Source organism: Bidens hawaiensis, unplaced genomic scaffold (assembly GCF_021521415.1).
Source record: "Bidens hawaiensis isolate Kalapana, Puna unplaced genomic scaffold, B.hawaiensis_p1.1 tig00034214_1, whole genome shotgun sequence".
Classification (NCBI taxonomy): Eukaryota; Viridiplantae; Streptophyta; class Magnoliopsida; order Asterales; family Asteraceae; genus Bidens; species Bidens hawaiensis.
This window is the reverse complement of record NW_027495906.1, coordinates 124,114-196,202: the sequence shown is the minus strand read 5'-3', so window position 1 is coordinate 196,202 and position 72,089 is coordinate 124,114. Positions and strand designations below refer to the sequence as shown.

Sequence of the window (72,089 nt, the reverse complement as noted above, 5' to 3'; positions counted from 1 at the left end):
CAGTTGGAGGATCAACTATCCTCAGCAGAAGCCCAACACCAAGAAGAGGTGAAGCAGGCCACAGAAGAGGCAAAGATGTGGCCGGCCAGGTCAGTGCTGTAGGAAAGGATCAAGATGGCGATGGAGGCTGGTGATCCTGCTTTTGATAAGGCGACCTGGGATATGAAGAAGTGGAAGACTGCTCTGGAGGCTCTTGGTGGTGAGGAGGATGTGGAGATGACAGAGGGAAACGAGGCTGGAACCAGCGGGGCTAAGGATGTTGTGGAGACTGAGGAAGGGAAGGAAGCAACAGCGGAGGGTGAAGTAGCCGCGTAAACGGGCGATGAAGGATATAAAATACAAGGCCCGAGCCCGTTTTCTTTATTTTGTTTAATGATGTTTTTATGAACAATGGTTATGGTTTGTAATAGACAGTAGTAAAGGGTTTAAGGATCAGTGATCCTCAAGACAATCTTCAGGAGTACCGAAGGTGGATGGATCCTCTCTTTGTGGGGATGAAACCTTTGGTGCGTCTGACTTTTATTATCCTGCACTTAGGTTAATAGTTAGTAACAACTTGCCTTAACCCGGATGGATGGTCCATCTTTTGTATGGTGAAATCCGGGTTAAGAATTTTGGATAAGTCCAGGTGACTTATATTAATAATAATCTAAATCTTTTGACTATTTGCTTGTTATTCATTATTGTGAAAGCTTATTTGATATAATCTTAGTTTTATTGAAATTTTAAGAAACAATCTTGAGCTAACATTTTATGATAGAATATCCTTAAAAAAAGTAATTAAAAGAAAAATCTTAGGATAGAATATCCTAAGAAAAAATTCAAAGATTTGAAATCTTTAAACCTGAAATATATAAGGATCTCAGTAAAACAAATGTAAATGGGCAAATAGAAATCATACCTTGAGGTCTAAGTAGACCTAAGTTACCATAGTTATAGAACCTTTGGTGATCCTTGTAGAAATAAGCTAAGGATCTTAAATCCATGTCTTGATTCTTGTTATCGGACTTAGAACATCTGCTACAAAGAACTTATAATATTAATTGGGGTTAAACCCGTTAAGCTGGGGACAAGCCCGTAAACTGGGGACAAGCCCGTGAACTGGGGACAAGCCCAAACTGGGGACAAGCCCAAAAACTGGGGACAAGCCCAAACTGGGGACACGCCCAAAAACTTGGGACAAGCCCAAATTGGGGACTGGCCCAATATACGGATGTTAAATGGGGACTCGCCCAAACCGGTATTTAGCCCAAACGTGAGATAACATGAAAATTTTATAAACCGGTGGTATGGTACGTCTACCATAAATCGTAGAATCCTTCATATAGCCGAAAACAACGAAATTGTCAGCCACTAAGCGTGTACTAGTCCCGCTGCCCCGGACTATACATTGGATAGCGTGCATTACAGGCGAGAGTGTAGAAACTCTAGTTCATGAGAAAGGTGAAAACCTTTAAACCTTGGAGGATATGACCATCGGGGGTCATACCCAATCGTGGGCTAGGCCAAGGGAAATAGTTTAGTACCTTGAATTTAAAGGAGAGGTGGCCAACCTCTTGATCATTGAATATCTTATTAATATCCGGCATTGTTACTTAAAACTTGGAAAATACAAATGTTAAGAATATGTTATCCTTAAATAAATAAAATCTAAAATGAATAAGTGATTAGATAAATATTACCGATTTTAGGATCCTTGATCCTTTAAGGATACTTGATCCTCAGAGGATACTTGATCCTGATCAGAAAAAGTATTTCTTGAGGTGGATAGCATTCCATGCTCTTGGTAACATGTTGCCTTCCATAGTGGGCAAATGATAGGCCCCCTTTCCTGCCTCCGATTCAATCAAATAAGGGCCTTCTTACTTGGGTGCTAGCTTCCCATCTGCCGGATTGGTTGTTTTCTGGAAGGCTTTTCTCAAGACTAGATCTCTTTCTTGAAATCTTCTAATCCTTATACTTTTGTTTTATGCCCCAGCTACCCTTTGTTGATATGCCGCCATTCTGATCTTGGCTAGGTTTCTTAGTTCTTCAACAGTATTCAAGTCTTCAAGAAGGATTTCATCATTGACTTCAGGATCACGGATGCTTGTTCTGGCTGTAGGAACCACCATCTCTGTAGGGATTACTGCTTCTGACCTGAACATCAATGAGAAAGGTGTTTGGCCTGTTTCATTCTTGGGTGTTTTCCTGTCAGCCCAAAGAACATAAGGTAGCTCTTCAGCCCACTTTCCTTTCTTGGATCCTAGTTTCTTCTTCAAATTGTTGATGATTATCATGTTACTTGATTCTGCTTGGCCATTAGCTTGAGGATGCACTGGAGTAGAGGTAATCATCTTGATGCCCCAACTGTCACAAAAGTTAGTGGTTCTTTTCCCGATAAACTGGGAACCATTGTCACAAATAATTTCTGAAGGAATGCCAAATCTAGTAATGATATTTCTTTTAATGAAGGATATCACCTCTTTTTCGCAGACTTGAACAAAAGCTTCTGCCTCTATCCACTTTGAAAAGTAGTCAGTCATTGCAGGCATGAATACTTTACTTTTCCTCCTGGCGCCTTAGGTAGCTTGCCCACAATATCCATGCCCCATTTCATGAAAGGCCATGATGAGGATATAGGATACATAGGTTCTGCTGGTTGATGAAGGATGTTTGCATGTATTTGACAAGCATCACACTTCCTTTAGTACTCCATAGCGTCTCTTTTCATTGTTGGCCAGAAGTATCCTGTTCTTAGAATCCTAGAAAATAGAGCTCTACCTCCAGTGTGATTACCACAATCTCCTTCGTGAAAGTCTTTGAGTACCTCTTGAATTTCAGGATCCTCGATACACCTCAAGTATGGACCTTCAAGAGATTTTCTATATAGAATATCATGTAATAATATGTATTGTGATACCTTAAGTTTGAAAGATTTAGGATTCTCCGTAGCTGAAATCTCTCGAGTTTGAATGTATTTTTTAATCGGTAGGATCCAGGAAACTTGACTATTTGAGGATAATTGATCCCATAGTACAATCTGTTTGTCAGTTGTTATCTCTCCAACTTCTCGTTCTCCTATTGCTGGCGAGAGTATATGAATGATTGGGATCTTTGTGTCTTCTGGAATCTTCAAAGATGAGGCTAAATTTTCCAAGGCATCTTCCCCCAGCATTCTCTTCCCTTGGTACCTATACGATGCTAAACAATTCGAAGGATTTTGCTAATTCATTCACAACATCTAGATATTTAATTAGTTTTTCACCTTTAACAGCATATGATCCATTAAAGTGGTTAGCTATCAACAATGAATCTATATATACTTGAAGATACCTGATCCTCAAGCACTTAGCTAATTGTAAACCTGCGATCAGAGCTTCATACTATGCCTCATTGTTCATTGCTTGGAATTCACAGGCTATAGACTGGGGTAATATGTCCCCCTGTGGCGATTTCAGTAGAATACCCAATCTTGTCCCTCTTACGTTGGATGCTCCATCTGTGAAGAGGATACAAGGATCCTTGGTTTCTTCTAGTTGTTGGACCTCTAAATCAGCTTCCTTTTGTATATCACTGCTGACATCAGCCACAAAGTCTGCTAGTGATTGCGATTTGATGGTTGTTCTAGGCTCATACTGAATATCATATGCACTCAGCTTCACAGCCCACTTGGCCATTCTTCCTGACAACTCTAGATTTCTAAGCACATTCTTAACAGGATAATTAGTTCTCAAAATAATAGTATGTGTTTCAAAGTAATGTCTCAATTTAGTAGAAGCCACGATCAAAACAAGGATTAATTTTTCTAAATGAGAATACCTGGCTTCTGCATCTAAAAGACTTTTACTTACATAATAAACGGGATGTTATTCACCTTCATGATCCTTAACGAGGACGGCACTTACTACATTACCTGAAACCACTAAGTATAGATATAAGGATTCTCCATCCACAGGCTTCATCAGAGCTGGTGCTGAGGATAAGTAATCCTTTAAGGCTTTTAGGGCAACTTCATGTTTCTCTGTTCATTCGAACTTCTTGTTTTTCCTAAGGATGTCATAGAAGTCTTTGCATTTCTCGGAGGATCTGGAAATGAATCTGTTGAGAGCAGCTATTCTTCCTGACAGCCTTTGGACATCTTTAGCATTTGCAGGAGACTTCAAGTTGATGATGGCTTCTATCTGCTCAGGGCTTGCTTCTATCCCTCTTTTGGTTACCATATATCCTAGAAACTTTCCAGCCTTAACACCAAAATGGCATTTTGACGGATTCAGTTTCATGTTATACTGGTCGAGGATATTAAATGCTTCTTCAAGGTCTCTGAGGTGATCCTCAGCTCTCTTTGACTTCACCACCATATCATCTATCTATACCTCCATAGTCTTGCCTAACTAATCCTTGAACATCATATTCACCAATCTTTGGTATGTTGCCCCTACATTTCTTAGTCCGAATGGCATAACAATATAACAGTATATGCCGGTAGGAGTCATGAATGTTGTATCCTTTTGATCAGATGGTTCCATCTGAGTTAGTTGAAATCCAGAGGAAGCATCCATAAAGGTGAGCATCTCATGTCCTGCCGTTGCATCCACCATGGAATCTATATGTGGTAACAGGAAAGGATCCTTGGGGCATGCCTTGTTTAAATCAGTAAAATCGACAAACACCTCCAGTTTCCATTCTTTTTAGAAACAACAACCACATTAGCTAACCATCGAGGATACTTAACCTCTCTTATCATACCGGCCTTAAGAAGTTTTTCAACTTCTTCTTGTATGATCGTGTTTCTCTAAGGAGCGAATTTACTTCGCTTCTGATGAACGGGTTTAACAGATAAATCAAGGCCTAACTTGTGAGTAACTACCTCCTTAGAAATACTTGTCATGTCTGAATGTTTGAAGGCAAACGTAGACTTTCTTCGTTTTAGGAAGGATATTATATCCTCCTCGATCTCACTAGGGATACTGAATCCTAGGAACACTTTAACATCTAAATCCTCGGGGTCCAAGGATAGCTCCTTTAAGTCCTACTCACGAGCCTCCAACACATCCCTAGGATGTTGCAGTGGTTGCTATGCTATCGTTTGTTTAGCTACTGGCTTCATCGATGAAGAGTAGTAGTTCTTGGCTTTGACTTGGTCACCATCTATCCTTACTACTCCCCAAGGAGTTGGTAGTTTGATGCATTGATGGTAAGTAGAGGCCACTGCCTTCATCCCATGTAGCCAAGGCCGGCCTAAAATAACATTGCAACAAGAAAGGTTATCAATAACACAAAATTTTTGGTAAGAACTTAACCCTTAGATGTATATTGGGAGTTTGATGTCCCCCAATGTCTTTTTGGTCTGTCCACTGAAGCCGACTAACAACGACGTCCTCAGGATGATATCTGAATCTGGGATGTTCATCTTCTGAAGGACATCATGTTGGATGATGTTGACTGAGCTTCCACCATCGACAAAGATCCTGCGTACATAATGGTTAGCAATAAACAAAGTAACAATCAAACCATCATGATGAGGATCCTGGACGCTTGATTTATCTTCTTCATCAAAAAAGATCCTTTTGTCTGTTGTTAATGTGGTGGATATAACCGGTCGTTCCCCGTTATCCAACTTGGTCTCCTTGGCCAGCCTCTTAGCTGCTGAGAAAGAAGTTCCACATATGTCTGAGCCACCGGAAATGAAGTTGATCACTTGAGCATCTGGTGGGGGCAGAGTTGCCTTTTGGGGAGCCTCTTCAGGATCCTTGATCCTGTACTTCTTTCTTCCCAACAGTTCCTTAAAGGGGCCCTTGCTTAGGAGGTATCCGATTTCCCTCCTCAAACCGATGCAATCGTCCGTCATGTGGCCAAAATCCTCATGGAAGGCACACCATTTGGATTTGTCTCTAAAGATGGTTGCCTTCTCGTTCTTTCGGGGCCACCTTGCCTTCTCCCCTAGATCCTTCATGGCACAAATCAAGCCATGGGTGTCTACGGAGAAGCAATATTCTGAAATGTTGGGGTAATCCTCATCACCATCTTCTTCAACAGCTCGAACGTTTTGATTGTTGAATTTGGAGTATGGCTTCGAATTGTTGTTTCTGTATGAGAACCCTTTATTCTTGTCAGGGCATTCTTGCTTCATTTGAGCCCCTAACCGTTCTTGGATCTTTTTGTCATCTTCCAGCCATATGAACCTCAATGCTCTGTTCCTTACTTTATCTAAAGTCCTGCAAAGAGTCATCACAAGATCATCATAAAAGGAGGAGCCATTCTGAATTCCCATCTTGAATGCTTCAACAGCAGTAGTCATGTCAAGATTAGGGATTTCTAGAGCTTCCCTGCCAAACCATGTAACAAAATCCTTAAGGGATTCATCACTGGGTTGAATAACGCAGTATAAATCACTAGTTAACCTCTCAAATTTCCTGCTACAGGAAAATTGACTGTTGAACAAGTTAACTAAGTGTGAGAAAGAAGTAACAGAAAAGGGAGGAAGACTTAGCAGCCATTTCAAAGCAGATCCTGATAGTGTGGCTCCAAAACCTTTGCATAGACAAGTCTCCTTGAGCCTCTCATGGATTGGATTAATTGCCATCATTTCCCTGTATTGGGCTACATACTCCTCAAGATCAGTGATCCCATCATACAACTTCATGTTGGGGGTTTGAAAGCGTTTCGGGATCTCTGTGTCACAAATTGGTGGAGCAAATCTAGATAACTTGTGGCTTCCCTCCGATATCTCGGGAATTGGACGGATCACCCCTGGTACGCTGGATATCATATCCTTGAGTTTCTACAGTTCCTTAGCCATATCTTGGTTGATACCTGCGTCCTGCATGGAACCATGATTAGCATTTAAGGATATAGGATTATACACGTTACCTCTTTGTTGTGTAAAGGTCAGCATTCCAGAAGAGTGGCAGAGGTAAGAAGCGTCTGCTACAGGATTTTGTCCACCCGAAGCTATAGTCTGCATAGGGATTATATCTCCTTCATGGACCTCGGAGAATCGTTGATGTTGAACCCTTAGGATCCTTGATCCTCGAAGAAGGATCCTTGGTTGTGTACAAAGGATCCCAATGGTTGAGAGTTAAAGGATCCTTGAAGATATGACCCGTAGGACCCCGGTTGAAGGATGGAAAATCCTTGTTGGAAAGTTGAGGATCCTTGAGCTAACTGACCCATGGACCCCAGTTTAAGGATAGATGATCCATGCTGAAAAGTTGAGGATCCTTGAGCTAATTGACCCATGGACCTCGGTTGAAGGATGGATGATCCTTGCTGAAAAGTTGAGGATCCTTGAACTAATTGTCCCATGGACCCCGGTTGAAGGATGGATGATCCTTACTGAAAAGTTAAGGATCCTTGAGCTAGCTGACCCATGGACCCCGGTTGAAGGATGGATGATCCTTGCTCATGTTGAGCCAAGGATCCTGGAGTAGTGAAATCCAACATCTTAGGCACTAGAGGAGTCTGATCCTCTGTCGGCCTCTTAGTCCTCTTGAGATCTTCTATCTCCCGAAGGATCCTCTGGTTAGTCTTGTTCTGCTGCTCCATGTAAGCCTTAACCTGTGAAAACATAGAGGAAACATCATTGTTAGTGTTAACCACCGGAGCGGCAGCAGTGGTTTTCGAGCTCTGGAAGACTGGTAGTTGCGTCTTATTTCTAGCAGTAGTAGCCCATGGTGCTCCCGTAATTGGCGGAGGCATCAGCGGCAAGGTTCTTGATGAGAGAAAAATCGAAGATGGCATGGTTGATGAAGCAGAGGTTGATTGAGAGGCCATTGCAAGTGATATGGGTATGAAAAATTGAAATATGATAGGAATAATATGGATTATAGCACCAATTGCCCCACGGTGGGCGCCAAATTGTTTTGGACAAAAATCTGCTAAGGATAATGTATCCAAATCCGTAATTGTGAGGTATAATGCTATGATGATAATAACGATTGTATGAACAAAATTTAGATGAACACCGTGATTTGTTGCGAGGAAAAACCCCTTGATCTTGTTTAGATCAAAGGAAAAAAACCCCGGGTGATGACAACTCGTCAACCACCAATTTATTAATCACAAAAAGGTTACAAGTGTTTTGGAGATTATGATCAATGTTACAATGAATGCTTGTGTAGAGAGAATTATGAGTTCTGCTCTAGTGTGTGAGAATACAAGTGATATCTAATTGATCTTTATCTCGATATTATAAAGAAAATACTAATTAAAAATATTCCCTATTAATCCGCCATCTTCTCCACTCTCTTCCTTCATGCATTTGACCACGTGCTCGAGAATTCCAAGTAGCGAATTAGGCGGTGGACTGAGTCTTAGATTCGTTGCATTATTAAGTAACAACATACACACAAGAGACAATTTTTAATAATACTAAGTTCTGAGGATCCTTGATCCTATCACAGATCCCGAACCCTTCAGAAGGATAATTGATCCAGATCTGTCGACAAGAATAACATATCCTCAGTATCAAGATTATCTGCTTCTAACAAGTGTCTTGGACATGCTTCGCATGAAAAACTTTGTATGTTGGATTTTGTTAAGAACGACTCTTCGGAAACAATGGTATGTTTTGTAATTCTTGTACACCAGATTACCTTTTCTTGTAAGTTTAACAAAAACCAAAAGTGTTTTTTTGAGCTTTTACATTGTGATATTTGGGGAAGGTATAGAACTCCATAACTCACATGTGCCAACTATTATTTAACCATAGTTGATGATTTTAGTTGAGTTGTGTGGGTGTTCCTTTAAAACACAAGTCAGAATTAGAAGTGACAATGGAGGTTAATAAACCTCTAACTGAATGCTCAATTTTTACACCGAGCATGGTATTATTCTAGATACCACATGCCCACACACCCCCGCAATAAAACGGAGTGATGGAGCGAAAACACCGTCATATCCTCAAAATGGCAAGGGCTTTAAAGTTTGAAGCTAAGTTGCTCACACGTTATTAGGGAGAATGCATCATGATGAAAGCCTACATTATAAATTGGTTTCCTTAGACGTTATTGAAAATAAGACCCCTTATGAAATCGTTTATGGACAAAAACCAGACTATGAAGGTTTGAAGGTTTTTGGATGTCTTGTGTATTATCGTAACACAAAACGAGGGGTGACAAGTTTGAAGAACGGGGGAGACCGAGAATTGTTAGGGCATGTATTTTATGCTGAGGATCCATTATCCTTGACTATCTTGTGGATAGATTATCCTTAAGATATGTTTCAGGTTATGAAGGATCAACGATCCTCAGTACTATTTATTTACTAATGATTGCATTCTTAATGGTGATGTGTTAACCAGGTATAACGACTTTATGACCCAGTCTACCATATATTTCGCTACAAGGCATCCGCAGCGCATGTTCAAGACTGAAGACTAAGCTAGTGGAGAAGTGGCGGATTAATAGGACTTCTTGATTTACCAATTGATGAGTATTGAGGATAGGATATGTTATTCTCGAAAACATGCTTGGATCAGTTATCCTTCTGAAGAACTCTCAAGCTAAGTCTGAATCCAAGATCCTTAATCAACATTGCTATTAAAGGTTGATTTTCGTATGAAGACTGATGTTTAAATAACAGCAACGGCACCTAAACTTAGTCTACCATTTATTTCGTCATCAAGCTTCTATAAGCATGTGGTCAAAGAACACGATGGAGAAGAGTGGAAGACTAGCGAGTTTATAGGACCTATTTGTTAGTTAGTTATTATTTTCTTTTCTTTATATACTGAGTTGGTGATCAACATTAGACACACATTCACATTCGCACATACTCTAGCTGCTAAGTTATCTGTAATCACACACACATAGCATTCATTGTACTCGTTGATCAACAACTCCACCCATTGTAACCCATTTTTTGATTAATAAATTGGTGATAGACAAGTTGTCATCACCCGGGGTTTTTTTCTTTTGATCTGAACAAGGTCAAAAGGTTTTTCCTCGCAACAAATCACTTTGTTCACTCCACTTTCTTTCATATAATTGTTATTGTTATCGTAGCACTAGACCTCGCATTAACAGATTTGGATACATTATCCTTAGCTGATTTTAAATTCAAAATAATTTGGCGCCCACCATGGGGCAATTGGTGCTATAATCCTTATTACTCCTATCAATTTTTGTTTTTTTCATACCCATATCACTATCAATGGCCTCTCAATCAACCTTTGCTTCATCAACCATGCCGTCATCGGTTCCTCTCTCATCAAGGACTTTGCCACCGATGCCTCCGCCAATCACGGGAGCACAACGGCCTGCTGCTACTGGAAGCAAGACGCAACTACCAGTTTTCCAGAGCTCGAAAACCGTCGCTGTTGCGCCGGTAGTTAATACTAACAGTGATGTTTCATCTATGTTTTCGCATGTTAAAGCATACATGGAGCAGAAGAACAAGACCAACCAGAGGATCCTTCGTGAGATAGAAGATCTCAAGAAGACTAAGAGGCCAGCGGAGGATCACACTCCCCTGATGCCCAGGATGCTGGATTTCACCAGTCCAGAATCCATGGCTCAGTTCACACAAGGATCATATATCCTTCAACAGGGGATCCATGGGTCGACAGGCTCAAGGATCCTCGTTGTTTTAGCCAGGATCATCTATCCTTCAACAAGGGTCCGTGGGTCAACAGACTCAAGGATTCTCGTTAGTTCAGCAAGGATCATCCATCCTTCAACCAGGATCCTCTGGGTTATATCTCCAATGATCCTATAAGTCTTAACCTCAAGGATCCTTCTTTCAGAATCAAGGATCCTCAGGAGTTCAACATCAACGATCCTCCGAAGTCCACGAAGGAGATATAATCCCCATGCAAACCATAGCTTCTGGAGGAGCAACTCCTATCGCAGACTCCTCTTATCCCATCTACTCATCTGGTATGCCAACCTTCACCCAGCAAAGAGGTAACTTGTATGATCCTATATCCTTAGATACTAACCGTGGTTTTGTGCAGGATACAGGTATCAACCAGGCTATGGCCAAGGAGCTACAAAAGCTCAATGATATGATATCCAGTGTTCCCGGGGTGATACGTCCAATTCCTGAGATACCGGAGGGAAGCCACAAGTTATCCAGATTTTCTCCACCTATCTGTGATGCTGAAATCCCGAAGCGATTCCAAACCCCCAACATGAAGACTTACGACGGAACCACTGATCCTGAAGAGCATGTGGCACAATACAGAGAAAGAATGGAGATCAATCACATTCCTGAGAGACTCAAGGAAGCTTGTTTGTGTAAAGGCTTCGGATCCACACTCACAGGATCAGCATTAAAATGGCTGCTAAGTCTTCCTCCCTTCTCAGTTTCTTGTTTTTCACATTTAGTTAAGTTGTTCAACAATCAATTTTCTTGTAGCAGGAAATTTGAGAAGTTAACTAGTGATTTATACCGAGTTATCCAACCAAGTGATGAATCCCTTAGGGATTTGGTTACGAGGTTCGGCAGGGAAGCTCTAGAAATCCTAATCTTAACATGGCTACTACTGTTGAAGCCTTCAAGATGGGACTTCAGAGTGCTCCCCCTTTTATGATGATCTTGTGATGACTCCTAGCAGGTCTCTAGATGAAGTAAGGAACAAAGAACTAAGGTTTATACGTCTGGAAGATGACAAAAGGATCCAAGAAAGATTGGGGGCTCAGACAAAACAAGAATCCTCTAACAAGAATAAAGGATCCTCATATAGGAACAACAACTCAAAGCCGTACAACAAGTTCAAAAATCAAAATGTGCAAGCAGTTGAAGAAGGGGATGATGATGAAGACTATCCCTGCATCTCTGAGTACTGTTTCTCCGTAGATACCCCTGGCTTGATATGTGCCATGAAAGATCTAGGGGACCCCAAAAGAACGAGAAAACAACCACCTTCAAAGACAAGTCTTAGTGGTGTGCCTTTCACGAAGATTTTGGCCACATGACAGACGAATGCATTGGCTTAAGGAGGGAAACTGGATACCTCCTGAGCAAGGGCCACTTAAAAGAGCTCTTGGGAAGAAGAAATCCAAGATCCAGGATCCTGAAGATCTTCCACAAAAAGCAACACCACCACCACCAGATTCTCACGTGATCAACTTCGTCTCCAGAGACTACGACATATTTCAAACTTCTTGTTCTGCAGAAGAACAACCCGCGGAAGAGTTCAAGCTGGACGATGAAAGAAGACCACTCATCCCCACTACTCGAATAACTGATGAGAGAATCTTCTTCAATTCAAGTGTCCAGGATCCTCACCAGGATGAATTGGATGTGCGAATGGTCAAATTCATCTCTGGAGGATCCGACATATGTGGAACTTCCTTCTCCGCAGCAAAAAGGTTCGCCAAAGAGATCAAGTTGGATAACGGAGACCGACCAATAGTATCCACCACTTTGACGAGAAGGATCTTCTTTGATGAGGAAGACAAACTAAACATCCAGGATCCCACCATGACGGTTTGCTTATTACTTTATTTATCGCTAACCATTTTGTACATAGGATCCTGGTTGATGGTGGGAGCTCGGTCAACATCATCCAGCATGATGTCCTCAAGAAGATGAATATACCGGATTCGGAGATCATCCCTGGAACATCAGTGCTAGTTGGTTTCAGTGGAGAAACCAAGAAGAAATTGGGGGACATCAACCTACCAATTTATATTGAAGGGTTAAATTCGTATCAAAAGTTTTGTGTTATTGATAACCTTTCTTGTTGCAATGTTATTTTAGGTAGGCCCTGGTTGCATGGAATGAAAGCGGTGGCCTCAACCTACCACCAATGCATCAAGCTACCTAATCCATGGGGAGTTGTGAAGATAATTGGTGATTAAGCAGAGGCCAAGAACTACTATTCCTCATCAATGAAGCCAACGGCCAAACAAACTATAGCATAGCAACCACAACAACATCCTAGGGACGTGCTGGAAGCTCGGGAGAAAGACGTTAAAGAAGTATCATTGGACCCCGAGGATCCAGATGTAAAGGTGTTCCTAGGATCCAATATTCCCGATAAGATCGAGGAGGATTTGGTATCCTTCTTAGGGCGAAGAAAATCTACCTTTGCCTTTAAACATTCAGACATGACAAGTATTTCAAAGGAGGTAATAACTCATAAATTAGGCCTCGATTTATCTATTAAACCCGTCCATCAGAAGCGAAGAAAATTCGCTCCTGAGAGGAACAAGATCATACAAGAAGAAGTTGAAAAACTTATTAAGGCCGGTATGATCAGAGAGGTTCAGTATCCTCGATGGCTGGCTAATGTGGTTGGTGTTTCAAAAAAGAATGGAAAGTGGAGGGTGTGTGTTGATTTTACAGATTTAAACAAGGCATGCCTCAAGGATCCTTTCCCGTTACCACATATAGACTCCATGGTGGATGCAACGGCAGGACATGAAATGCTTACCTTTATGGATGCTTCCTCTGGATTTCAACAAATTCAGATGGAACCATCTGATCAATAGGATACAGCCTTCATGACTCCTACCGGCATATACTGTTATATTGCTATGTCGTTTAGACTAAGAAATGCAGGGGCAACATACCAAAGACTAGTCAACATGATGTTCAAGGATCAGTTAGGAAAAACCATGAAAGTCTACATAGAAGACATGGTGGTGAAGTCAAAGAAGGCTGAGGATCACCTCAGGGATCTTGAAGAAACTTTCAATATCCTTGACCAGTATAACATGAAACTGAATCCGTTAAGATGCCACTTTGGTGTTAAGGCTGGAAAGTTTCTGGGATATATGGTGACTAAAAGAGGAATTGAAGCAAGCCCAGAGCAGATTGAAGCCATCATCAACCTAAAGTCACCTGCAAATGCCAAGGATGTCCAAAGACTCACGGGAAGAATAGCCTCTCTCAACCTATTCATCTCAAGATCCTCCGAGAAATGCAAAGACTTCTACGACATTCTTAGAAAGAATAAGAAGTTTGAATGGACGGAAAAGCATGAGGCTATGCTTAAAGCCTTGAAGAATTACTTATCCTCAGATCCAGCTCTGATGAAGCCTGTGGATGGAGAATCCTTATATCTATATCTAGCAGTTTCAGGTAATGCAGTAAGTGTCATCCTCGTCGAGGATTATGAAGGTGAACCGAACCCCGTGTATTATGTAAGTAAGAGTCTTTTAGACGTAGAAGCCAGGTATTCTCATTTAGAAAAGTTGATCCTTGCTTTAATTATGGCTTCTACTAAATTAAGACATTATTTTGAGACTCATACTACTATTTTGAGAACTAACTACCCTGTTAAGAACGTTCTTAGAAAGCCAAAATTGTCAGGTAGGATGGCCAAGTGGGCTGTAAAACTGAGTGCATACGAAATTCAGTATGAGCCTAGAACACTATCAAATCGCAGGCACTCGCTGACTTTGTGGCTGATTTCAGCAGTGACATGCAGAAAGAAGCCGACTTGGAGGTTCAGCAATTAGATGCAACCAAGGATCCTTGGATCCTCTTCACTGATGGAGCATCCAACGTAAGAGGAATGGGATTGGGCATACTACTGAAATCGCCACAGGGGGACATAATACTCCAGTCCATTGCATGTGCATTTCAAGCTACCGACAATGAGGCAGAGTAGAAGCACTCATCGCAGGTTTACTTTTAGCCAAAAGCATGAGGATCAGGTATCTTCAAGTTTATATAGATTCTTTACTTATAACTAACCACTTTAACGGCTCTTATACCGTAAAAGGTGAGAATATGATCAAGTATTTAGAAATTGTGAAGGAATTGGCAAAATCCTTTGAAATGTTCAGTATAGTACAGGTACCAAGAGAGTAAAATGCTGGGGCAGACGCCTTAGCGAATTTAGCCTCATCGTTGAAAATTCCAGAAGATACGAATATCCCAATTGTCCATATACTCTCGCCAGCATTAGGAGAGCAAGAAGTTGGGGAGATAACAAGTGACAAACAGATTGTACTTTGGGATCCATTATCCTCAGGTAGCCAAGGATCCTGGATCCTCCCAATCAAGAAGTACATTCAAACTGGAGAGATCCCAGCTACGGAGAATCCAAAATCCTTCAAACTCAAGGTATCACAATATATTTTATTAGATGATATGCTATACAGAAAATCTCTTGCAGGTTCATAATTAAGGTACATAGAGGATCCTGAAATCAAAGAAGTACTTAAAGACTTTCACGAAAGAGATTGTGGCAACCACACAGGGGGAGAGCATTATTCTCCAGGATACTTAGGACTGGGTACTTCTGGCCGACGATGAAGAAGGATGCAATGGAATATTTGGAAAAATGTGATGCTTGCCAAAGGCATGCAAATATCCTTCACCAGAAAGCAGAACCACTGTATCCTATATCCTCTTCATGGCCTTTCATGAAGTGGGGAATGGACATTGTTGGTAAGCTACCAAAGGCACCAGGTGGAAAGGTCTTTATGCTTGTCATGACGGACTACTTCTCCAAATGGATTGAAGCAGAAGCATTCGTGCAAGTCCGAGAAAGGGAAGTTATACCCTTAATTAAACGAAATATTATAACTAGATTTGGCATTCCTTCGGAGATTATTTGTGATAATGGTTCGCAATTTATTGGGAAAAGAACAACTAACTTTTGTGACAGCTGGGGCATAAAGATGATTACCTCAACTCCAGTGCATCCTCAAGCTAACGGCCAGGCAGAGTCAAGTAATAAAATCATCATCAACAATCTGAATAAGAAGTTAGGAGCCAAGAAGGGTAAATGGGCTGAAGAACTACCATATGTTCTTTGGGCCGACAGGACAACACCCAAGAATGCAACAGGCCAAACACCCTTCTCATTGGTGTTTGGATCAGAAGCAGTTATCCCTACAGAAATTGTGGTTCCTACAGCCAGAACGAGCATCCATGATCCTGAGGCCAATGAAGAGATCCTTCTTGAAGACTTGGATATTGTTGAGAACTCAGAGACCTAGCCAAGATCAGAATGGCAGCTTATCAACAAAGAGTAGCTGGGGCATACAACAAGAATATCATGATCAGAATATTTCAAGAAGGAGATTTAGTTTTAAGGAAATCCATCCAAAACACAACCAATCCGGCTGATGGGAAGTTAGCACCCAAATGGGAAGGTCCTTATCTGATCGAGTCATAGGCAGGAAAGGGGGCATATCATTTGCTCACTATGGAAGGCAACATGTTACCAAGAGCATAGAATGCTATCCACCTAAAGAAGTACTTTTTCTGATCAGGATCAAGTATCCTTAAAGGATCAAGGATCCTGAAATCGGTGATATCTATCTAATCATTTATTCATTTTAGATTTTTACTTATTTAAGGATAACATATTCTTAGCATTTGTATTCTCCAAGTTTTAAGTAACAATGCAGGATATTAATGAGATATTCAATGATCAAGAGGTTGGCCACCTCTCCATTATATTTAAGGTACTTTACTATTTTCCTTGGCCTAGCCCACGATTGGATATAACCCCCGATGGTCATATCTCCTAAGGTTTAAAGGTTTTCACCTTTCTTATAAATTAGAGTTTCTACACTCTCGCCTGGAGCGCACGCTATCCAACGTATAGTCCGAGGCAGCGGGACCAGTACACGCTTAGTGGCTGACAATTTCGTCGTCTTCGGCTATATGAAGGATCCTACGATTTATGGTAGACGTACCATACCACCGGTTTATAACGTTTTCACATTATCTCAAGACAAAGGTTTATAACATTTTCATGTTAGCTAAGGTTTTGGCGTTTTCACGTCACTCACGTTTGGGCTAAATCTTGGTTTGGGCGAGTCCCCAGTTGACATCCGTATCCTTGGGCCAGTCCCCAGTTTGGGCTTGTCCCCAATATTTGAAACCCGAATCATGTTTTAAATAATAGCTTTCATCCGTTTAACATTTTCAAGTCAACACGTTGAACCCGTAACAAATTTGACGATAAATCTATTTTCATTCTCAAACTTTTGAAAATACGCAGATTTCCTATTTTTGACCCGTAACAAATTTTGACCTAATGTAGTTAACTTGTACCGAACAATCTATTTATCAACTTTTGACCCAAAAAACAAATTTAAGTTATACAAAAAAACCCTAAACAATCTTGATAAAAAAAGGCTAATAAATTAAATATTATAAACTTTGTTATGTCTAAAAGTGATTGGTATATATATATATATATATATAGTTTAATATATTAACCGAAAAAATAAATTGACAGACTTAAAACATAGGGTCAAGTTATTCTACAAAGGGTAACAAAAATGAGAAGTGTAAGAAGCCATAAATAATTGACATGTGTCAAGTGGGGACCAAAAGAAAAAGGGTATAGAGGTAATTGTACACATTTTCTCTCTCCACATGCAAGGCACATGTTAATACCCCAAACATTTTTAGAACGTTTATAACTTTTTCGTATGATATTTTTTAAAAAAAAAGAATTATCATAATAACAAGCGTTTTTTTATCTTTAATATGAGTATGATTTTTGTTATATAAAATTTAAAACAAAAATCACACCATTGTGTCTTTTCGCTTATCATTGTGTCTTTTCGCACACCATTGTGTCTTTTTTCGTCATTGTGTCTTTTCGCTTATCATGTGTCTTTTCGCACACCATTGTGTCTTTTTTCTTCATTGTGTCTTTTCGCACACCATTGTGTCTTTTTTCGTCATTGTGTCTTTTCGCTTACCATTGTGTCTTTTTTCGTCATTGTGTCTTTTCGCACACCATTGTGTTTTTTTTCGCACACCATTGTGTCTTTTTTCGTCATTGTGTCTTTTTTCGCACGTCATTGTGTCTTTTTTCGTCATTGTGTCTTTTCGCACATCATTGTGTCTTTTTTCGTCATTTTGTCTTTTCGCACACCATTGTGTCTTTTTTCGTCATTGTGTCTTTTCGCTTATCATTGTGTGTTTTTTCGTCATTGTGTCTCTTTTCGCACATCATTGTGTGTTTTTTCGTCATTGTGTCTCTTTTCGCACATCATTGTGTCTTTTTTCGTCATTGTGTCTTTTCGCTTATCATTGTGTCTTTTTTCGCACACCATTGTGTCTTTTCGCACACCATTGTGTCTTTTTTCGTCATTGTGTCTTTTCGCACACCATTGTGTCTTTTCGCTTATCATTGTGTCTGTTTTCGTCATTGTGTCTTTTTTCGTCATTGTGTCTTTTCGCACACCATTGTGTATTTTCGCTTATCATTGTGTCTTTTTTCGCCATTGTGTCTTTTCGCACACCATTGTGTCTTTTTATCTAATAGATGAAAAACAATGCTTAATACATGTTACACAATAACTTGAAACGTAAAACACAATGGTGAATACGTATAACACTATTACCTAAAACGTAAGACACAATGGTGAATACGTATAACACAATGACCTAAAACATAAGACACAATGGTGAATACGTATAACACAATGACTTGAAACGTAAAACACAATGGAAACAACATATTACACAATGACACAATGAACAATAAAAAAACACAATTAAAAAAACCCGTTAATTTTTATTTTTATTTTTATATAACAATATGATACTCATATTAAAGATAAAAAACGCTTATTATTATGGTGAATTTTTTTTAAAAAAATAATGTCGTATGAAAAAGTTATAGACATTTTAAAATGATGAGGGAATTGACATGTGCCTTGCATGTGGAGAGAGAAAGTCAACAAAGATGAGTTATTACCTTCATGCCTTTTTCATCAATTTTTATTAATTAAATTAATCTCAGTCATTCAAATCCAAGATCAATGGACTGGATTCCTTTTCACCCTTCTCATTTTTGTTGTCCTTTGTATTTTAACTTTACCCTTAAAACATATATTTATTATATATAAATTTATATGACAAAAACAATAATAATAATAATAATAATAATAATAGTAATAGTAATAATAATAATATAATAATGAATAAATGGATTGATTTTAAAAAAAATGGATCGACTTTTAAGCATATTTATAGTTTAATGATTATAAAAAAATTACTTTGTAAAATGAAAGCATATTCAAGTTTAGTTTTTCTTTACAATCTTCTACAATATACGAATTACAATATGTTAATGATAACATTTTAAATTATATCTCTTTCAATATTTAATAAACATGGTTTGTTGTTGATTTTTATATAGTAAAATAATATGTTAATATTTAATTTTACAAAAATGTATAAATATAATATAAACAGATTGTAAAAGGAAAGTGTATACTTATTGATCTAATATATTAGGGTCAATTAAGATCTTAGTTTTGGAGGGGGGGAAATTATGAGAATCAACCAAAAGATGACAAGTGTTCACAATTATTTTACTTTATTAGAATATGTAGATGTAGATTGGATCTGTTTCTGTTTCTGTTTCATTGATTGTGAAAATAAAAACCTACGGAATTGTTTATAAACCGACATTCGGTAGTGGTTGGTTTCGTTGTGTTTGTGGAAACCAGAAGTTTTGAAGTGATATGTTTGTGTTTTCATATGAAATACTTTGATTCATCAACTGGGTATAGTTTAGGTTTTAGTTTGGATTCATTTCCTTTGTGTGGTGAGTAATAGGTGATGAAAATTGGTGATATGTGATTATTTTGGTGTTAGTTGATGAACAACAATGCTTTCTTATGTTCAACAATGAAGTGCTTTGATGTTTGAATGTTGAATGTGGGCACCAGCAGATTTTTGTTTTAAACAATAACTCTGATGTTTGAATGGTGACAAACCGTAGCCAATTTAATGAGCCGAACAAAAACGTAGCCAATTATAACGTTTAACGTTAAAAGGCTCAAACTATTGTCACCAATAATGATTTAATATTGTATTTTTTTTTCAAGCGCACAAAAGCAACCAACTTGCTAACAAGAAGCTAGCAAGAGGATCACACCAACATGACACCACCACAAAACATTAGACGTCAATTTTTTTCCGATTCTCCCAATCTAAAACCAAACCTTCGGCTCTACTTTTGATCCAAAGAAACGTCAAAGACTTTATCTCTCCAATAACCTTTTCAATCTTGATGGGAGTGTTTGCTAAGATGAAGCACTCCAAATGGCCCAACATCACTAACGATTGAACCACCTTTTTCTTTGTAGCATTACCCGGAATACTCTTATGAACCTCAAAGACAACACCGATAGAAAGGGCAAAAATGGGAGGGATATTGCACCACTTGCTTAAATCTATACGCCAACATTGAAGACATCAGACTTTGCAAATTTGCAGCTAAAACTCTCCAGAATTTGCTTATTCCAATTCCAGTAAATGAAAATTAATTTTCCATTAGAAAGTAAATATTATTTAGTACAAAAATATATCTACTCATAGCCAGTTATAACGTTAAAAGGCTCAAACTATTGTCACCGAGAATTATTTAATATTATTTAGTACAAATATATCAAAAAGGATTCTTTTATCAAACTGAAATATATCCAGACTTCAGGTTTAGCTTTCCTCGAAACCGAAAAACGGAACAAATTAAAAGTTGGGAACAATATTCTTGTTTTTCTTGTCGTATGCAATTAGATTTTACCAAACAGATATAAGATCACTATCTTACTTGATATATGACTCAACTAGGGATGTTTGGTTTTCAAACCAAATATAAGTATGGATGGGAGTAACATGAATATGTAGATTTGATACCCATTTTATAACCAAAAACTCATAACAAAAATGCAAGTCCACTTGAAGCGAACGAGTCATAAAAAAAGTACAAAACACTGTCTAAATCACAAGCCCACTTGAAGCCAACGAGTCATGCGGACCATCTTGAAGAGACGAACGAGAAATCTCTTCTACTTTTCCTTCATTTAGAAGAAAAATCCGTTCTGCCATTAGAACGGTTTCCAAACGATGTGCAATAACAATAACCTACAATAACAAAATATGCAAACATAATAATGACAATAGCAATATTATTAAACTAATAGTTGTTCTTACTGTTCTATCTTTCATTAATCGTTGCAAAGCTTGTCGAACTAACATCTCGGACCGCGTATCGAGGGCTGAAGTTGCTTCATCTAAAACTAGAATAGAAGGATTTTGATAAAGAGCTCTTGCAATAGCCAATTTGAATGCATTCATATGATAAAAAATAATTAATAACAAAACATGTATTATATATTTAAGCCTAATGTTATACTAGTATGATACCTTTGCCTTTGGCCACCACTTAAAAGTGAGCCTCTTGGTCCAATATTTGTTGCATATCCTTCGGATAGTGTTTCAATGAATTCAGCTGCATTTGCAAATTGTGCTGCATGTTTGACTTTTTCCATATCAATTTTAGTCAACAGATCTCTGTATCCAATGTTTTCAGCAATTGTCCCTAAAAAAAGGGTCTAAATCACAATTCATTTGTTAGAAACCCCAAAACTGCACATGTTTATATTAATTTCACATTTACTAAGTTAATTATACTATTATTCATACGGGTCGAATACAACAGAATATAATAAAAACACTAAAAAACTTGTATTTTTATGTTCATTATATTTTTTAAAATACATTTCATTTGGGGGCTAAAAATCTGGGTATGATTGATTGATTGATTTCAAATTGCCAATAAACCATTATTTTATTTGGGGGCTTACTGTATCTTGAGTGACGAGCCCGACATGTGTCCTTAAGCTTTCCAAAGAGAGAGATTGAATGTTATGATTATCAATGAGAATATCACCTGTTAAAAAAGAATACTTAATAGTCAGCAAAAATATAAAAACGAAAGATAATTTGTTTTTTTAAGGTACTAATTGAAGATGGCAAAAGATGGGTATCTAGTAACATGCCAAAATGGGTTAAACAAAAAATAATATTATTTGACAAATAATAATTTATTTTGGCTTATAAACAGGCCTGTAAACAAACCAAACGTCCAGCGAACCGTTCGACGTGAAAATCGTTTATTTATATTGTTAACTAGCAAACATAAGTGAACATAAACACGTTGATTATCTTAACGAACGAACACGAACAAGTAAACTATGTTCATTTGGTTGTTTGTATTCGATCGTTTGTTTTATTAAAGTTAAACGAACACGAACATGCTCCGTTCGCATCCGCTCGGTCCGTTTACAGGCTACTTATAAATGCTTCAGAAAATTTGATGCATAAAAAAAGTAACCTGAATTAATCCATTCACAATTATCTTATTTCAATTATAATTATAACAATTTTGGATTTAATTAATTTAGGAGTTTCTAGTGTAACGATTTTAACATGTTAAAGACATAAGACATAAAAAGTGTGACCTTTGACTATTGACTTTTGTTAATTTCGACCTTGTAGATGGCTTACCAGATAAAGGATCATATAGGCGAAGAAGTAACTTTACAAGGGTTGTTTTTCCTCCACCCGAGGGCCCCACGAGAGCAACTGTTTCCCCAGCTTTTATGTAAAGATCCAAATTGTTTAAAATAAGAGGCGTACTATCCCCATATCCAAACGACACGTTGCAGAATTTTACTTCTCCTGCAACAGACTCTACACGAACTTCATTTATTTCCTTAATTACCTGTGCACATGTAATACACATTTATTAACAAATAAGTTAACTGATTTAGCTGTAAACGGAACTGCTGATGTGGCAGTTGTTGATGCCATCAGATGCCACGTATGCAAAAAAAATGCTTATGTGGAAAAAAATTTAAAATTTTATTTGGTTCTAAAACTGATGTTTATAAAAATTCATATTTAGAACTACTGATGCTACATGGCCCGTGAAAAAAAAGGTAAAACTTATTTATTTCAAAACTGTATCTTTTCACACAAAAGTTTATTTATTTCAAAAACTGATCTTTTTATAAACACTTATATCCAGAAAAAGAGATTTCACACGGCATATATACATATACACCAAAATGACAAATAATACGTTACATCAACAACTTTTATTTTTTTTTAAATACCTGCAAAAAAGCAACTTGGTTGCTAAACTCGGTAATAAAATGTAAGTTTGTCATTGAGTTAAGCATGTGAAGTTTAAAGTTTAATAATATTAACCTTTGTTTTAAAACTTGATAGTTGAAACAAGCGTTCAATAGCAGGCTCTCCTTGTTTTAGCTCATTGTACGCTTTTCCCACATCCTGTGTATTTTTTAAATTCAGAATAATGAATTTACAAAGTAACGAAAGTAAATTATGAAATTAACAAGTTATATAATTACCTGAATTGGTTCAATTAAGAGAACCAATGAAGTTACGAATGAAATTACACTTGAAAAATCAGTTGCAGCCACCGACGAGCCAATAAAGATTGCAAGTAGCACCCCGAATAGAGTTAATTGCACTATCTGTGGGACCAATGTCTTCATTCTTTTTTTATTTAATCGTTTATATAAGTCATCATGTGCAAGTCTACTGAATCTTATACACTCGTTGTATTCGGCGTTGTTTGCCTTCACAAATAGGACAGCTGGCAGGACCTGAATCACAACACTTGCAATTAATAATAAACAAAAGAGTTAAGTGCCATTTTAGTACCTGTGGTTTAGCCAACTATGCAACTTTAGTACCAAAACTTTATTTTGTGCAACTGGCTACCTCAGTTTCAAAAACCTTGCCATTTTAGTATTTTTGGCTAACCCCGTTAATTTTTTCTCGTTAAGTCAAGGGTAAACTTGTAATTTCAGTTATTTTATTAATTCATTTAGGAATTAAGTGTCATTTTAGTACATGTGGTTGGGCAACTACGCAACTTTAGTACCTAAACTTTAGGTACTAAAGTTGCGTAGTTGGCCAAACCACATGTACTAAATGGCACTTAACTCTTCATTTAATCAAATTCCCCCTTTTGTAAATGTTTTGTTTAGTTTTAAACATTTGAAAACCCTAGGGACCGATGGTGTCAAATCTTAAACTAAACAGCCCCCACCCCCTTTCTCTTTCGTTTTCCGGCTTCTATCCCGATCTCAATACCGGCGGGATTCTGGCCATCTCAGCTCTGGCCAACTGGTTAATTTTCATGTTAAATTCCAACCCAAAATCTGCTATACAATATGTGCAGTGCATTGACCTGATTAAGTAGGGGATTAACAGCTCTGATTGACGAAATCGGAGGGCGGAATTGGGCCCAATTGTGTTGGTGTAACTAGTTGCATGATCCGTTATGACCAAGTTTGACATTTCTATGGTTTATGAGGATTTGGGGGCCTTTCAAACTTGACTATAAAAGTATTCAGAACCAGCTTATGAACAAGTCAGTCACTTGTCCTACTGGCTAGTGCATCCCTCGTTAAAACATTGTAAAAACCATAGGCGCGAGTTCGAGTCCCTGTCACCACATATTTTTTTGAGTATAATTGAAATTACAAGTTTACCCCTGACTTAACGAGAAAAAATTAACGGGGTTAGCAAAAAGTACTAAAATGGCAAGTTTTTTTGAAGCTGGGGTAGCTAGTTGCACAAAATAAAGTTTAGGTACTAAAGTTGCGTAGTTGGCCAAACCACATGTACTAAAGTGGCACTTAACTCGTTTTGAGTTTATGATAAAATAATTGAAATTATAAGTTTACCCCTGACTTAACGAGAAAAAATTAACGGGGTTAGCAAAAAGTACTAAAATGACAAGTTTTTTGAAGCTGGGGTAGCTAGTTGCACAAAATAAAGTTTAGGTACTAAAATTGCGTAGTTGGCCAAACCACAGGTACTAAAGTGGCACTTAACTCTAAACAAAATAAGTTTAGATCAATATTCAAGAAGTTACGGGTTCATGAAGCATACCTCATTCAGATAAGCTGAAAGAGCAGCAATACTTAAATTTGCTTTATTTGATACTTCGCGAAGCTCTTCACCAAAATATGCACTTACCATTGCCATTAAAGAAATCACCTACAAATATTAAACTCATTACCAAAGAACTTAAATAACAAAAACATATAACGGTAAAAATAAAGAAAGTTATTCATATAATGGTTATTTAACTATTGTCATTTAGCCCAATCCAATAACAAATAATGGTATAAAATAGATTTAAAATTTATTCAACTGAAAACCAAACCGGGTCAGGAATAGATGTGTCAATTTTGATGCATTTACATACAAACAAGTTGAATCGGACTATGTTTTAAGTTTTAACTCGACGAGTCAAATGGGTAAATTTAAAAAACAATCTAAAACACAGATTGAACACGACAAAATCGATCATGTGTATTCTAATGCATAAAACCTACTATATCATTTTATTCAAAAAGAATGAGAATGTTATTGAATGAAGTAATTTTGTAATATACTTGACACGCTAAAAACTGTTATAAAAGATTAATATTTTTCTTTGTAACACTAACAACATACAAAGAAAAGCTTCTGCACACATTCAAAATACCAACTTTATAAAAACAGGTTGAACACGTCAAAATCGATCATTTTATTTAAAAAGAATTTGAATATCATCAAATGATGTAACTACTTGATGCACTGAAAACTATTTATATAAAGATTAAAACTTTGCAACAACAAACAAACAGACGCTTCTGCTTACCAAGGCAGAGACCAATGAAAGAATAGGGCTGATAACCATCATCTGAGTCGCCATTGCTAATAACTGCAGTGAACTGGGTACAACTGTGTGCATACAGATACAAGAACTCAAAAAGATATCTAGAGCAGCGTATCAAGCCCAACGTATAGTATGATAATAATATGAATAAGAGGAAAGAAAGTAGCAACATTCAAGAGAGCAAAGACAGTATCAGCAACATCCGAAGCCTCAGCAGTGATCCTATAAGCCACGTCCCCAACCGACATCCCGGAGGCGCCTTCAAAGAACCCCAACTCCCTCTGCAGCACCCTCTCAAAGACACTAACCCTCACCCGATACACGGCCCGCAGCGCGGCTTCCCAAATCAAGGACTGCTGGAGGTAATTGGAAACCAGCCGGACCAAAAGCAAAGCCCCAATGGCCAGACCCTCACGGCGGAGGTGTTGGAGAGTGGTGACGGTGGAGAGCTTGCCGACTTTCGGGACGAGTGTGGATAAGGAGTAGACGGAGACGGCGCTGCAGAGCCAGCCGGTGAGGATGGGTTTCCATTCGGATTGGATGTATGGTGTGATTGAATTGGAGCATTTGATTGGATTGAATTTGAGATGATTGCGTTTTGTCAAGTGTGGATTGGTGGTGCTGATGATTGAGTTTAATTTGGGGAATGGGGATGGAGGTGGGATTAATAAAAGGATCATTATTATTATTGTGAAGGTGGATTCGCTGTATCAAAATGAAATGAAGGATTATTATTATTCCGGCCATACATCGACGGCGGCGAGAAGAAACGAACTTCCGAAAATGATGACAATCTAGCGGCGAAATAGGAAACCATTTCACTTCCTATCAAACTCGAAATTTTTTTTTCCATAGACTTGTTGGCTCCTTTCATATTTCATAGAAACATCCAAACGATTTACAATGAGGTGGCAGGTAAGCGGGCAACAAGCTGCGCCGCAACCCCTTTTTGGATAGCAAACCCAATCCGACTAAAAACAAAGTTTTGATTCTTATGGGTTGATACGTTATTATACACAACTTTCTGAACCCTATTCAAAAGGTCCACGGCATCCGGAGCTAAGAAACCAAAAGTGTCAAAGGCGAAGGGGATAAACACGTGTTGATTCTCCAAACAAGCTCTCTCGTGTTTAGCAACCTTGCCTGATGCCGCCTTCAATGCTGCCTGGCCTGCTACAAATCCAGTGTCCCTAATCCCAACAAGAGGGGACACTCCTGTGAGGTCGACACAAGCGTGTTTCCTACCCACCCAAAAATAAGTATATCGGCCGGTCGTAATGTAGATCTTCCTTCTTGAGGATCCGTAAGAAAGTTTACGGGGGCTTCCTTTTTAGCCGAAATTCCGGCTCGTTTAAGAACATCGCATAGAACATCCCTCACCAAATCATGCATGTACTTAAACCCAGGCAACTCTTTGCAGTGAACCGCATGCTCGCCAAAAGAATCCAAACAAACCTTACGGCAAACCGGGCACGGCTCATCTACCGGAAACAAAGGGATCATTAACCGATACTTCAGGATGGCCCGGTACTCCAAAGCCGACATATGTTGGCCCAATCCTTCAATAGGGAGAACACTTAAGAAATCTTGAGCCCAAGGAGCCCGAAGACACTCAAACACCGCTTTCTGACGAGGGGATAAATCAAACTTCATTTCCAAACTCTTGATGATTCCACTATAAAGGGCACTCGCCAAAGCATGTTGGGCTTTAGGGGGGCGGTGTCTTTATTAGAGAAACCGCTAATGTCAAAATCGGGAAGTGAAATGTGCAACCGGTCTATCGCACTCACATAATCGGAGTCAAACCCATCAATACCACAACCTCGAAGAATGTGGTCTTGTAATTCCCAAGATTGCGCCCTCGAGGCCACAAACGCATAAGTAGAAACGTCTGAAGCTGAACATAAACCCAAAACCTCCAAAACGAGTCGGAAGTGATGCCAACCTCCATTGAAAATCTTCAAAGAAGGGACCACCACAAACCACGATGTCCACAATCGCCCCCTGAAGGCCATTGTCAAACACAGAAACTGCTTCCCCTACATACACAGGTTGGCATGTTCTGAGACCAAACAACAACTTTCCAACTCCCATACATGAGCGGATCAAAATGAGCTCGCATTGAGGGTCCCGCAAATACGGGAGATAGCTCATCAACTCCACAGCTCGCGAAGCCCTTTTAATAGCAAGTTCACTGATGAACCCGGCATCCCGGCTAACGGCTCCCCCGAGGAGTTTCACACCTAGCACCGGTCTTCCAATCTCACAGGGAAACACCCCCTCCTGCACCTTAACCACATTGCACGACGGCCAAAATACTTCGGTTTTCTTAATATTAAGTTCAAGGCCCAGGCGGGGACCCTCCGACCTGATAATATCTAAAGCTTTGGCAACCTCTTTAGAGTCCCCAATAATTGTACCATCATCTAGGTACCAAGCATGAAAGAGAAGCTTACAGGAACTCTGCACTAGATGAATAAGTGGGTGCAGAACTAAGGCGAAAAGAAGAGGTCCCAAAGGGTCCCCCTGCTGAACCCCAGTGGTGGACCAAATGTGGTCATCCCCCACATATAGCTTGGCCGGTTGCCCACATAAAAAGTTCACCCATAAGGAAATAGATGGACATCGGGCCCGAACCTCATTCAGAAGGGCAGTCCTATCCACCAAGTTGAAGGAATTACAAAAATCAATAGTAGCATAGCCAATGACCCATCAGAATGGAACTTACTTAAAAACCTGTTCGCGCTATGAAGAACGGCCTCTGCACCACTAGGGACTCCCACCCCAAACTGAAAGTCGCACAGGTATTTAGTAATGTCTTTCCCAACACCCATCATTGCCACCTTAGAGATCAATCTTCTCCAAATGGCACCTACGGCAATGGGTCTAATCCCATTGTCCGGTTTGAGCAACGGTGTGAGAGGAGCCGACGCAATGAACTCTGCCAAAACCCTTGGGCATCTCCCCCCCAAACATAAATTAACAATCGCAGTAGTAGCCTTTAGTAACCCAACAGCGATCGGCGACCCCTCTCCACAAAATGCATCCAAAATATGTTGTGCCCTCAATCCATCTTGTCCGCATGACGTCCCTTTAGGGAAGGATTTAATGCATCCAAGCACACAATCCTCATCAACAACAAGAGGGGGCTCAGAAAGCAATGAAGCAGGCATAATCGGCGGGGGCAAATTGGGATGCTTAGCCACTAACGCTTTCAAAGTGTCATTGCCGAAAGGTGCAACCCCTGAAGAGCATAATACTTTAATGGCGGCAGTAAAATGCCCGTCCGCCACTTTTCGTAAACATTGTTTCACATTGGCGCATACCGCAACATCATCGTGCTTAGCGAGAGGCTCCCCATGACTCGATTTCACCCCTATATGTGTGGCAAAAAACAACTGGAATTGTTTTTTTATGCCGTTTTTTGCAAGTGTGAGTACGAGGGGGCTTAGCTTGTATGCTTCAACTTGTGGGTGTGTAGGGGTACCCACATCATCATGCCCCAGTCAGAAGTTTTCAGATTGTAATGACGAATACTTGTGACTTAACTCTTTTTTTATTCACGATGTCCCCCCTGGGTGTTTAATGCTTTTGGGCTCAGTGGCATGCCTCTTCATAGACAAATGCATATACCCATTTTGCTGTTTTGGGCTAGTTTATCTAAGCTCAAGAGCTGGAAAATGTTCCTAGCGTTTGGTCTAGAAGCTTGTGACCCTAAACTTTCGTGATTATGTTGTGTATTATATGCATAGTGATGAGCAGCTGTCAGTTTAATAACCGTTGACGTGATCGATTTTACAGTTACTACCAAGGGTTATGATAGACTTAGAGCAACAGCTGGCAGCTAGCTTCCATCTTGACCCTTAGATACTTTAGCTTTCTTCAAAACCTCCTATTTTTTTGAGAAAATCATAAAGTGTTGTTTCGACTTCTCTTTTTCACCGTCTTTTTTTCTGCAAAACCCATTGATTATTTGCTTGTTCTCTGACGATATCTTCCTTTTTATAAGGTAAGACATTCCCTTTTGTTTCTTTTGTTTTACAAAAGGGTTCAAAAAGGTCGTCTTATACATTCGTTTCTTTGATCATCAGATCTTTGTAACATGTTTTGTAAATTATTTCTTGAATGTTCTCATACACCGTCACGTTAGGCTAGGTCAGTTGGTACCTTTTGGTGTCTTTAGGATTATGTATTTCGAAATCGTGTGTCGGTCACTTGGCTATGAACCTTCATCACGTAACGATGGTTTTTTCAATTAGCGGAACACCACGATTGGTTCACTATTGTGAATACTCGTTGAAAATGGTCTGACTTATAGTATCATTAGGTTCACTTTTGTCACACCCCAACTTAGGGCCTAGAAGTGTGACCAATAGTTAGTACCTATTTTGTAAATATATTAGAGTCTATGGTTGTAAAGCGGAAGTCTTGATTTAAATATTAATATATTTCAAAAGACTTACCAACTCACACCCCAACTTAGGGCCTAGAAGTGTGACAAATAGTTGGTACCTATTTTGTAAATATATCAGAGTCTAAAGTTGTAAATCGGAAGTCTTGATTTAAATATTAATATATTCCAAAAGATGGGAATTAAACATCCATTAGTTGTTACAAAAGAGTTTAAACATAAAAACCATAATTTACATTATTTTAATAATAAAACTTCATCTGAGCCATCAGATCGTCTAATGGCTATACTCCAACTCCAAACATCTACTCCTGATTACCTGTAAAACAGTTATAAAATACGTCAGCAACGCATGCTGGTGAATACGTTGGCACAAATTGTTTTAATACTTAATCCCCTCAAGACATCGTAGGCCTTGGCCCAACGTGACTTAGGAATTAATCAAGTTCTAAAAGTCCGAATAACTATAACAAACTCCAGCTCAACTCGAAACCGCTCAGCAAACACCGGAGCGTTCGAGATCGTAGCCACTATCTATATACATAAGATTATCCCCACTCGAACATTGTAGGTCCGACCGAACATGGCTGTCACACCCCGACTAGGAGGCTGGACGTGACGATTGAATACCAACCAAAACACATCGGAAATAAGGTAACAAATTTATATTAAGACACTAGGTCAAAGTTACAATCAAATGTCTAATACAACTACAAAGCTAGGAATTCAACTACCATCTAATTAGGTGAAAATGTACGGCTTCTTTAGGTTAAGCTCTACGGTTCGACATAAGTCTTCTAAAAGGATCTTCTATCTCCAAGCGAACTCTTGTCTAAGACTCTAAATCTCCATATCTGAATAAAAGTACCTGAACACATGCTTAAAATAATTGGGTCAACTAAAAAGTTGGTGTGTTCATGAGTTTAAGTTATGAAAACATATATATATATATATATATATAAATGATCTAAATAGTATGGTGCACATTAAGCAAGTTCACAATCAAACCTGTGTCCACGACCCGTGAACATCTAAAATAAATACCCCTTACCCATACCCCTTATTGTTATGGGTCAAATTACACTTATGTCTGCCCAACATAAGTTACAAATGGCGCGGATATATGTCACAAGATATACATTTTATCATTCAGCGGGTGATCGTCCCATGATGTAGGCCCACTGTGTGTGGGGGTCTCCCAGATAGTACTACCCATATATCCCGTGGCTCCTTTCGGAGTTAATGATTGTGCTACAAAGTCGGGGATTGTTTAAGGCAGCTAAATCGGTCTTGATTAATAATACACCAATAAGTTTAAAAACATATAGAAGCATGTATCCACCCAAAAATTTAAGAAAAAGGGTAGCACATGAACTCACCTTGGTCTATGCGTGAAGATAAATATACTAACAAATCTTGTACGCTACGCCGGTAATGGCTCCAAATGATAGACATCCTAAATCCATATAACGTGTCACAAAAAGGTGATATGTGTTATAGAAAATCTGCATGTGACCTATGTAAGTTAAGGTTATGTTTTTATTTAGGTTATTGTGGATTATGGTTCCGAGTTAAGTTATTAACTAGAGTAAGTCTTTAAGATATTGGTAAAATTTAGTCCCTTAGTCTATAGCTTTTGGTATCAAAATAAGTGTTAGCTTTTGGCACATAATCAATAATTTTAAATTTTAAATTATCTCAAGTTGTAAAAGTAAAAAAACATATTTTGGGTTTAAGTATTTTATTAGAAAGTACGTGGTTCAAAAATATACGTTTCTAGTTGTCGGTTTATGTAGATATCGCGTTAAAGGTAATCATGTAATTTGGATATAGTTTATCATTTTAAAACTTAGGAAAACATTTTATGTTACTTTTAAGCATAATATACCGGAAATACCATGTTTGTCTAAAAAGTTATAGAAACGTCTTTTAACCGTAAATAATTTATTATGCGGTTTTAAGAGCGTTAGTTGGGAAAATATTTATCTAAACTTTTCCCTAATATTAATTTCTATAAGAGTGGTAACCTGTAAAAATACAATTTTTAATATCTTTAGATTTTTAGGTTCGGCCTTGTCTATATTTTCCAGTTTACATCATTCGTATGGTTACTTATATTAATATATTGGTAAAAATTATATTAACTATTGTGCAAATACCTGAACGACTTATAAACCCATTTTGATTTATATTTATAGTAGATATAAGTTTAGGAAAACTCAGGTATGATGATATTTTGCTATGGTTACGGGATTTTAACGTGTTTACTCGGTTTCTTTACTATGAACAATTATAACTAATGACTTATACTTACCAAAATGACTTGACACTTATTATTATGATATGGTATGTTAATAATCACTTATCATTAGCTTATACCTGGGTTTAAAGGTTCCGGTGACTACGGTTTTAACGCATTTTTGTTCGGTTTTTACCGTGTGTTCAAACTGTATGGCAGAATAATGTGATTCTTTCACCTGAGTTAATCATTTTGTTTAAACATTCTATAAAAACTATATTCTTATCTTATTTTTGATAGCTTTTATGGGGATTTTTAATTAATGGATAAACTACGTGTGATGCGTCGATTTTAATGTACGTGTCACGTGCGGTCGGGTTTTTGGTGCACAAAATGATTTGTGCAGATTATGTTAGTTCTAATATGTGACAATAATCATTTTTAGAATATATGAATGTATGATATCAACGGTTCCTAATTAGTGTGAAAAATTGTGAAAATAAACGCAATAAACGAGCAAAAATGGCTAGGAATCATTACCAGGTGTTGCCACTGAAATAGACGGGTTTCAAGATGCGTCCGAGATCAAAATATTCTGTTAAAAACATGAGGATGGTAGGTAAACAAACTTAGAGCATAACCTTCCTAAAAACTACATGATCGATAGGCGAATATGAAGTCTTTAACAAAGGTTCTCATGTTACCTTTCCGGTGATTCGTTCTAGGAGCTTGATGAGGGCTGGAGTGTGATGAGATTAAGCTTAGGGGTTGCGAATTCTCTGTGTAAATTAGTTTGAGGAAGGTTATAACTTAATTAAAAGAAACAAGCATGAATATTCACAAGACATTCTAAGGTTTGTCTTACCGATCCTGTGTATTGAGGACCAAGCTTGTGATATCAGATTTGAGGCTGAAATTGTTGAGAATAAGAGCACAAGGGGGCTGATTACATTCTGTGAAAACAAGATGAGATGATTAGAAACCAAACGTGCACATAGCAGCATGAAACTTATAAGGTTGGTGTGTAGGTGTGATTACCTGTTTGAGGGTGCTTCGGGTCTTCCTCTTGCCGAACACAACAGCAAACGAGAGAGGGTCATGGGACTCCTGGATTGGATTCAAGGCTGGGGTTAAATGTATTATACTTGAGAGTTGAAATATAAACTAACAAGGATGAAACTTACACATAGGATCATGAAACTTCCTATGATCAATTAAGGGGTTTTCGGGTTTGCCTTGAGGTTTCGGTTTTGGGGCGTGAGTTGCAAGTGATGTAGACTGAAAATAAGGTCACAATGGGCTGCTAACTCCCTGTGACATCAAGCTTTAGGATTAGCATTATTATGTCATAATAAATTTTCAAACTTGCAAGTATTGAAGGGTGAACCATACCATTTGAAGATGGTTTTGGGAATCCTTCTTGGGTTCAATCACAGCAGCCATATGAGAGGAAATCAGAGGGTTTTGGGACGTGATTAATGGCTGGAAAACGTTGGGCTATGTCTGAGGACATAGGAGTAAGAATAAGAACAACGATTTGCAAGATTTGAAGATGAACTTCATGTTTTTACCTCACAAAAGCATGGACTCTTGATCAAACTTTTTGGGCAAAATCATAGTAGCAAAATATAAGGTCCTTCAGGTATTTGTAGGGCTTCATGAGGGATTTCAATGGCTGGAAATTGAGACAAAATAATGGATTGTTAAGAAGGATGAATGACCAGGAGATTAACTTAAAGGATCTTATAGAATTGTATGTTGGCCAGGGCTTCTGCAACATTGATTTTCCCATATCTAACATTGGAATTGTAAAGATATGGAAGGATATTGGAGGATTCTTGCAGGGATTGATGAGATCAGGGGAAGATTTACAAGCAAGATATTTGATCAAATCTTTAAAAGATTTAGAGAGGTTTTATAGGATATGGTAGGGTTTAAAAAAATATATACATATAGAGATGGTGAGGACGACTTTTAAGAGATAGAAAGGGTCATGGTTACATAGATACCAAATAATCAATTTAATATATGAGTTTATAATGAGTATATAATTTATATCATGTGTAGTATGTATGTGACGATTTTGACAGAGTGGTTTAACAAAGATGTAGTTTATTTTGCTTGGTGATAAGTTTACAATATATTAGTTTGAATTAAATATATATATTAGTTATGTAAATATTAACTCATAATAACTCTACAGATAATATTTATTAGTGTGTGACTAAATCTGTATATAAGCTTATTGGTGGACTAGGTAATTACAACTTCATGGATCATATATACACGAATTCGTATGGTTGTATCTAATGTTTCACATGTGAAATACCTCGGGGTTGATTTGAATGCTTTAGATCAAATTTTAATTTATGTTCAAGTTTGTTGGATCATCATTTTAATAGGCTTTGGTATGCTTTGTACTAAATTTATTGTTTTTGATGGATCTTAGATCATGCTCTAATGTCATAGAGGGTTGTTGTTTATCTACCGTAGCATAGCATGGAACACTAAGTTAAATTCAAATTTGTAGTAAGTAAATGATGGAAAAAATGGCCCTATAAATGGGGTTTTTACAATGGCAGAGGCATAATCAAGCATGGTGTGGTGTGCCCACCGTTAAACACATATGAAATGATCCAGACAAACGTATACGATAGTTTGAGGGCCAACGATTACCTTTGTTTATAACTTTTTAGGGATACATAATCCTATGTAAAAAATTAAAGACTCTGTTATAAAGTTGTAAAGAGTTTGGACTATTCTCCTTTGCTATAATCAGTGTGTCTCACTGATGTATGCTTCTTGTTACCTCGGACCTATAGTACGAGAATAACATTTTATAAATACTAGATCAATGATCTAGCTTTAGACCTTTAGTCTATTTGCATAATCATTACCTTGATAGTCATTTTTTTTTACAAAATACTTGGACCTTTAGTCCAAGGGGGTTTCATCATTTAGATACTAAGTTTCTTCTTCATGAAGAAACGTATATACTAAGGTTCTTATTCTTAAGAAACATTATAAAATCTTTATAATCATAAAGAAATAATATTTTATCTATACCCTCGTCTTATGGAAACAATGTTTCACTTATTAGTTGATCAAGGTATAGACTATACCCCCCTACTAAGGTCTAAGCGATATATAATAAAATAATCGGGCATAACACCTACCTTGTATGACTAGTTTATATGAAATGGCTAGGCTTGATGTGGGCAGCAATTCCACTTGTCGGTGGGTATTCGAGAAAACAAACGAATAAAACTGCAACTCCTTGCACGTACTTCGAGAAACAAACGTGTCGGAATGTCAGGATCGTGGCACGCTTTACGAGGTTAAATGTGTGTTTGTAAGGTGTGATGGGATGAATGGAACATCACCACATGGCTGCCTATTTATAGGAAAAAATTGTGCTCCTTCGCGTCATGCGAACGGCTTCCATCATGTATGTTCGTGTAGCGTTAATGACAACTTAAACCACCTTTGATATTTTGTCCTTCTTGTATCACAAAGCATTCTTTCTCATTGCGCAAAGTAGCCTATAGGTCTGATGTGTCATCCAATAGGCTTGCCACGTGTCACCATGTGGTGACACGTGTCCAATGACGTGTTGTCACGTGTTGTTGCATGGTACGATTACTTCATGACTACTTTGCGTAGCACGAAGTGAAGTAGGTGATTCCTTTGCGTCGTGCGAAGTGATTCGAATTCCAGAATTTTCATTTTAGTCCCTTTACTTTGATAATTTGTCACTTCTTGGTCTTGCTTCCATTTTCCAAAAATACTAAAGCGGCTCTCAAGCAGCTTGCGGCGATGCGAGCGTGCGAAGTGCGCTATCAAAGCGCCACATTACGCTCATCGACCGTGCGTGTGCGCGTCAGGTGCTTCGCACCCTCCGCTAGGATCACTGGGTGCATGTTTGGCATATAAGAATATTACTATGAAAACTCATCTCCTTATAAAGAGTTTCCAATTTTTTCTTACTTTTCATTTGGGATGGATTTATCTTTCCTATTTATACCCATGTGGAAGACTTGCATTTTCGTCCTTCTTTCTATGTGGGATGGATTCATTTTTCTCATTTCCTTAATATGGGATGCTTCCAACTTTAATATATATATATATATAGGGGATGGATCTTGCGAGAAGTGATATTACAGCGAGAAGTGCGAGAAATGAATGTATAACTCCATTAATCCCTAATTTTACTCCATTTCATATGATGTTACATACATATATGTATGTTGGTTGTATTTATGTCTTAATTACACATTCAAACCAACCTACAAACATATAAATGTACCGAGCCACATTCAAACCTATGTACCTACACACATACAAACATACATACACATATACAAACATACGTACACATATACAAACATACGTACCTACACATATACATATGCACCTACACATAAGAAATGGAATGAAATTAGGGATTAATGTGGTTACACCTTCACCTTCTCGCACTTCTCGCTGTAAAAAAACTTCTGAAATGATCCAATACCTATATATATATATATAGGGGTGGGATCTAGAGAGAACTCCTCTTAAAGAGAGAACTAGTAAAGAATTATTTTTAACTATTTAAAACAAAATTATTTTGTGATATTTTTTCTTTCCTCATTCTAATAAGATGATATTGATACTAAATAAAAAAAAAATCCTTGTCGGTGTAGTACTGTAGTGCATATGTGCACTAATGCCTATTGCATATATAGAATAGTGTTTTATTGCATGTAATACAACACAATTACATTATCCAATACACACTATTGAATATATGCAAATACGACACTAATAATTGTATGCAAAACACATTATCGCATATATGTAATACAACACTAATGCACATATGCACTATATCGATTTTTTTTAATTTTTGTATATAATATAACACTATTGCAAATAAACAATACAAACAGTTATATATATGCTATTCAACACTATTTCAATTATCAAAATGCACACTATTGCACATATGCATTATAAAAAAAGTCGGTGTATTGCATTTATGCATTACTCGTTAATTTTTTTATTTTTTTTTATTTTTATTTTTTTTGTGCGGAAGAATAACAACATATAAGAAGAATGAAAGAAAAAGAATTTTAAAAATATTTTTTTAATTAAATTAAAAATACTTCATTATTAGTTCTCTAGTTCTCTCTATAAAATAGAGTTCTCTCATGATCCTCTCCCTATATATATATATGTATATCATTATTTCTTTACCATATTATTAAAATATTTTTTGGTCATTCGACTTTCAAAGTTGACATTTTAATCCAAAATAAATATGGGATTTTCCGATATGTTACAACTTTTACTTGGAAAACACACGTTCTTTTTATTTCCGATTCATTCTTCCCTTTGCCCTTGTTTGCATGAATCATGAAGCTACATTCAATGAGGTATATCCTGACACTGAGGAGCTTCATTTTGTTCTTTCTAAACGGCTTCTTGAATTTTTATCTCAACTTCGTACCTTAGTTGCTTCAGCCTTGTAATCAGTGATGAAGATGTTGGCCTTATTGTATCCATTATTGGTTTCTCTTCTAATCTTAAAGAGAAACCTTCAAGGGGTGCATCTAGTTCGCCATAAAAGGTCCTGCATGGGATTGAAAAAATTGTTGAAAAACCTGATGGTAAGGTGCATGTTCTTACTGAGGTTGATAGAGGTAATTCTGAGAAGGTTGAGAAGTCGAATATGTGAAGTTTGTTTATTATAATAAGTAGCCAATGAAAAAGGGAAAGATGAATGAAGTTATTAGTGAAAGTGATGTTATTGGTGATACATCAAGTGTAAGTAGTGTTACTTGTGTACCCAAGTGGATATTCAAAATGATGACACATTCAAGAAAGTAACCACCAGTAAGGATTATTTGATGCATTGTATGCGTTCGGCCGAGAAGGAGGTTTGTGAAGATCAAAATGATGACGATGTGATGAGGAAGATATTGTTTGGTTTAGCTCGCCATACTGCTCTTGTTCATAGAGGGAACTTAAGATCTTGCGAGCTGATAATTAGAAGCTTGAAGCTACTTTGGAGGAAGCAAAGAAAAATAATGGTATTTTATCTACTCATGTAAAGAGATTGACCCAACGTATTGCCTTTGAAAGTTATTTCCAAGGATCTACATGAGTAGAGGCGTAAGGTTTGTCAAGAAAAGGCGGTATTAATTGAGAATGAGAAGCTCGAGAATGAGAAGGTGGCTTCTAAAGTTGATGTTTCCGATCCTCAGGAGCGTATTTATGAGCTTCTTGTTGATATGTGTTGGCTATTTAAGCACGGGTTCCCTCACGTTGTGACTTACCTCTTGCATAGTAGTGAGTTTAACGCTACCCTTAGTGATATTTATACCAAAGGTATTTCTTATGGCGATCACTATGTTTTAGCGAAGCTGGTCAGACTCTACATAGGCTTCCTTCCTACAAACATAATGTTGTTGAAGACTTGTGAATGTTGTAAAGTAGATGGAGTTAATGTCCTTCCTTTATATTGATGCTATCTCTTGATGTTATGATCTACCTTTGACTACTCTTTAGGAATTGAGTTGGTGGATCTTTAAGAAAAAGATTTCGCAACAAGAGTTAGCATATATTGTCAACAACAAATTTAGGGAAGCTAGGTTTGATGGAGCTGGTTATAACAACTCGGTTTCTTCATTTTAGATTACCCGACCCATTTTGATGTTCGGGAAATTTTAACACTTTATTTGAGTAAATTAATTATTATTATATTCTTGTTTAATTAATTAATAATAACTTTCAAGATATAGCAAAACTTATCCTAAACTAAACTATTATCTCCTTATGTGTCCACCCTCAATCCATAGGGACTACATTGCAAATATTATTATTATTCTCAAATATGACCCGTTAACCCAAGACCCCATATACCCTTACCTGAATCCAATTGATAATCCATGACCCGTTTAACACCTTGGACCACAATTCTCGCTATAAACTTGGAAATCGAATTAATCACGTTGATAATCTTGCCATAATAATCTCACCGACGTAACCAATTCAGTAACAACCATCATTATTATTCGTAATTGCCATTTTATTCAAGCCGTCCATAATCAAATTTGGGATGACAACTATTCTGATCAATATATTCCAATTAATCTTTCCTGAACGACCCTCATACCATCGCGATACTCTAACAGCCTTCAGGTATCGTGTTCATGATTGTGTTTGGCCGGCTTCGCTTGGATCAATTTAACCAGCTCTAGATCATCGATTAAGGTAATTAGTCTGCGTTTCTAAATCGCGTTCAATCATAAATCATTACTCCTAACAATAATTAAACTAACAATAAGCGATCTGGTCGATTTAGATTTCCAGGGTTCTTGTTTTGGATTTGGGGATAAATCTGCTCATGTATTTAAATTATTATTTCTGCGTGTTGTCCAATTGTCTTGCTAGTCCAACTGGTTTGTGTGCGTGTGTTTACATACTGAGCCGTCCAAGGGCGCAGGTTCGAACCCTGACCAGCCCAGTTTTGGATTTTATTATTTTTGTTATTTGTTATTTGTTTTAAAGTTTATTTGTTTAATCAATCACTTATAATTGATATTAATTATTAAATAAATTTTATTTTATTAAAACCTACATTTTGGAGTTTGTGTTTCTTGTAAAATTTCGTAAAAACTTTCGTTATATATATATATATATATAATATATATATATATATATATATATGGGAGGGTTATCCTAAATACAAGTAGTTTCCTAGGAAGACTAGGAATAAATCATAGCCATTGGGTCATGTTAACCAATGGTTGAGATTTAAAATTACAAATTGTCACACCCCGACCAAAGGCGGAACATTCCGTGGTGCAACCGATTGCCCAAAACACAAGACACTATTAAAGTGAAAATATTTAATCAACTCATTTATTTCACAAATTAATAAACAACAGATCTTGGTCATACAAACAAATTGAACAAAAGTAAACAAATATATTGTTCGTTTTACTAATATCCTAATAGTCTTGGTAACGTTTTCAGTCAAGTCCTCAAGTCGATAAAAGTCAAACCTGTAACAATGCATAAAATAATATTTTGTCAACACGTATGTTGGTGAGCAATTTCATAGTTTGAGTATATTTAATATAAGCGAAATCCACAAACGTATATGAGACTATAAATAAAAGCATCAATCGTGGCATATAAAACATATGTAAATGAGGATCCTTTCTACTCGGTAACAACCGACATACTCGGATAATGAGGCCCTATTCTACTAGCACAAGGCTAAGTAGTTTGGGAAGCGTATGATCATACTTAATGAGGCCCAACAACAACATAAAAATAAACACTCGCGCACGTAAAGCATATGAGGCATATAACACACAAAAGAGCAAGTATTCCAAGTATCATATACCCTAAAGTTTGTGGTTTGATAAAAGTGTATAATAAATCATTCTTGTTTTGAATAAGTATGCATGTTACCCCCAAAACATAAAAGGGAAAACGGGGATGAAATGTATTCACCTCGATTGACGAATCGAGAAATAATAAATGATCGAAATGTAGAAAGCTTGCGAACGAAACGAACGAATCCAACTTGAAAGCAAAATGAAAACGAATAAATAAAATATATTAATGAGCTTAAACTTTAGTTGAAACTTCATTGGAAACATTGAACGAGAAGGTTCGGTTGTAAATCGGATTACCGGTTAGTTTGTAAATGATTAGGGACTCACACTTAATTGATAATTTAAAAAAATATAATATTATTTTTTTGGGCTTTTAAATAACTATAAACCAATATTAAATAGAAGCGAGACGGGTTTTAAATCAAGAGCTCGGTTGTATAAAAATAAATAGATAATAAAGCTTATAGTTATGTTATTAATTATAAAGATAGAAATGATAATAATGATTTTAAAATATGTTTTATATATATATATATATAGATATAAGATAATGATGTTAATATTAACAATAATTATTTTAATAATACTAATATAGTATAATAATTATAACAATGATTATTATTAATAATACAATTATTAATAGTTATAGAATAGAAATTTTGGTATTAATTATAATGTTGTTGATAAAAATAATAATAATAATAATAAATAATATTGATAGTAAATAATGATACCACTCTCGATGTCGGTTCGAGTTCTAAACGAGTTCACAAAATAAATATTGCTAATAATAAATGATAAAATATAATTTTAATAAATAATAATAATATGATCTTTAATAGTAATATTAACAACTTTAATATTTATAAGAATAATGATACTAATAATAATATTAATAACAATAATAATAAAAATAATCGTTAAAAATAATGAGTTTTATATATTTAAATAGCTTTATACTAATTATACGACTTCTAACAACGATAACACAAAAATCGGTTTAAACGTGGGACTCGAACTCTGGTCTTGACGAGACGACTCAACAATCTAATCCCAAAACACAATTTATTAACAATCTAATTCTATGTTTTATATAACAATTTATAACCAAACTTTTCCCCAATACAGAACAACACTATATCCAATCCAACTCGTTTCAAAGTATATAACCAAACAAATATATCCGATTATTAACAATATAAATCCGACAATCGATATATGAAAAATTAATAATAACAAAACCCAAATTAAATCGTACCTATTATATGTTCACGAGTCGAAACTGTCAGAGAGAGAGAGAGGCGGCTGAGAGAGAGGGAGCCGAAGAGAGAGAGTGAGAGAGACGAGAGAGATAGCGAGATAGAGAGATAGACGTGACGGAGCGCCGGCGGCCGGTTTTCCGGACGCTGGAAAAACGTGCAGGTGAAGGAGGGTGTTGCGGGGCTGCCGGAAAGCCGAGAGAAAAAAGGAGAGTGGTGGCGGTGCGTCGGAGGTATAGGGGGAGAGGTGTTGCGGCGGTGGTGGGGTGGCTGAGATGGTGGTGGTGGCCGGCAGGGGTGGCGGCCAAGATGATGGTGATGCGATGGAAGGTGGTAGCCAGAGGTGGTGTTGGCCGATATGCTCGCCGGAGGTCGTGGCCGGAGGCGCCGTCGCCGGGTTTACGGCTAGAAGAAGAAGATGGGTGTGGGTTAATATGTTAGGGTTAGGTTTTATGTGTTTATATATGTATGCATATTTTCAGAAAAGGCCCTCCAAGTTTTAATAAATGTGTAATACGATTTTAAAAGGTTTCCAAAGCTTAGAACGAGTTTACAAAAATCAGTTTGAACCCTTTATGTTTTTCTTAACGATAGTATAATATGACAAACATCGTTTTATGGTCGGGGTATATAATAATATTATACAATAATTAAATAAGGTTTTAAAAGTATTGAGTCAGGTTTACAATATGAAAGTTTACAAAACGAATATAAATCGAGACTCAAATTTGACGAATGTCACAGTATCCCCAACTTTTTGAAAATTTCGTCCCGAAATTAAAATAAACTTAAAGAAAAGTAATTCTTAACGAAAATTGTCTTTAGTAAAATAATTTGTAAGAAAAACTTTTGACCAAAGAATAACGTCAAATCATTGGATGACTCGAAAAAACGCTACAAATGAGAAACATGATAAAGATACTTATATAGGATGTACCAGCGGCGTATCCACCATGCCTTTATTATGACTCGCATCACTACCGTCTTTCCGCTATCATCCTCGGACCTGAGTTATCGCACACAAGTGTACTTACCATGGCTCCCATACGGGGATTTCGTTAATTAAGTGTGCACCCATAATTATTTAGATCGTCGTATGGTCCACATGGTTCGTTTCATTGCGTGGTTTAAGAGACATATTTATTTTGAAATCTTTAATTAATAAATGTGTAAACAAATTTGTTAAATTTTACCAATATTGACAAAAACAGTACTAGAGGTTGAAAATCCGGGATTGACTTTTTAATAAGTAGGAAAATGAGATACATAAATGAAAGAATTTAAAGTCTTAGAATATAAACCAAGACGAAAATAACAATTCGGCTTAAATTAAGTAAAGACGACCAATTAAATAAAATAAGAAAAAAAAATTGAGTAAACAATATGAAATAAGATTTGAAATCAGAAGTTATCAACATAGTTACCAAAGTCTATATATCGAGATACTAAATAAAATTGATAAAATGAAACCCGATAAATAGAAATGAAAAAGTCCAATAAGTGAGTACATGAGGTTGGGATAAACGATTATACAGCTTGCAAAAACGTCGTACGATGAGTTTCACACGTGAACAAACTTGAGGTTATAAGTATTTAAGGATATGATTTCATGAGCTGTGATAACACGAGAATGAGGTGAGTTTCTTTGGGGTGACGCATACGTGTAATAATATAAATAAATTAGTATTTGATTAACAATCACAACAATCGATAAAACGTGATAAACGTGAATATGGCCACTATTGCGAAACCATTTATATAATCGTCATTATAATAACGGTTTCTAATAGCGCCAAAACTTGTAGACAGCCACACATAGGCCGTTAATGGATTAGATGAAATATTGTAACATAATGCATAGAATCTTGTCTTGCTTGAAAAGCATAAATGCTCAAATATGAATAACAAAACTTATGAAATATCTTTTAAAAAAATAAACAAAATTTTTAGCGAGCTTGAGATTTCAAAAGTATTACACAATTGTCATAGAATAACTTGAATTCGGTCAAAATCAAAACACCAAAACGAAATCTCATGGGCATAAAGTTACCATCGAAACATCTCATAAATGGAAAAAAATATCGCAATAATCGTGTGACTCGAATTAATGATTAAATATGTAAATCGCGTAGCGTATAATAGAATAAAATTCGAAATGAGGTCCTAAGTAAGGCCGTTTTATTGTTTCTAAGAAAATGTATATAATAACAAGGCATCGCGGTAACACATAGCTAGGAAAATATTTAGATCATTATCGAATGTAACTCTTGTAAGCTAAATTGTTAAAGAAATTTATATACATAAAACGGTTGTGATAAAAAAAATTATTTATAAATTAATGTTTGCGATAATAAGAAGTAATAGTTTGAGTAAATCGTTATTGAGCAAAAATTTGTGTTACAATATCAAATCTTTATAAATGCGTCCCAAAAGATTTGCATGGCCATGGTCATTGAGTTTATGCAATATGGTGAAAGTTGTAATTTATTACTAAATAAATCTCTCATTCATCGTTCAAAGTGAAACCTCGTATTTTTTTAAGTTATTAAGAGATTTATCACTTTAGGTGACAATATTTAAAATCTTGAAATCATACATATAATCGTTTAATAATCTTTGAATACAAATCCTCATAATAAAATTTTGTTGTCATGACAATCTTAGATTATTCAAAGATGATTTCTAAAATGTGAGTATAATAATACGTAAATCATCCCCCTTTTTTGTAAAAGTTTATAATTTAAAAGCGATTATTTGAATACATGAGGTTGTTATAAACACACTAGTTGTATGTAGGTATACATATATATTAAAAAACAATTAAGGGTAAAACGAAGCTTGCGTGTGTATGGAGAAGTTTTAGGCTTCGAATGGTGAATGGTTTGGAAATTTAGTGGTAAGTGAGAGTGTTTAGGTCGGCTTGGATAGTTGAGTGTTTTTGAGTTGAATCAATGGGGTTTGTTGAGTTTAGGTCTTTTGAGTGGGTTAGGCTTGGATGATTTGTGTGAGTAGTGGTTAGGCTAATAGGTGAGGTTTGGCTTATTTGAGCTCGAGTTAAGTTGATGAGTTGGATAACTTTGATCTTGGCTAGTTTGGGTTGAGATTTGGTTTATACATGTATTTTGTAAGTAGTGTTTGGGTTGCTATTTTGATATCAAATTTTATGTTGGATGGGAACGGTGTGGCGATATGGTTTGTGATTTGACATAGCAAGGATCGAAAGATCGAGTCATAGTTGGGTAAACTTTGGTTTGTATATGCTCAAGGCATTTTGTGGGTGTGTTTGTCGGTGTCCTTGAAGTATTAGGATAGTGAGTTTGATAGGTTTTCGTGGCGCAAATGTGTCGGTATTTAAGGCTTTTTGTTGGGTTAATGTTGTACATCTTGGGTTTTGCATGGGGGCTTGAGTTGGTGAGGGTATACTTTTGGATGTTTAGGTTTCGTTCATATTGAGGAAAGATTTGAGTGCTCGGAAAACTTTCGAGGTGGAAGGGTGGTTTGATTTAAGGCGGTAGTTTGAGATGGATTACGGGTGTTTGGAAACTTGGTTGCGTCTAGGGAGATTTTTTTTTAATTAATAATAGGTATTAAATTGAAAATATCAAAATTTATAAATAATATTTGAAACATTCATCACAATTTTGATAATAAAAATTACAAGTTAATATATATATATATATATATATATATTATAATGACAGAATTTTATTATTTTTTTTATAAAGATTAAGATAATTTTTTTTCTTTTTACTTATGAGGAAATTTAAAATACGTAAGTTGAATGTTAAAATTTGTTATGAGGTCTCAATATTAAATGATGAATGTCGTTTTTTTTGGGAATACAAAGTTGCGTAAATTTTTTTTTGTTATATATATATATACATATATATATATTACCAAGTTCGTTACTTAATATCGTGTAGCGAAAATATCGTGGTAAGTTAAAATGTCCGGCATTGCAAATCGAGAATTTACAAGTAACGATTTTTGGTCTTTAACGTAAAATTTCTATGAAGTTTTGCGTGAGAGTTTCAAGAAGATTACAAGCTATAAGTTTGTGACTTTCTTGAGAAATCATGGCAAAACTATCATAATAATTTTAGAAGGCGGAAAATCCTATGATATAAATTTTTTTATTTGCGAAAATTTATAATGAACCAAAGATTGCATGATGAAACTTGTTATGAAAATAAATTTAGGTAACGAAAATTTTTACCACGTGTATTATATAGTGTGGTGTAATTTAAAATGTCGTGAAAAGTTTAAATAGTTAAATTTTGAGGTGATCGTCCAAAATAAACGGAATAGTTATAAAAATAAAATTTTATAAAATTTTGTACAAAGACTTTAAAGACGATTTAAAGTTTATACAATAGGAAATTCACTTGAAAAGTTGAGGTGGAATTTATCATAAAACCTTCTTAATATCTTAATATGATGAAATTCATATAATAAGATTTATTTATTTATTTTTTTGTAAACAGTCTTAATGAAAATAAAAGGCATATTAAAAATCATTATGAATAGATCAAACTCTATATATATATATACATTTATTTATTTATTTATTTAATATTATTTTTTGTAACGAAGAGATTTTAATGAACGAAATTTGCAATCAAAATCCTTGTGAAATCAAAATGAGAAAGTTGGTGTAAAATTTAACCATATAAAATCGAGATCTAAAAGAATTATTAAAAATAAAAAAATATAACATTTATAAATGAAAACTTGTGATAAGAATTTATAACAAAATAAATGAAAAAATGGTTTAAATTCTTGAAACGTAATAATAATGTTTTAAGATTTAAAGGCGGAGAAATCGTGCATGAACCACCATGACTTGATATTCCGACAATAAAAACTTTTAATACCAAAAATACCATGTTGGAGTCTAAACATGTGCACGTACCACCGCGTCTTTTGCAGGTCTTCGACTCAAATAACGATTGTAACAAAAACAATAATTCAGAATACAACGTCATGTCAAAACACTTGTCCACGAAATCACCGTAGTTCTATTGTTTTAATACCGAAAATTAAGATGGCGAGTGGAATGCTCGCATTCGAAAACTTAAAGTGGTCATCTCATATAAGACAATCTTTAAGGGGATTTCAAACAACGGGATCTAAGTTAAGCTCGTGATCCATAAATCACAATAAAAACTAATGTTTTTGCGTTTTTGGGTAAGGATACCTAGGAGTACTATGAAAGTGTGTGTATGTGTATATATAAAATTAAACAAAAGTAAAGTAAGGATACCGTAGTATGTTTCGAGTATTTGTGTATATATGCGATTTGATGAAACAAATAAGTATATAAATAAACAAGTGTATTGAACAATCAAGTAGGGTAAACACGTATAGGCAACACGTATAATGACCCTAAAGTAAAGACTATACTAGGTCGTTACGTCGTATATGAGACAATAAATAAAAGCATCAATCGTGGCATATAAAACATATGTAAATGAGGATCCTTTCTACTCGGTAACCACCGACAAACTCGGATAATGAGGCCCTATTCTACTAGCACAAGGCTAAGTAGTTAAGGAGCGTATGATTATACTTAATGAGGCTCAACAACAACATAAAAATAAACACTCGCGCATGTAAATCATATGAGACATATAACACACAAAAGAGCAAGTATTCCAAGTATCATATACCCTAAAGTTTGTGGTTTGATAAAAGTGTATAATAAATCATTCTTGTTTTGAATAAGTATACATGTTACCTCAAAACATAAAAGGGAAAATGGGGGATGAAATATACTCACCTCGATTGACGAATCGAGAAATAATAAATGATCGAAATGTAGAAAGCTTGCGAACGAAACGAACGAATCCAAATTGAAAGCTAAATGAAAACGAATAAATAAAATATATTAATGAGTTTAAACTTTAGTTGAAACTTTGTTGGAAACATTGAACGAGAAGGTTCGGTTGTAAATCGGATTACCGGTTAGTTTGTAAATGATTAGGGACTCACACTTAATTGATAATTTAAAAAAATATAATATTATTTTTTGGGCTTTTAAATAACTATAAAACAATATTAAATAGAAGCGAAACGGGTTTTAAATCAAGAGCTCGGTTGTATAAAAATGAATAGATAATAAAGCTTATAGTGATGTTATTAATTATAAAGATAGAAATAATAATAATGATTTTAAAATATGTTTTATATATATATATATATATAAGATAATGATGTTAATATTAACAATAATTATTTTAATAATACTAATATAGTATAATAATTATAACAATGATTATTATTAATAATACAATTATTAATAGTTATAGAATAGAAATTTTGATATTAATTATAATGTTGTTGATAAAATAATAATAATAATAATAATAATAATAATAATATAATAATAATAATAATAATAATAATAATAATAATAATAATAATAATAAATAATATTGATAGTAAATAATGATACCACTCTCGATGTCGGTTCGAGTTCTAAACGAGTTCACAAAATAAATATTGCTAATAATAAATGATAAAATATAATTTTAATAAATAATAATAATATGATCTTTAATAGTAATATTAACAACTTTAATATTTATAAGAATAATGATACTAATAATAATATTAATAATAGTAATAATAATAATAATAATAATAATAATAATAATAATAATAATAATTGTTAAAAATAATGAGTTTTATATATTTAAATAGCTTTATACTAATTATACGACTTCTAACAACGATAACACAAAAATCGGTTTAAACGTGGGACTCGAACTCGGGTCTTGACGAGACGACTCAACAATCTAATCCCAAAACACAATTTATTAACAATCTAATTCTATATTTTATATAACAATTTATAACCAAACTTTTCCCCAATACAAAACAACACTATATCCAATCCAACTCGTTTCAAAGTATATAACCAAACAAATATATATCCGATTATTAACAATTTAAATCCGACAATCGATATATGAAAAGTTAATAATAACAAAACCCAAATTAAATTTTACCTATTATATGTTCACGAGTAGAAACTGCCAGAGAGAGAGAGAGAGGGAGAGAGAGGCTGCTGAGAGAGAGGGAGCCGAAGAGAGAGAGAGAGTGAGAGAGACGAGACAGATAGCGAGATAGAGAGATAGACGTGACGGAGCGCCGGCGGCCGTTTTTCCGGTCGCCGGAAAAACGTGCAGGTGAAGGAGGGTGTTGCGGGGTTGCCGGAAAGCCGAGAGAAAAAGGGAGAGTGGTGGCGGTGCGTCGGAGGTACAGGGGGAGAGGTGTTACGGCGGTGGTGGGTGGCTGAGATGGTGGTGGTGGCCGGCAGGGGTGGCGGCCAAGATGATGGTGATGCGATGGGAAATGGTAGCCGGAGGTGGAGTTGGCCGATGTGCTCGCCGGAGGTCATGGCCGGAGGCGCCGTCGCCGGAAAACGGCTAGAAGAAAAAGATGAGTGTGGGTTAATATGTTAGGGTTAGGTTTTATGTGTTTATATATGTATGCATATTTTCACAAAAGTCCCTCCAAGTTTCAATAAATGTGTAATACGAGTTTAAAAGGTTTCCAAAGCTTAGAACGAGTTTACAAAAATCATTTTGAACCCTTTATGTTTTTCTTAACGATAGTATAATATGACAAACATCGTTTTATGGTCGAAGTATATAATAATATTATACAATAATTAAATAAGGTTTTAAAAGTATTGAGTCGGGTTTACAATATGAAAGTTTACAAAACGAATATAAATCGAGACTAAAATTTGACGAATGTCACACAAATAACCGATATAGTTTCCTAAAATTACTCTTTCACCATTATAACCGACATAGTTTCCTAGAATTGTTCTTTTACTATAATTTGTAATGGCACATGTCAAAAATTTGTTGGTTCTTACCATTACTAGGAAACTCCTTATTCTTATTTGAACCTTTATATATATATATATATATTATAAGTAAATTCATAGTAATGCTAAATTAACGTTACTCTATTATAACCCGACATCAATATTTGTGTTTTCTCGGCATTGAACGCCTTTATAAATTGCATTTATTATTGATATATATATATATATATATATATTATACAATATACTAAACGTATTAAACATATTTTTCTTAAACGATTTAAGACAAAATATTTATATCTTTCTACACATTATTATAACTATTTTATTCATTTATTTATTTAGATATCATTATTATTATTATTATTATTATTATTATAAGTATATCTCAAATTATACGTTATTAAATTGTTTTATTTAATTTGTATATTTAATCATTTATCTATTTAGATTTTGTTATTTCAAGCAAATCTTGCATTAATTAAATTATTTAAGTATTTAATTATTTTTTATATCATGGGTAATTATTGTGCAATTTACAATTAATAAGACTATTAATAACAAGGACCGTAGAGATTAATCGATCAATTAATAAACATCTTAATCCCAAGCATAACTCAAATCACATTGAAATCTTAATTCATTAAAGTATGTTATATCATTTATAATTAATTCTTATTATATTATTTAACTAGGAATCTTTGACGGTATATCCCGAAGGGTTCATCTCTCTCACATCATCCCTTGTTTTTCGTTCATCCGATCAGGTGAGTAATCACTCCCCTTTTTACTTATTTTTAACCTTTTTGGGGACATATGCGTATCGTATCATATTTATCTATTATCTAGTATTCAAAAATCGCAACTGTTTAATCCTTGTGTGTATATCAGTTTATTCCTAACTTGCTATTTGCTTACTTGCTTTATTTGAACCGCATTCGGAGAGGTCCAACATATTCTCAGTCTAGTATGATCATACGACCGTCGTAGTGGCCGGTGTCCGACGCATTGACAATGGTTTCACCGACACCTCATTTTTGGTAACCAATGCCCATTCGCATGGCAACGGTTTAGCCCTTTCTTTATGGTTGATTGTTTGTGTATGTGCTATGGTTTAACTGCTTATCTCACAGGAACAGTTTGCATCATTCTTTATTTACTATATATTATTTTTGTTGTGTCTCAAACTGGTGATTTACTCACTCAACATGTGTTGTTGACAAAAATATATTTTATATGCATTTGCGGGTTATCAGCTTGATTGTTTAGCAAGATGGAGATCACGTAGAGATGCCTTTTAGGATATAAATATTTAATCATTGTTGTAGTTTCTTTATATTTGATGTACTTAACTGTAATTGTTTCATTTAAATAAATTAAATAGGTATTGTCATTTATTAATCTTGCTTGATAGTAACCTTTGAAAAGCTGTGAGCAATCAGTTCGCCCCAGCATTTCCGCCGTAGGTTGGGGTGTGACACTGGTGGGAACGAAGAAGATGGTTTGGAGGCTATTTCAAAATATAAGGAATTACTGGGGAACCTTTTGGTGGTGCTCCAGTTGTGGTTGCTCTGTTTATCCAACCTTCTAATTTTAGTGGTGGATAAGTCAGGGTTACCTCCTCCCTTGCCAATGAGGTTGAGGTTACTCCTTCCTTTTCAGGAGAAGTTGATGTTACTTTTCCTACAGGTGCATAGAGTGCTTCTCAAGACCTAAATTATGATCGATATGCACTATGAATATTTGCATGGGAAGGTTGCTGGAGATTCTAGTGGGGATGAAACCACTGTTTTAGCTCCTAGTTTGTTTAGTATTGTTTGTAGGAATAAACAATTTATGATTTGTTTAAATGGATTAGCATCCCTTAGGATACTTTCAATGCTTTATTAAGTTTGTAATTGTTTTATATATTTGTGCTTGTTTGTTATTTTGCAATGTCTTTGAAACTTTGCTAAGGAGCGGTGCTGTAGACACCCTTCCTTAGCTTAGTAACTAAGAACCGATGCAAGGCATATCCCATCCGTTGTCAGTCCACAATATTTTCTTAACTTTTTTGTGGTATATTGTTACATAAGTCCTTGGCTTTCTATGCTTGTCAATTTTGTAAGCTTCTAGCTTCTTGTACTTATGGAGTAAGTAAGTGAGAGATGCTAAATCTCGTTACATGGGGATAGTTTATTTCTATGTACTCCATGGGGTTATATTGTTTTGTGGACTCACCCTGTATACAGGAAGATATAGTCTTGTTACCAGTTGAGCGATATGGCCTAGGAGCTCAACCTTGTACATGAGTAGTTACTACACCAGACCTCATGGAGCCTGGTTTGGAGGGGTTCACTCTTAGATAGGATAATAAACAAGTTTTTCATTCATCAATTTGTTAATGGCCAAAGATAACAACTACAATGATTGATCATATAACGTGGATTTACTTATGTTGTAAGCTTTGTCTATGAAGTTCTTCCTTTTCATGTTTGGCGTGGACAAGATGAAACAAAAATAGAGGAAGCTTACTTTCTAATTGAGTAGATGTTTTCATATAAGAATGCCAACTTCTTATATTAGAGGGTCGGCTTCATTAATAGGATGTGCACTTCTTACATTAGAATGTCAGTTTATTTGTTAGAAGGTGAACTTCTTATGTTAGAAGTTTAGCTTCTTTGTCAGAAGGTGAACTTCTCATGTTAGAAGGACAACTTCTTCATTGGTAACAATGAGCTTCCGTTATAGTTTCCTTCTTGCGAGTGATGCTTAGCTTCTATATATCTAGTAGAAAGCTTCAACATATTCAAGTTTAGTAAGCTTGATGAACGAATGTGTTGTCGAACCTTGTCGAAGGTGAAAACGCTTCGTAATGTTTCTAAACAATGTTAAGTGTTAGAGTTTGTTTATTGATGCTTGGTAAGGCTATCTTTATCCCCATTTCTACTATAATATAGTATGTGGTGATCTTAAGTACTTATGGGTTGATTTAGTAAAGAAAGTGATAAAGAGAAGCTTTCTTAAGATCAACGAATCTCTTGGTGTTTATTGTAAACTTGGTGGGCCGAAGGTATAACCTGTCCAATGCCATGGTTCATCAACGTTGAATTCTATTTGAGGAGAGTCAATGAGTAAGAGTTCAAATGTTGAAGCCACTTACCTCCTAGATGCTGGAGTTTTAGGACCTCGAACGTTGTTGTTTAAAGACTCATAAATCATTCTTTAGCGGAGTGCTTCGGCGTTGTGGAGGATCTCTTATTCCACTCATTTTGATGTTACGAAAAATATATTTTTATTCCTTCCAGTTGCTTCCAAGCTTCTTGGGGACTACTTCTGTGCAAGTTGATTTTGCAGACTCTCCTAAGCTTCTGCCAACCTACTTTATCCAGTGGCAGTTGAAGAGAATATTTGAGCAAGGATCCGCCCAACTCTACTCTTTTTGTAGAGTTACAATATTGCGGTTGTTTGTAGTTTAATCAGTTACCATAAGTTATTTATTAAGATCCTTGGTGTTCACATAAGTGCTTTAGGAATTTGCTTGTAGATGTGAGTAGGAACACTACTTTAGTTGATCGGTTTTTGCGTTTCTCTAAACGTAGCTTAAAGCTTCTTTGCTTATTTCAGTCAACTATTTATTATTGGAGCATCTACGAGGTGCAATGATGTTTTAGAAAGTTTCTTTGGTGATTGGGCAAGTTTCTTGTTAACCTTGACCATGTAGATTTTCCTTTATTGAAGATTATATGAAAGATAAGCATTGTCATACGTTTGACACATGCGTGATCATCTAAATGGGAGCTATTAGAATGGACCTTCATTGGTTGTGAAGATGCATTCTTTTTCTTCACTCATTTTCTGATTGAAAGAAAAAATGTTTATATTAGAGAGTAACATATGCCTTATTATGGTTATGATTTTATTTGATGCTTATTTTCTTCCCATGATGATTTTGTATATGTAACAAGATGCTTGTGACCATTTTAGCTTCCAAGCAGGGGCTTCGATATGTATAACTTCTCAGCTTCTATGCTTCTTGGGTCCTTGACTTCTTTGAAAAGTGAGATCTAGGTATTCTTATCATTAGCCCCCCCCCAAGGTATAAGTAGTTATGACATAGTTATGGGTGCTTGTGACTTGGTACCTTTTTCTTCGCTTTTTGAAAATTATGATATATGAGTTTCTTTCATAAAATAGCCCATGGTGAACCTTCTATACAAGCGCATGAATCTAGCAAGCTTTACATATGCGAATCTCTTTGGAGGTATCCTTATGCATGGTGTCCAATAGTGAGTTGTATTTAAGCTTCCCATGGCTGCATCTTATTTTGATGAAATGCTTGGCTGCCTTATTGTTTCAATTGCTTGAGTATTTTAATGAGTTAAGGCTGAGGAGTTATCCGATTTTATAACTCGAGTGTTATACAACCTAACAAAACACTGTAAGTTGGTTATTATGATTCTTCAATCTACATCGATGTTATCGTAATTGAGCCTTTGAGTTTATAACCCTTGAAAGCTCTGAGGCTTAGAACCAGAAGCTGGAAGCATGAAGCTTGAAACTTGGGGATTTGGCTTGGAGGCTTATAATTTTCCGGGTATGTATTTACATTGTTACCGTACAATTTCCCTTAATAGTACATGCGGGGATAAACGATTTTACTAGAGTGTAGCTTGACTATTGTGGTGGCTATCGCACGGAAGTATTATGGGGCTAGATGACAACTGGCCATGCATGTGTCATCTTGGTTCTTCGTTCTCTCCCTTAATGTTTCTTCCTCAAGCTTCTTTGATTAACTGAGACCTTGTAGGTTTTGGTTAAACTTGAGCTTTAGCTGAGGATTCTATGGGAGATGAGTCCCATTATATGCTTGATATAGATAGGATCTCCTAGATGTAAACTTCTAGCAAGGAATTTTGTTGGTTCATGCTACAAAGATGGGTCACTTAAGCTTCTCTGTGGGCTGAGTTTTATATAACACATTCTCGACTGAAAGTGATTTTAGGGTGAGAGTGCATGGATTAAATGTTGTGCTGTAGGTACTTTTGTTTGTGTCAAAATCTTAGCGTGCTACTTTGTCGATTAAGTATGCTGCTTTTTTGTTTTATCAACAATTTTAATGTATCTTTATACTGCTTTGTTGCTTTCAGGAAAAAGCTGCTACATATTTTAATGATTCTATGCTTTTATAGGAGGTGAACCATGTGTTGTTTCCTTGCTCTCATGAGTCTCTTGAATAAGATAAGAGGTATAAGCTTTTGACCCTTTATGGCTTTAAGTAAATGATAAAACTTCTTTTTATGTGAAAATTTTCTAAGGAGCCTTTAATTATGTTCTTTTCATAGCTCATATTTATCTTTTAGTTAAGCTTATCAAGGCAAAGTCAAGCCGACGCTCGAAGGTGTCTTAATATTTGTCACACCCCGATTAGGTAGTTGCAGAAGCGTGAAACGGGAATGTAACAGATCATACTGGTATCAACAACATTGTTTATAAAGAAATTCAGAAACTAATTTACATCATATTACATGGGTTGGTACTATGTTTACAAACTAGATGAGAATCACATAACCGGTTTACGAGCTTTTTATTTAATATTATATATCTGCGTCTATTCACGGCTACTCAACTCTCCTTCTAACACCAAGCACATAAGCAAATCATTCCACTTTCGCTTTACCTGAAAAGCATGTTAAAACGGGTCAACTACGTCTAGTTGGTGAGTTTCAAGTTTCACGAGTATCAACGAAATCAGTATACGAGTTCGTAAAGTTTACAGTGTGTATGTATATATGTATGTGTATGATGTATTATACTAAGCCACAAGTGAAACCGAAACGAGCTAAAACACATGGCCACCCCTGCCCATGCACTCCCGTTGGCATTTAACAGCCACTTTGCCCCAAGTATGTACTATGTCTAACACCACATAGCAGTATGTAATAAGTTTAAATGACAATGTGCAACTGGGTTAACATGTTCCGGCATACCCCACCGGCTCTGTCAGTTGGGTTTGTCAAACCGATAGTACTATCCACACGTCACCGGCACGAAGTTAATCACTTGTGTTTGTGTGGACTTGTCAAGTGTTAGTACTTAGATAATCCACATCATCACACGTTTTCAAGTATATAAGTATATGTAAACATGCTTTTCACTCCAAAAGTTCGTAAAACAGTTTAGAAAGTGGGGGTCATGAAACTCACCTTAATGTTGTTCGAGCTGGTGGTACGTATCGGTAACTAGAATGTCTCGATTATAGCTTGAATCCTATAACCGGTATCGTACTGTTAATACTAGTACAGTGTTTAAACCAAATCGGGCTGTATAGATAATCTGGGTATAGCTGTTAGGCCTAGAACATGACCATAGTCTTAGATTGTGACGTTGTATACTATGAAATGTTTAAAACTGGATTTGGCTCAGTTTTACCGTTTCCCGAGCCTAGCCAAGGTGATCGTTTATGCGTTTCGGGATTAGGTAAGATCACATAAACTTAAGTAAATATATTGATTGATAAAATGATTTGATTTATGAAAGAATTTTAAGGTTTCGGTATATGGTTTGATCGCAGGGTTCGTTTCCGTTTTCACACGGGTTTGATATACAAAACGCGTACAATCCACCCGAATTGTCCGGAATTCTCGTAAAAAGTTCGTTTTTATCAATTTCATTCAAAAATATGATATTTGACCACTTTTGACATTTTGACATACCAGTCAGTCCGTTAAACACAAAACTGCCGGTTTCGTTAAAACAATTATAATTTAAATCTTTGATTAATCATAACTAAATATGTACTTGTATATAAATTATGTAAATTTTTGTAAAGATACATTAAAACATGGAGAATTTTATAAAAATATTTTCAGAAATTTTATGATTAATTATTTATTTATAAAAATTCATTTAATAGGTTATAATCGTGTAATAAATGGCCCGTTTATATCAAACGACCTCCGAAAAATCCAATAATTTTTACAAATCACCTCAATGTTATTACATAGCCCCTGCAAAATCTCCATAACCTAAATCTTTTGACAAAATGCCTTTTTGTGCGTTTTTCGGCTGTTAAGATTCGGTTAAACCATAATTGCACAAACCATACTTAGGTATTTCCAATGTTCCCCAAACTTTACCAGTGATCTTACCATAACATATTAATCTCCAAAACCAAATTTCAGAATTTTTCAATATGTTTAGCTATTTTTCCTAAATAAACGCTCATAAACGGAAATAAATTCACCAAATATTTTCCGTTTATCAAAAAATTACCAAATTTGAACAGGGACTCATTTATATGATCCCTAATGTCCCTGAAAATTTTCACAATCTTACAACAAGCACGTCACAACCTAATACTAAACAACCCCTAAACGAGTGTTACGGGTTTACCTTGTCGGTTTTCGATGAGTTTTGCTAGCTTAAACGACTCTCCGGGTCTCCGGTTGCAAACTCAGTGTACTTACATATCATATAACATCAAACCAAGCATAAATCATCCATGTGACAGCCTTGATAATTAGGGTTTCGGTTTTGGGTTCAAACCGAACTTTCAAACCGTAAAAACGTTGTATTCATGTTCTAATCCGCGTTTTGACCAAAAAAGTATATGTTCCTGGTTTGTAAACATGTTTAACATCAAAACATGATTTTACTTGATTTTTATGATTTTTGGATGGTTAAACATGTTTAAAACTAATCAAGGATTAATTTTTCATGGTTAAACTATGTTAATCATGGTTAAAAATCAAGGAAAATCACTATTTACCTTAGGGTTTTGATGAAGCTTGATGAAGAAGAACAGCAAAGGTGTATTCTCTGGAAAGTTTGGTACAAAATATCTCCAAATATATTTTTTATATAAAAGATACTAGAAGGGGGTGGGCTGTCCTTTTGCGGCCGCAAGGATATAAGGGCCCATTGGGCCTCTTTTTGGCCCAATGGTGCCTCGGTTTTCGTGCCACGCGTAAAATTCGGTCCAAAATTTAATTTGGGTTCGGTTTTTCGCAAGAAAACTAGTTCGAGTGCGAAAACCAGCGCGAAAACGAGTGTTTTTCAGCCTAGTTTTGTAAAATAAGAAAAACGTACTGACTCGTTGTAAAATTCCAAAATATTCTCACGGATTGCTTAGAACATGTCATATAAGTGTTTTATAAATATTTTTCGGCTTAACGGATGCTACAATGCTCGTTTTGATATTAACGATTGCGTTTAAGCTTATAGCGTATTGATAAATGAAACCTTTTTCGTTTAAAGAGTTTTAAACGTACTGGGGCCTAAATACCAATATTTTAGCCTCTATAACATATATATAACTCGTATATGATCCCTCAGTATGTATACGGGTCATAATTAGTATCGGTCGGTTACTCGTTTAAGCACTACGAATTAACCGATTTATCGTTTACTTGTTACGTAGTGAATATAGTATACCTCGTTTTGTCACGAAAGTCACAATATTATCTAAGAACCCAAAGTTATATTATGTTGGAAAAATAAGATGATGAGCTAGGTTTGCATATATAGCTCGTCTGGCTCCTGTTAGTTTTCATTTTTCGGAGTCTCTTATGGAGCTGGCCATTCATTGAGCATGTGTTGTCTTGCTTGAACCTAACGCTACCTTGTACCTGCCCTGGGTGCTCTTTTGAGATTTTATGAAGGCATCTGGAGGCTAAGTAGCTTCCTGCCTTTTAGTTGTGTGAGTTGAAACAACTAATTTTACGACACGCTAGGTCACATCAATTATTCGGTGGTGTGCTCCTAAGCTTCTGAGGTCTTAATAATTGCTCGATTGTGTGCTTGGGAGCTTCCGAGGTCATGACATGTGTGGATGTGCGAAGCTAGTAAGCTTCTAAGATCATCATGTGTGAGGACCTACGAAGATGATTTCCTTATGAGCTTCCCAGGTTACATGTGAATCTATATTTCTTCTAAGCTTCTATGGTTACGCGTGAAGCTGATTTTGTTTTGAGCTTCCAAGGTTATATGTGAAGATGATTTTCTTCTAAGCTTCCAAGGTTACATGTGAAGCTGATTTTGTTTAAAGCTTCCAAGGTTATCTGCGAAGCTGATTTTTTTCTAAGCTTCCAAGGTTACATGTGAAGCTGATTTTGTTTTAAGCTTCCATGGTTATCTGCGAAGCTGATTTTCTTTTAAGCTTCTAAGGTCACATATAAAGCTTATTTCCTTCCTTATGATCAGTTTTCCTTATCAGGCAAAAATATGGCTTGTCTTGGTAACACCTTGAGGCTGAGGGAGATGATGCTTCATACCTAGTAGGCAAGCATAATTTTCATTCATTTGAAGCATATTATTTAGCAACCTTCTTAGCTTGAGAAAGTTTGTTTTCCATTTTTGGAATTGTGTGTATTTTAAGGGGAATCATGACATTTTCCCTAGGCAACACACTAGTCCGTTAAAGGATTATGGTATATGTAAAGATTTTAGTTTTGTAAAGATGATTCGACATAGGATCCACTAACAATAGAAAATGCTAATTTGTTCCATATAGTAACGTATGACAGAGCTATCAAGATCTTAGTGTAGGTTCCTTCAATAGTTTAGCAGGAAGCTCCGTAGCTTCTGACACATCGTATGAAGCTTCTGAACTGAGCTTACTTGATGCAAGCTACTTTTATAGATTCTAGCCTAAACCGTTATTGTAGCTTCTAACGTGTTTTTGTAACTTTTGCCATGAGCTATTTTTGTAGCTTCCGTCACGTCACATGTTTAGCATCTTTTGTAGCTTCTAACGTGTTTTCTACTTCTGAGCTAATCTTCTGAGCTGCAAACTTACTTGTATAGCAATTAAAGTTGCATCTGTCAGGTGACAGCTAAGGTGAACAATAACCTATACAACTAAGGTGAACAGTAACATATGTACTTTTTCTGGCTTGACATGTTACTTTTTATGATGACACATGTGTAGGTTAGGTTTAGTCATATCATAGACCTTATTTAAATCCCTTTAAAATTTATATGATCAAAAAATAATATTTAGTTGTTACTTTTCTTGGAAAAATAGATATTTGTTGTCATGCAATTCTTTGAAGGAAGTTTTGACATAACTTATGCCTCACGTAAAGTTAGATGATATAAATTAATATTAGATGACAACTTTTTTATTCTAGTAAAGTTGAGTAATAACATCATATTTATAACAAACATAAAGTTAATGTTTCTAAAAACTGATAAGCTAATATATTGATACTTGCTACCAAGAAAAGTTTTATTTTATATCAAACTGAAGATTTAACCCAAAAACATTGTGGTTGTTCAAGTATATATAACAAAAACTTTTCGAAACAGTTTAATATTGAAAGTAATGTCATAGTGTAAGAAGATAGGAACCTTTTGTAGAAGAGACCTTAAGAGATACGTCATCCCCATTCATAAAGAGAAGAAGTTAGGAACATTTGGAGCTGAACTACAAAGGAGTTTTATGTTCGAAGTAGCGACAATGAAAATATGGTATGGTAATGGCATGGGCGCTCCCAGAGTCACCTTCCAGCTTCCGGCTTGTACCTACAACACAAAAGAACTCGTTAGAAGGGGACCAAATACCGGGGTCTCTAGACCACCCTATGATGCTCAACATTAGTAATTTATTCCATGAGAGTATATAAAAGTAAATATAAACATCTATACTTGAAATAGAGAATGTAAGAGGAGATAGTGGTCGACACTAGACGGTTAGAGAGCAGCTGAGGTGATCTCAGGCTTGTTTGATCCCCTAACTTATACTCGTTCTAATCAATAACTTAGATCTGATCCAGATCTATATGTTGATATTAATTAAACGGATCTAACTCTTTCTATACCTCAGTTTGATTGTTATGTAATATATATATTATCAATATAAGATTAATGTGAAGCTTGAGAGAGAGAGAGAATACTTTAAATATTTCTGAACAATGTTAATTCTCTCCAAACTTCAACTTACTTACAAGTGAACAGTGGTTCACTCTATATAGAAGACGATCTGGTTCGCTAACATCCCCTAGCGAACCAGCTTCCCCTTCGTTAACTTAAATTAACTTAACGAACCATCCCCTGATTCGTTAACATCCCCTAACGAATCAGGAGGGAATACATTATAAAGTCCTAGTTCGCTAACATTCCTAGCGAACTAGACCTAACCTTAATGAACTAGTCTTAGTTCGCTAACATTCCTAGCGAACTAGACATGACATAACGAATTAGATAAACAAACATTAAATATTACATTAAAATAATCAAATAAACATTTAACGATAATTACAAAGACTCGAGACGCAAAACTGTGCACTAACAGACACCCCCTCGTCTTGAGCTCTTTGTCTTTAACTTATTTGAAAAGCTTTATCTGCCAATCTCTGCAACTATGAATCCCGTGCTCATGGCATACACGAACAACACGTTGGAATTGCATAGCCAGGTCGTAATCTTTTTGGCGTTCAAACAAAATTTGCTTCATGTATAGCACGTCATTGTCTGTCTCTGATAAATTAACCAACCACATCGGATCGATTATCTTGATGAGCTCAGTCTGTAGTCCTCGACCACGAACAATAACGGCCTCGCCAGTACGATTGTCATAGTACCAACGGTTGAAAGACAGATAAATATCTTGCGGCATTGTCTTCACAGGAACTCTTTTCATTGTCTTTGGTGGCTTCACTTTCAAAACAAGTTTCTTCCAGCCAGTCCTCGGATCAATCTCATCAGTACGTTTATGTCTTGGGACCTGGGGCTTGAAGAACTTGAAGCCATGATTGACCTCGAACAGTAAGTGTTGATGAAACCACTCAGCAGTTCGGTTGCCCCCACGATTGATAAATGGACGTCTCGCGAGGGTGCGTACATCCCAACGCGATAATGTTAACACATCCATTATCCTCCGTAATATTGCACACCTTTTCCCATTTCACAATACATACCTTCAGGTCTGAATCATAGAACCAGGAGACAATGTCACCATGTACCTTAGAAACTGTCTTGAAGGTAGTCATTTGATTTGCCTCAATCCAAGCAGCAGCAGTATCCTTTCTTTCTTTATCTACATACCGAAAAGCACTGATGATCTTACCCACTTTCTGGCGTTTGAACCATCTTTCAATGTCATCATCAGTCACTTCTTTGAGTGAAGGAACCGTTCGCTGCACAATCTTCTCCAAATCGTCCTCAGTTTCTTTAATTACGTCTTCATGAAATACCGGAGCACCTTGATCAACATTTGCGTGTTGATACAAGTCCGGGTACTCTTCAGCAGTAACATCCTCCATTTCAATCTCTTCGTTCTCATAAATAAAGTCCGTATTCATAAATAACGGATCATCTTCCATTTCTTCCTCATTGATCACTTCGACATCGGGCTCAGTCTCTAATGTAGTCAGCTGATCGTCATTTAGCCCAAGTAGAATAGAGATCTGCTCCCTTGTCAAAGATCTAACCACAAACTCACCAATCTGTATCTCATCTCTGTTCACCATACTTCTAACTATCCCCAATTCATCAATAAAAATTATCGTGTTAGCCTCAATCATCTCTATCGGCTTGGCCGCTGTTGGATCTTGAAATGAAATTATCTGTTTGTTTGAATCATCAGCGCCACTCACACCAGCACCAGAGGATAAACCATGTGATTGTTTAGGCTCACCTCCTGCATCAGACTCGTCAGGATCATCATCATCATTTTTGAGTTTCTTGAGGGCATCTTCTTTACAAGTTAATTGTAAAATTAACTCATCTTGTTCTTTCAATTTCACCCCCAGAGACTCAACAATCGCACGCAACGACTTGGTCTCATTCTGACAAAACGAAATGTAACTCATCATTTTTCTTTGATTCTCCATGAGTCGTTCTTGATTGAGTCGGTCAGCTGCCATTTGGTTTTCATATAAGTGTAACAGATTAAGCAGCATTTATGTTTGACGTCCAGGTGACAAATTGTATACAGATGGATGAACTGGTTGAATAGGACCCTGAGGCCGAGTGATTCTCATGAAAGAGACATCACTAGGCAGAGATGGAGGAAATGTAGTTGTTGGCAGAGGAGGAGGTCCCATTGTAGTTGTGGAAGAAACAGTTGACAACACAGCTGGAGGCCTCGGCATCTCGGTCAACGCCGTTTGAGGAATTAAGCCGAGCCTCTCATGTGACACCATCGTCGTTGTTAATGTGAGCATCGGGGTGCTAGTAGTTAGCGGCACCGCCGAGCTTTGAGTAGTTGATTGACGAGGTGGTGGTGATCCAATAATTACACCAGCCCCAGAAGATACACGGGGTTTCTTGGGTGGCTCATCAGTAGCTACAGCCTTACCCTTTCGTTTTCTTTCTTGCTGAGCTTTTATGGTGGCAGCTAGAGCAGCATCAATTGCATCTTGTTGTTCTTTCAGAGCTCGCTCACCAGCTCCATCATCACCATCGTTACCATCATCATCCCCACCATCATTGTTCCCACCTTCTCCCCCTTCACGCTCAGAATCCGAATCATCATGGATCCAGCGCTCATTAGGAGGACATACATAATCAGGGTTGATTATATGACCAATCATCCTTTTGTCATGCGGCTTATCCTTCCGATAAATCAACATCCGCTGCACCGTTTCGGCTTTCATATGTTCCATATAAAGAACATCATTCACCAACGATCGATCAATCACCAAATTCGGTATCAAATCTTGAATAATTAATTGTAGAAAGCGTGGATACATCAACAACTTCTTCGTCGGTAGAGTTTGCTGAACTTGCTCTTTCAAATGATCAAAGATGAGTTCTGAATAGTTGAATGGCTTGTTCAGGATTAAAGCAACAAATGCCGATTGTAGGCTAAGTCTACATTCATCGAAACCACCGTGACGTCCACTCAAGCAATGAAGCAAGACATGCAACAAGTACTTGTAAGGTGGACACAACCCATTCTTGTTCAACATGGACCGACGAATATCACCCCCATAATTTAATCTTGTAAATAAACCCCTGACCAGCGTTCTGTCAAACTCACTCGGGTAATCGTCACTGTCGTCAAACTGAAGTACCCGACGAATGACCTCAACATCAATCGTGATCGGAAGCTGATTAATTGTAGCCTGAACCCAATTACATTCCTCAACATATATCGCCGTGTTCCAGAACTGCCTGATTATACTAAGATACACCTTAGGTTTAGCAGTGATTGCATAATGTATCTTCGAACGGCGTAAGAAATTCAACATCGCTCCGAACGTCCTTAAATCAGCCACATCATGATCGACATAAGCACAGATGTTGTGCTTCTTATCGAACGGTAATAAGACCATTTCAGCTTGTTGTGGTGGTTGTACTTGTGGTTGTTCCTGTGGTTGTTCTTGTTCAGCCATGATTCACTGTATAAATAACACGTATATGAGAATAGAGATCACCGTATATATTCAAAAGATAAATGTATTTACTCTAGTTACGCATATTAAATGATTTAAATCCTTTAATTAAAGTAATTGAATATTCAATTTAGTTAATTAATTAGAAAATTAATTTAATTAATTTTTTTTTAAATGTCATTCGTTAAACAATCACACTGATTCATTATACAAAGATAACGAATCAGGCAATTCGCTATCAAGTAAATAACTTAACGAACTGGACCTAGCGAATCACTAATTAAGTTAACGAACTAAACTCTAGTTCGTTATATTTTAAGCGAATCAAATTCTGATTCGTACTACGTCTTATTCGCTAAGCTAGTTCGTATGAAATCTTAACGAATTGGACACGAAACAGTTCCAATTCGCTAAGACTAACGAATGGTCAAAATTATGACTTTTTCTTTGACTCCACTAAGTCAAAGTCAAAATAATCAAGAACAATAATAGTCAACATAGTAACCCAGATTCAATTTGGCCATAATAATCGTTGAACTATCACGATAATCAGCTCGTTGAGCTCGGAAACACCTTCGTTAATGTTGGTGAATGAGATTGAGACTCATTACCTAAGTGTCCTAAGGATCAACGAACCAACAGTAACCATCAAGAACACACAACCATAATTAACCCATCAAACAATAATCAAAAGATGATTAGAGTCCACCAAGGGTATCGGAAAGAGATTCCGATCAAAATTATATCAAAATCAGACAATTAAAAACATAAATTATAAACAAAATGGTTTCAGAAGTTCAAAACCCTTAAACCTCTAAAATTACATAATTAAACAATCAAATCAATGTCATTGTTGACGAAAATGATATCGCCAAAGACATGTATACCTTAGACACTCAAATTAATCTTTGAAATGTTCAAACACAAAGATCGAAAATATCATAGAGAATTTGAACAGTTTCTTAAAAATGAAGAAAGAAGACGAACAGTGAAATGCTTATTTGTTATCTTGTCTTATATAGTGATTCACGAAACCCTAGGTACAGCTTGCACGAATCAGACGATTCGTTTAACTTAAAGGTTAGCGAATTAGTCCATTCACTAACTCAATTCGTTACCTTATGTTAGCGAATCACAATGTGATTCGTTAAATTAAAGATAGCGAATCAAGACACGATTCGTGTCATGATTCGTTAAATATGTATAATGAATGGATGATTCGTTACAGAGTGCGGAAGCGAATTAGGTTAGCGAACCAGATGCTAGTTCGCTAAGGAATCACCTAGTTCGTTATCCATAAATAACGAATGGATTTTAGCGAATTAAACCCTTTTTATTTAATTTTAAATTAAATAAATAAATGAATAAATTAATGAAATAAATCAATAAGTTAAATTATCGAGAAATCCTTATATCCCGACAACCTAATACGTTAAAATTGTTTCAGATTACCGAAACTTAACTTAAATTTTATTTAAATATGTTGTATAAAGAAAATGAAAATATTTTTGGTATTTTGTAAAAATTAAAGAATTAAAGAATGTATTTACAGAAAAAACATCCGAACAATTAAAAATAGATAATTTTTTTGCATTTTTCAACGATTTTACCAAAAGCAGTACATGTTTTTGTAATTTTGTCGAGTTTGAGCAGAGAATCATATTTACCAAATTGCCCTTCCATCACAGTTTTATATTTCAGCGATATTATGACTGTCGGTAAGTCGGTCATTGGTATTGTTGTCCACATAAATCTAATAACACACATTCAAGTATTTTTGTGATATGATTAATTAGTTCAATTAGAGCACAGAATATCAGAAATTATCAGCCTCTAATCTCGGTTCAAGCGTAGTTTGATTTTTGCCAAATCACCCCAACTTGACTTAAACCATTATATTGTTGATCAAAATTTTTGATACCAATTGTAGAAATTTTGAGCAATGCATCAAGTTTCCTTTACTGTGAGTGAGTATGCACGAGTCCATCTGTCGGCTTACATACATTGTATCCCCTGGGGTCCGTTTCTTAATGGTATTAAGACGCACGCAAGGGAGGAACAATTTGTATGATTAACAGCGGATTTTGATCAAGTCAGTAATGTAAATTGTATGAGGTACAGCAGTGATCAAGTTTAATGACTTTGGTTTTGCTCTAGAAAGCGAGTGAAATATTCATGCATATGAATACCCAGATGGTTAAACCGCATAAAGACTCACACTATCCAGAAACTTAACGCTTGTTATTTGCTTTATTTGATTTTTGGGTGATCAACAAATATAAGGCTTGAGTATGACTGGTTATTACATTTCTGCCATCCTCACCAAGACTTTTGCTAGAGACTAACACCCCTTTCAATTTGGCGTTTCTTTATGTTTATATCACATACTTTACTCTACTGGGTTGTTTTAAGACCTACCAATGCACCAATGCAATTAAGCACACAGTCTTTTAAGCTTACTTTTTGCTGAACTTGGGGTCAAAATAATCAATGTACTATCATTTTCCCTTTTTGCTTCAAAAACTCAATATTTTGAGGAGCATAAAACAAAATAAAGATAAATTTAATCGCCCCAGTTAACTTAAGTTAATAAATAAATGGCTAACCTTCAATCACAATTGAATCATAGGACCAAAACATGCAGGCATGCTTCACAAACTTAAATAACTGACATAATTTTCAGCGAGAAAATAATCTAAAAATCTTTTTGGTTTTTCTCTGTACAAACTTTAAAACACAATATTTTTGGTTTTTCAGATTTTTCTGTACAAAACATAAAACACATTCTTTTTGGTTTTTCAAAATTTTAAAATGTTTTTGGTTTTTCTAGATATTTAAAAGGAAAGCATTACAGAACAGAAATCACAATATTTTTTGAATTTTGAAACATTCTTTTTGTATTTTCTATACTTTTCACCCCCTAAAATCTAAAACATAAAAAAAATAAGACTAAATCTATAAATCAATTAAAAGATAATTATCCTAATTTTAGGATCTCAGCAGGGGTCTTCAATCCATTTAAACCAAGCAAAAAAGTAAAACGTGTTTTATCAAACGCTTTGGTAAATAGATCGGCTTTTTGAAAATCAGTGTGTACTTTCTCAAGATCAATTAGTTTCTTTTCATAACAATCCCGTATAAAATGATATCGAATCTCGATATGTTTCGTTTTAGAATGTTGTACGGGATTCTTGGTGATACTTATAGCAGCAGAATTATCAATCAAGATGGGAGTAGTAAGAGACTTCAAACCGTAGTCGCGAAGATGTTGTTGTATCCACAGAACCTGGGAACAGCAACTCGAGGCTGCAACATATTCAGCTTCGGCGGTTGAAGTAGAGACCGTTGTCTGCTTCTTACACTGCCAGGAAACAAGCCGGTTTCCTAAGAATTGACATCATGCAGTCGTTGATTTGAAGTTGATCTTGCATCCTCCATAATCTGAGTCTGAGTAGGCGGTAAAATCGAAAGAATTATCTTTGGGGTACCATAACCCGATGTCAGGATTTCCCCGTAGATATTGCAAAATTTGACCGCTGCCAGGTGAGTCACTCGGGGACTAGCTTGGTACCTAGCACATACACAAACAACAAACATTATGTCGGGTCGAGAAGCTGTTAAATACATTAGAGAACCAATCATAGCACGAAAAAGGGTCGGATCAACGGTATCCTCCAATTCATCCGGTGATAAATTGTGACCCACTGGAAGAGGAGTTGAAGGGATTTTTCCGGCAGTTATCTTGAATCGGCTCAAGACGTCGTTCACATACTTAGTCTGATGAATGAAGATTCCCTTATCAAATTGATGAACCTGCAGCCCTAAAAAGAAATTCATCTCTTCCATCGAGCTCATTTCGAATTTTGTTTGCTTGGACTTCTCGAACTCCTTACATAAAGTGTCGTTTGTAGACCCAAATATAATATCATCAACATAAATCTGGACTAGAAGAAGATCATCACCAACAGTTTTATGAAATAAAGTGCAGTCAACAGTTCCTCGTTTGAAGTCATTAACCATCAGATGGTCGGCGAGTGTGCCATACCAAGCTCTCGGGGCTTGATGTAAACCATACAGGGCCTTGTTTAAACGATAAACACGGTCAAGATAATCAGAATCTTCAAACCAGGTGGTTGTTGAACAAACACTTCCTCATGTAGTTCACCATTGAGAAAAGCACTTTTGACATCCATTTGATAAACCTTGATATTCTTGTAAGCAGCATAAGCCAGAAAGATTCGAATCGACTCTAATCTTGCAACTGGAGCATATACCTCAGTATAATCAATACCCTCTTGCAGATGAAAACCTTGCACCACTAGACGTGCTTTGTTTCTGACAATCACCCCTCGATCGTCCTTTTTACATTTAAATACCCACTTAGTCGGAATAGCTTTCTTGACTCTAGCAGGTTTGTCTATTAAATCCCAAACACCCAACCGTGCAAACTGCTGTAATTCCTCTTGCATAGCTTCTACCCAAGAAGGATCTTCAAGTGCCTTACGAGCTGTCGTTGGCTTAACTTGAGATAGAAAGCAATTGAATTTAGCAATATTCACAATTCTCGAAGAGTGTAAATTAGTGTAAGCACACAATACGTTATTGTCGCCCACATCAAGTTCTCCAATGATATTGTCCTGTGGATGATATCCATGAATCCGAAGAGTAGGATTTTCAGGAACAACAACATTGTCAAATAAATTAGTGTAATGTTCACCCAACTCGGGAGATGAGACATTATCACAATCAAGATCGATAACTTGAATCTCAGCTTGATCATCATCGGAAGAGGTAGAGGCACTATCAATAACAACTGGAGGAACAACTTGAGATTCTTCAGTTGTAGCATCGGGTTGAACTTCATCTGCATTAGAATTTGAAGAGCTTGGAATGTTCAAGTGTTCTTCAAAGTAAGCTCTAACCAGATCTTCATCGATGTGATCAGTCGAAGGAGTAAACGAATTAAATAAACTATCGTAGTCAAACATCCAGTCTGGACCTTTCCCTTGTGGAGGAGTTGTGTACTTTTGACAGTCCACATGGTACCATTCTTCAACACAGCCAGATGTAAAATTAAATACTCTTTTCTTTGGAGACGCATAGCCCAAGAAATATCCTTCGATAGCCTTTTCATCAAATTTACCCGAATCCTTCTTCAACATTGCACACGGACACCCAAATGGTTCCAGGTACTTTAAATTAGGTTTTCTGTTATTTAAAATTTCATAGCTTGTCTTCTTGAGTCGTTTAACTGTTAGAACCCGATTAAGTGTATAACAAGCTGTGTTCACTGCTTCATTCCAAAATTGAATAGGAAGCTTTGAATCAGCAAGCATTGTACGTGCAGCTTCAATCAGAGTTCTATTTTTCCTTTCAGCAACACCGTTTTGTTGTGGTACATAAGGTGCACTATATTCTCGATGAATTCCCTTTTGAATACAAAAGAAATCCAAAATAGTGTTTTTGAATTCAGTACCATTATCACACCGGATTCTCCTCACCTTTTGTTTGTACAGTAATTCGATCTTGGTAATAAGGTTTTGTACCAAAACAGGTGTTTGATCTTTTGAACTCATAAATAACACCCATGAATATCTTGAATAATCATCTGTCACGACAAGACAATACCAGTTTTCAGAAATACTCGCATGACTCACTGGACCAAACAAATCCATATGAAGTCGTTCAAGAGGAGTATTGATGGAATTCAATAACTTAGATGGATGTGTCTTCTTCTTCTGTTTGCCCTTCTTGCATGCAACACAGTGATCAGATAACTTAAAGTTCTTTAGCGAGACACCCTCAACTAAGTCATTTGCCATTAAATAATTCATCTTTCTAACATGAATGTGACCCATTCGTCGATGCCACAGAATCGAGTCTTTCTCGGTTGCTTTCGAGACAAAACATGTTTCGATTGATGTTGATATCTTAGAACTCATGTTTAAGACATAAATATCATTTGATCGAGGTGATCGCATGATAACCATGTCCTCGGGAATCACCTAACCCGGTTTCAAGATAAGACACTCTTTGTCAGTAAATATTGTAGTGTACTTTTTATCACAAATCTGCGATACACTCAATAAGTTATGATCAACCTTGTCACAATAATTTACTTTTTCAAATGTAATATGACCATTTGAAACATCACCCTCTTGTGTGATCATGCCTCCAGAATTCCCAGCAAATGCTACATAACCACCTTGAATATTTCTTACATTGGTTAAAAGGTCGAGATTTCCGGTGATATGATGAGAACATCCGCTATCCATGATCCAGTTTTCACCAGAAATGGTCTTGGATGAACCCTACACATAAACAAAAGTGATTAGTTCAAAAAGGCAGCCCAGGCCTCAGTCTCAGTCTTGGGCACCTTTTGGTTTTCTCTTTGATCATTAACTTTAACAGATTTCAATTGTTGTTCAGCCACTTGTGAATAAGTTACTGGCTTCTTAGACTTTCGTCTTAAATAAGCTGCCTGAACAATGTTTGAATTCCTGTTTTGACATAAAGGTTCAGTTGGAATGAATTTTGGTTTCACTTGACCGTGTGTCTCATTGATCTGAAACACCTTCCGAGGATTCACATCAGAGAACAAGATATGAGTATCATCAGCATACGACATTGGTCGTTTCAGAATCTCCTTAACCACTGGAATTGGTTTAGATTTGTCCTTGATAAAAGGATGAAGATTCTGAAAGTTCTGTTGATTACAATTTCTCACAACATGACCTTGTTGACTGCATAAGAAACACGTTCGCATGTCCACAAGATGATGTTTAGAAGTAATTGGAATAGATGATTTATGATGACTCACATTCTTAGTCATGCTCTTAGCAAACTCATCAGATAATTCAGTTTTTTTCTTTAAATAAAAATCTAAATTAGAACTATTTGAATAACTTTGTAGTGTATCTGTTCCAGTTGACTTAACAAAATTAATCTTCTTAGCTTTCTTTAAAACTTGTTGTGCCTTTGTCAATGGATCAGATGAGACTGATGCTTTCGCTTGGGCATACACACGTTCAAGTTCACGAACCTTGGAAGTTTCATTGTAAAACACACTCTCAGTTAGATCAGGCTTAATGATACTAATTGGAATATCTTTTTCAGTGAACATTGTTTCCATTCCTTTTAACTTAAAAACTCTAGCAGCAGATGGCTTAGAACTAGAAGGATTAATGAAACGCATTAAATCCTCATCAGAAATTTTCGGTTTAACTGACTTCTTTGCCTTCATAGAGTTCACTTTCTTTGAATTTTCCTTTTTCTCTTGAGGTTTGTGTGAACCATACATTGCTTCCTCAAATTCGTGAGGTTCGCACAGAATATGATTAGAACTGGGAATGTTCTTATTCTTGTGTATAATCTCTGGTTCAAACTGTCACACCCTCAAATTCCACTAACGGAGTTTTACCGTCAGAGGGTGTGAACTAACAGGATCGGAATCATTAGTTATAATCAAACCATAAAAACGTTTAAATGAAATTAAGTGCTGAAGCGTAAAAACCAAAAGACAAAAGTTGCGTCACGCAGGACAACTTAAAAACCCAAGTAATAATATTTAAAAACATGTTTGCATATCAGAATGTTCAAAAATGCATGATCCTATACCGCGCGCCCGCCTCGGCTACCTGAGAATAACATACTAAAAGTGTCAACACAAGGTTGGTGAGTTCACAAGTTTATATAAAATAAAGCGTTTAGCGTTTGCGTTCAGCGTTTTGCGTTAAGCGTTTTTGCGTTAAGCGTTTTGCGTTACCAGATAGTGTTAAATAAATTATATATCGATAGGTAGCTAGCCTATACAACAAGTATTACTAAGTGTTCGACACCGAAGCTGACTGTTTATCAAGTGCCTTGTCACCAGGTCATCCAGACCATGGTACGTGTTAGCCAAAATTACACCCGCTCGACCTCCAGTTGAGTTTAGCGTTGGGTGGGGTTTGTCAAACCCAGTAGTACTACTCAACAGTGACTCGCTATTCCAAATATTAACCGGTTCGATGTGTAGGACTTCAAATGTTTCGTTTGCCACTTAGCCTTTACAAGTGATATATAATTTACTAACAAAATCTTAAATGCGTTTATCGGAGTATGTTATCTCCCCCAAGTGAAAAGCGTTTGAAAACAATTTAAAGGGGTAAGTGAAACTCACTGTTTGCGAAGAATTCCCAAAATAAATCACCAAGTGATGCGCGTCACAGAA

The 72,089-nt window shown here is 36.2% G+C and overlaps 1 protein-coding gene across 1 annotated transcript; it reads right to left on the bottom strand.

Moving 5' to 3' along the window:
• Positions 1–20,581: 20,581 nt before the first annotated feature.
• Positions 20,582–25,477, bottom strand: LOC143585902 (ABC transporter B family member 29, chloroplastic-like). The gene is made up of 9 exons (XM_077067577.1): positions 25,397–25,477; positions 24,640–24,747; positions 23,085–23,342; positions 22,921–23,004; positions 22,216–22,432; positions 21,513–21,598; positions 21,073–21,260; positions 20,860–20,989; positions 20,582–20,790 (listed from the first exon to the last, which is right to left on the bottom strand). Exons 1-9 carry the CDS (start codon positions 25,448–25,450, stop codon positions 20,644–20,646), a joined length of 1,272 nt encoding a protein of 423 aa, XP_076923692.1. The 5' UTR covers positions 25,451–25,477; the 3' UTR covers positions 20,582–20,643.
• Positions 25,478–72,089: the final 46,612 nt, after the last annotated feature.

Bases quoted from the DNA above. Each gene is read 5' to 3' on its own strand.
- LOC143585902 (XM_077067577.1), bottom strand. From the start codon at position 25,450: ATGGCGACTCAGATGATGGTTATCAGCCCTATTCTTTCATTGGTCTCT. The intron at 24,748-25,396 runs GTAAGCAGAAGC...TAATATTTGTAG, and splicing joins TTTCATTGGTCTCTGCCTTG to GTGATTTCTTTAATGGCAAT. The intron at 20,791-20,859 runs GTAAGAACAACT...TTGTTATTGTAG, and splicing joins GATTAATGAAAGATAGAACA to GTTATTGTTATTGCACATCG.